The 72,089-nt window shown below is 35.5% G+C and overlaps 1 pseudogene across 1 annotated transcript; it reads right to left on the bottom strand.

Annotated features, from left to right (window-relative positions):
- Positions 1-17,134: 17,134 nt before the first annotated feature.
- On the bottom strand, positions 17,135-48,382 carry LOC309630368 (small ribosomal subunit protein uS15m pseudogene; annotated as a pseudogene). The gene has a single exon. The product of its transcript is annotated as a small ribosomal subunit protein uS15m pseudogene (transcript).
- Between the last annotated feature and the right edge of the window lie 23,707 nt (positions 48,383-72,089).

Below are 72,089 nucleotides of genomic sequence, written 5' to 3' on the forward strand. Positions count from 1 at the left end.
TCTCTCTACTTATATCATTATTACATACTATCCAAGCTATCAATATATTTCAGCCTCTCTGTTTTTAACTATACTTTATTTCACATCATTTAAATCCACAGCTCACAGACACTTTAGTTCCACAATCTTGTTACCTATCACTTGGAAGGCTTGTACAAGAGATAAGTAGAGAAGCATGCATGGTTATTAATTAACTGTTCAAAGAGGTCTGTTGTTCATGAGGTTCTGTGTTACATGTACTGACCTTGAAAGTCTTACTGATTGAGGAAGTTTTGAACAGAGTTTATTCCAGATTTAGTTACACTTGTATCCCTACATGGCTTTATAGCTTGGTTAAAGTATCTGTAACATTATTAAATTACTAAAAAGGAGGTAGTCTCTATAGAGGAGAAACGAACACACATTTACAGAGCAACTAGTATGAAGTAGAACAGAAGTCAAACATTTATGAATGCTGTCAAAATTAATCTTTGAAAGAAAACCATGGCTCAGCCCCAATCCAGGACGATTTCATCTCAAGGTCTTGAATTACACCTGTAAAGTTTCCATGTAAGATCACATTTACATGTTCCAGGTATGCATACCTTTTGAGACTCTACCATTCCTCCCACTACAGTAGCTAAAAGTCCATATGACATAATGCTAGAATAAGTAAAAAGTTTTTCCTTAGTATATATCTGTGCTTTTAATAACTTTATTTTATATTGTGATATTTACTCTGTCTCCCTTAATTTCAGAGCTAAATAATAGTAGAACTATTACATATTTCTAATATTACAACGTCTTGGTTGTTGCTTGATAATCCTTTGACTAGTTCTAGTATATGTACTTCCAATAAAGCTCTCCAAAGATATTCTACTCTGGCTTCTCTAAATGATCCCAGGAAACTCCTCTTCTAAGCTCCTGTCACTTTGTTCTATCTGCCTGTTAGTAGGTGGATAGTAATGAACTATATAAGAGATGTCTTTTCCTAAACTTATTTTATGAGGGTATTTCACCTGATCAGATATCAGCACCATTTATTTTACTTTAACCCCCAGTTCATGCCCTTAAATGTATTTAATGAAATGCTATTATCATGTATCCTAAAAAAATATTTTGGGAGTCATTCATATCTGCAATGTTAAAAGAAATCTCAGGGACCAAATGCAGTTTAAATAGAAAGTGTTTGGGAGATGTGTGTGTATATCGGCACTTGCTATAGGAGAAAATTGAAAAAAAATATGATTTCTATGATATCATTTCTGCCTGTTTAATTATGTGCTTTGGAAGTAGCCTTCCTGTGAAACTAATAACAGGATCATTGTTACAATAAGTATTCTTAGCTTCAAAAACCAGAACAGGTCCAGCTACTTTGAGAGAAATATAATTTACTAGTTCTGCTTCCTATATCCAATCACCATACAATCATCAATTTGCTACTTTTAGTGACATTTAGGCAATCACCCTTCCAGTGGATTATGTTATATTAAATAGGCTAGTCAACATAGTCTTTGGGAAGACAATGAAGGTATTGCTGTCCCTGTCAAATAAAAGCAAAGTCCTTCTGATCTTCCTTGAAGGGGAAGCAGCCCATTTATTGTCTTCATATTGCATCCCATGACGCATATTAATTTGTTTCAGCAAAGTCACTGCATATGGAATAACACAAACATTTTAATGTTACTATAAAAAATTTTGGTTAGGAAACTCTAGTTAAATTAAATTAAATAGCATTTTGCTCTTAAGGATTTTATATTCAGTTTCCAACCACCACAGTTCCTATGGGTCAGAGCAAACTGAGAGTCCTTCTGCCTCTTCTGCCCATTACAGTAATGGGCAGTAATTACCCATCCAACCTTTACCATCTTGGGTCTGTCAATCTGAAATCTCATCTATCCCAGTGATATCAGGGGCCCATTTCAATGGTGGCATCTCTGACCACGATCCCTGGTCTCCACTCTTCACATCACACTTTTTTCTACACTCTCCTTTACATTATGGCAATTCTGTCATATTGACTTCCCATGATATTGACCAGAGACCAATCTTACTAAACTAATTTACAGTCAATTAACTATGTAAATGAAGCATATTCAATCTAGGATCTTGGGAAAATACAATATTATAGGGCTTCCCTGGTGGCGCAGTTGTTAAGAATCCACCTGCCAATGCAGGGGACACGGGTTCGAGCCCTGGTCCGGGAAGATCCCACATGCCGCGGAGCAACTAAGCCCGTGCACCACAACTACTGAGCCTGCACTCTAGAGCCCGCCAGCCACAACTACTGAGCCCGTGTGCAACAACTACTGAAGCCCGCACGCCTAGAGCCCGTGCTCCACAAGAAAAGCCACCACAATGAGAAGCCCGCGCAATGAAGAGTAGCCTCCGCTTGCTGCAACTAGAGAAAGCCAGCGGGCAGCAACAAAGACCCAATGCAGCCAAAAATAAGTAAATTAAGTAAAAAAAAATACAATATTATAAATTCTATATGTTCTGGTGTTGTATTTCATCCTTGGGCTAACAAACTTAGACTCCATTCCCATATATATTATACAGGTTTCTCATATTGAAAGGTAGCTTGATAATACAATTATTTGATGTATAAGCTTTCTCATCTTAAAATAGACCTCGATATTCTTCACAAGGATACTTTTCTAGTCATGGGTATAGGGGCAAAGAGAAGATGAAACAGGACTTGAGGAAAATAGGCATCTCTTGCAAGACAAGTCTCAGGTGTGACCACTACAATATGTATGAGCAAGCTGAGGGTAGTTTTTTGACATAAGTGAAGAGGAATATTTCCTCTGACAAATGGAGTTTCAAAGGATTAGGGGTACAATACTTGCAACTCAAATTTGAGGTGCCTACTAGTTCCCAATTAATTACTTAATGTAACTCTCTAATTTTTAAGTCTGCCTTGAGATTTGTATTTGTATACAAATCTGAGGGGGGTTTTTTTGTTTGTTTTTTGGAATGATTATTTCTCCATTATCATTTTTTTCTTCAAGTTCTCTGGAGACATCAGAAGCAGATATCACATCACTCTTCACAGCCCTGGAAATCTTTGTTATTACTCTTCAAATTAAGTTCAGTGTTTGCTTGACATTCCTAATCTTTCCTTCAACCAGCTCATACAACTAACCACAACTAATTCTATCAGGGCTCAATCCCAGAAATAGACTATGATCTTATTTTACAAGGGTATGCATTAGAGGAATTAGAGCTTATACAATTAGATTTTATATCATTATGGGAAGACTTATAAAAATAAAATCTGGAAAGAGAAGTTGGTGGTAGGGAGGTTTAGAAAAAATTACTATCCAGGCTTTCTAAAGCAATAGTATAGATGAACAAGCTGGAGCCTGGAGGCAAATCTGTAGCAAGACTTGCTCAGCTACCACAGTGGGACTACAAATGGAAATGGTTGAGTTAATCTGTGAGCCTTTTCGCCTCCTTTTTTGGTGGTGTGCCTAGGTTACTATCAGTCAGCAGGTCTAGAATTCAGAAGCGGACATAGATATGAAGCTGGCAAGTTATGAAAGACACATATGGAACCATCCAGCTCCTCTGCGTTTTATCTCACCATGTCTATCCATGGTGACTGCTTCACTTTCATCTTCCAAATATCATGTTTCTCTTTTGCCTAACTCCTCCCAGATCCATGCTGGGAAAAGCAGACTGAAAAATGGGGTTTTGGATCAGCAAAATGGCACACACTAAACAATCACAGTAGGTTATAAATTATGTAATTACACTGTTACTACATTAAACTGATTCTGTTTTTGGTTTTTTTTTTCAATGCAAGTAATTCTAATAAAGAAATCCCTCAAGCTGGTTAACCACATAATCCCAACAAGACATCATGAGGATCTGTTTTCTGAAACATTTTCTGGAAATTTTCTGGGTATTTTAATGACAAGTAATATAATGTAAGGAACTTATCATACATGTTATGAAAGAGATGCAGAGTCAAACAGAGTGCTGAAGCACCTCAAACATTATCTAGAGTAACATACCACTTTTTGGAATTGGAGGAGGTAATATTAATAGAATATTAATACAGGTATGGCCTACAAAGTGAGGTCATATTATAGAATGTAACATTCTTTCAAAGGCAATGGAGATCTGGGGTTATGGAGGAGGGATTGTCTTATAAAGAACGGACAGCATGGAGGAAAAGCAGCCACTATTGGAATAGGCCAGAGATATACACATATAAAAGACAAAAATACCTGGCTCTCCCCTTCTTTTGTCCCTCAGGCTATCAGCAGGAATTCCTGTTGGCCATATTTCATGGAAGACTTAAGAAGGAGATGTTGGGAAAACAGTTTTCAAGAGAAGGGCAAGAAATAGGTGGGAATGTCTGATAGATGATGATTGATATACATCTAAACACTTAATAATATATCAGATATTGTAAGAAGAGTTATTTGAGTGGATACATTAAATTTATTTTATGCCTTAAGGAATTGTTGACTAATGTATTCTCTGACCTTTAAGAAGTTTTTTGAGTTATAGCCTCCTAGAAATGTAGAAAAAAATAATTTCTTTGGCTAGCTTAAAGAACGTGAAGATGAAATAGTCTAAGAAAATAAATTTTTGTAATCTAATAGCCATATATAACCACATTGTACAGTTAGAAAAATAATTTGGATTTCAAATTTTAGAAGAATTTTCAAGTTTTTCATGTGCTAACATGTCTGTACAGTGATGTCACGAAACGGATATATAATGGTTACTAAAACTCAGGTAGCAATGGGAGATTTTCTTTTTTAAATACTAAAAGCTCTGGTGGTTAATACACATGACTGAACTTCCAGTTAAGACTATCTCACACAAAATACTGCACCATGCCTCAGACCATAGAGTCTCCCAATGAGGAAATATGGCTTAGATAAGAAGCACTGCGCAAATAAACAAGCACTTTCTTCCCTTTCTAGGATAAACAGCTGGATGTCTTTTAACAGAAGTTATTAAAGTTACTAAAACTTTTTAAGAAAAAGTATGAACTCTGGATTTAAAATACAAACTTTAAACATTTATATGAAAAAATGTTGCAGCCATTCTTGTGGGAGCAGTGTGAGATACATGCAAGCACATGAGCTGACTTCATAGAAGCAGGATATAATAATAATAATAATGGCAAAAACAACTTTTATTGCAATCATTTGAATTATCTTTTATTTCAATTCCTAAAAAAGGACTGCTAATTAATACTGTATGTTCATAGTTCCATGAGTTTGCGTATATAAAAATTACATTTAATTTACCTATATGATAATTTTTATATATTCAGGCTAGAGTGTAAAAGTTTCATTATCATATAATACTTTATTTTTTGTAACAAGGTTCTGATCAAGAGATTATTTCTGATGTTAAAGGATGATCTTATTACTTGAGGTTTCCTACTATAGGTAAAGACGAGAATCGGATATTTAGAAATCACAGAGCATGTAAACAGCATCTCATCTCAACAAAATGGTCCCTTATTTGCAGGGCAGGAATAGAGATGCAGACGTAGAGAAAGGACCAGTGGACACCAGGGTGGGTGGGGGAGAGGGGGCAAAGAGGGGGGTGGGATGAATTGGGAGATTGGGATTGACATATATACACTACCATGTGTAAAACAGATAGCTAGTGGGAACCTTCTGTATGGTGCAGGGAGGTCAGCTTCAGTGCTCTGTGATGACCTAGATGGGTTGGATGAGGGTGAGGGAGGGAGGTCCAAGAAGAAGGGGATATATGTATACATATAGCTGATACACTTCATTGTACAGCAGAAACTAACACAACATTGTAAAGCAACTATACCCCAATAAAAAAAAAACCACCATCCTATATGCCCGTATATCTCTTTACATCTACATTTCAATATTACCAAAAATAATAAAATGTACAGTTTGATGAGTTTGACAAACGTATACAGTGGTATAACCAGGACAAAATTCAAAATGTATGTACATTTTTATTACCCCTGAAAGTTACCTTTTGCCCCTCTGAATCCCTCCTCTCCTTCCACTCTTTCTGTTTGCCTTCTTACAAAGTCATGTAAATAGAATCATCTCCTCCACAGCCTTTTGTGTCTGGCTTCATCACTTCTTTAGATTCACCTCTGCTGTGTCATGATATCAATACTTGTGTTCTTTTGTATTTTTAAAACTATTTCATTGTGTGACCCTTCCACTCTGCGTTCTCTAACTAATGGATAGTTGGATTGTTTTCAATTTGGACTCCTTTGAACAAAACTGCTATGAGCATTTACATAAAAAACATTGTTTAGACATATGTTTTCATTTCTCTTGTGTAAATACCTAGGAGTGGAATTGCTGAGATGTATGGTAACTGTATGTTTAATTTTACGAAAAACTAACAAACTGCTTCCCAAAGAAGCTAAGCCATTTTGTGTGCCCACCAGAATAGATGAGCACCCCAGATGAACAGCCACAGCAGCAACTGCTACTATCGGTCTCTTTAATTTTAGCAATTCCAAAGGGTGAGTTATAGTATTTCATTAGTGTTTTAATTTGCATTTCTATAATGACTAATGTCATTACACCATCTTTTCATGTGATTAATTTTCTATCCATATTTCTTTTATAAATGACTATTTAAATATTTTACCCATTAAAAAGATCTGGGCTTTTAATTATTGTGTTGTAAAATTGCTTTGTGTATTTTACATATGAGATCTTTACCAGAATTTGTGGTCCAAATATTTTCTGCCAGATTTATATGTCTTTTTGTTTCCTTAATAGAGCTTTTCAAAGCGCTCAAGTTTTTAACTTTTATGAAGTACAATTGATTTCATTTTATTTTTTGGTTAGCATGTTTTACCTCCTCTAGGAAAGTGTTAACTTAACCTCACTCCTCAAAGTTTTTCTGCCATAATTTATTTTACAATTTTTAAATGTTTAGCTTTAAAATTAGATCTCTGATCAATGTCAATATAATTTTTATGTATAGTGTTAGAAAAGGTGCAGGGGTTCACTTGTTTGCATAGAAGTAAATTTATTGCAAACACTCTCCTTATCCAGTGATTTACCTTTGCACTTTTGTTTCAATTCCATAGACTATATAGGAGTGGGATTGTATTTGAAATCTATAATCTGTCTCATTGATCTTTATGTCCATTTTATAGTAATATCCCACTCTAAATAAAATTTAACTAAAATGCAAAGAGTGTTATTATATGATTATTTAACTTTTTATCAAATATTAAAAGTTGACATTTTAGTGCAGAAAAAATAGTTTAGCCTTGAGTGCAGCTTTGATTGCAATACCACAAAATTACAATTTAATTTACACTCACTTTCAAATGGCCCATTTAGTAATATCAGTAACCTATTTGTGCATAAAGGAGGATAATCCAGGAAAATGTTCTAACAATGTGTTTTCTAGAAAAAAGCTTATACTCAGTACACATAGTTCAGGCAATTATAAAAATCTTTCATCTTCAAGACACATAGCAATCTTTAGCAAGTATTTCTCTTGGCATTTTAAAAAAAAATTTCCAAACTGCAAACAGTGAGGAATTATTTTCTTTTTTGTTTTTTAAGGAAACTCTTACTTTTTTTTTATTAACTTTTATTGGAGTATAGTTGCTTTACAATGTTGTGTTAGTTTCTGCTGTATAGCAAAGTGAATCAGCTATTACATATACATATATCCCCTCTCTTTTGGATTTCCTTCCCACTTAGGTCACCACAGAGCATTGAGTAGAGTTCCCTGTGCTATACAGTAGGTTCTCGTTATCTATTTTATACATGGCAGTGTATATATGTCAATCCCAATCTCCCAATTCATCCCACTCCCCACTTCCCCCCTTGGTATCCATACATTTGTTCTCTATGTCTGTGTCTCTATTTCTGCTTTGTGAATAAGTTCATATGTATCATTTTTCTAGATTCCACATATAAACGATATTATACGATATTTGTTTTTCTCTTTCTGACTTACTTCACTCTGTATGACAATCTCTAGGTCCATCAACGTCCCTGCAAATGGCACAATTTGGTTCCTTTTTATGGCTGAGTAATATTCCATTGTATATATGTACCACATCTTCTTTATCAATTCCTCTGTTGATGGACATTTTGGTTTCTTCCATGTCCTGGCTATTGTAAATAGTGCTACAATGAACACTTGGGTGCATGTACCTTTTGGAATTATGGTTTTCTCCAGTTATGTGCCCAGGAGTGGGATTGCTGGGTCATATGATAGTTCTATTTTTTGTTTTTTAAGGAATCTCCATACTGTTCTCCATAGTGGCTGTATCAATTTACATTCCCACCAACAGCATAGGACAGTTCCCTTTTCTCCACACCCTCTCCAGCATTTATTGTTTGCAGATTTTTTGATGATGGTCATTATGACCGATGTGAGGTGATACCTCATTGTAGTTTTGATTTGCATTTCTCTAATAATTAGTGACGTTGAGCATCTTTTCATGTGTTTGTTGGCCATCTGTATGTCTTCTTTGGAGAAATGTCTATTTAGGTCTTCTGCCCATTCTTTGATTGGGTTGTTTGCTTTTTTGATGTTGAGCTGCATGAACTCTTTGTATATTTTGGAGATTAACCCTTTGTCAGTTGCTTCATTTGCAAGTATTTTCTCCCATTCTGAGGGTTGTCTTTTCGTCTTCTTTACGGTTTCCTTTGCTGTGCAAAAGCTTTTAAGTTTCATTAGGTCCCATTTGTTTATTTTTGTTTTTATTTTCATTACTCTAGGATGTGGGTCAAAAAAGATTTTGCTGCAATTTATGTCAAAGAGTGCTCTGCCTATGTTTTCCTCTAAGAGTTTTATAGTGTCTGGGCTTTCATTTAGGTCTTTAATTCATTTTGAGTTTATTTTTGTGTATGCTGTTAGGGAGTATTGTAATTCCATTCCTTTAAATGTAGCTGTTCTGTTTTCCCAGCACCACTTATTGAAAAGACTGTCTTTTCTCCATTGTATATTCTTGCCTCCTTGGTCATAGATTAGGTGACCATAGATGCATGGGTTTATCTCTGCGTTTTCTATCCTGTTCCATTGATCTATATTTCTCTTTTTGTGCCAGTACCATACTCTTTTGATTACTGTACCTTTGTGGTATAGTCTGAAATCAGGGACCCTGATTCCTCTTGCTCCATTTATCTTTCCCAAAATTGCTTTGGCTATTTGGGGTCTTTTGTGTTTCCATACAAATTGTAGAATTTTTTGTTCTAATTCTGTGAAAAATGCCATTGGTAATTTGATAGGGATTGCACTGAATCTGTAGACTGCTTTGGGTAGCATAGTCATTTTCAAAATATTGATTCTTCCAATCCAAGAACATGGTATATCTCTCCATCTCTTTGTGTCATCTTTCATTTTTTCATCAGTATCTTATAGTTTTCTGAGTACAGGTCTTTTGCCTCCTTAGGTAGGTTTACTCCTAAATATTTTATTCTCTTTGTTGCAATGGTAAATGGGAGTGTTTCTTTAATTTCTCTTTCTGACTTATACACCATGCATTGCTAGTGTACAGCAATGCAAGGGATTTCTTTGCACTAATTTTTTAGAGGAACTATTTTCTTAATGAATAAATTAAGAAATCTATATTGTTCAAATTTTATTTAGTGACATAAATACTATATTTTTCAAGTTTTATTTAGTGAGAACTAAAGGTGTTTATGTTACCAATTTTTTCTCTTATATAATTTTGTTTTCTAATTTTTATATTCTTTTCCAAGTTATATCTGGATCAGACATGATTTATCACAATTTCATTGCACATCATTTCAGAGTGGATCTTCCTGATGAATTTTTAACATGACAGAGTTGACATGATATTTGAACAGTTTTATTATAAGATATAATTTACAGGCAGAAAAATGCACCCATTCTAAGTGTACAATTCAATGATTCCAGTAAATGCATAGAGTGGTGCAGTCATCAAAACAATCAAGATTTGAAGCATTTCAATCACAAAATTTCCCATTGTACTTGTTGGCAATCCTACCCCAGTCCTAGAGCAACCACTGATCTGTTTTCTGTCTCTTTAAATTTCTTTTTACAAAGTTCATAAAAATGTAATTATACAAGATATAGTTTTTGCATATGGCTTTTTTCACTTAGCATAATTTTTATCCCTTTAATTGCTGAATAATATTCTATTGCATGGAGACATATTTTTAATCTGGTTTTCAGTAGACAAAGAATTCTGAAATAAGACATTTTCTTCAATGAGGTATGCTTAAATAGAATGGGATAAGAAGTATGGTTTTGAATGGCAGCATATCAAAAATCCCAGAAAGCATTATATTTATCATGTAATCAAATCAAATAATCATGTTTATTATATAATCTCCTTTATTATTGATTTTTATTTAAAACTTTATAAACATTTTACCTCAAAAAAGCTATGATCTTCTTAAAGTTACATACTTATTTACCTTATGTAATAACCCTCAATATTTTTATTAGTTGTCATTTACTTCCTTATCATTTAACAGTATAAAATATTTAATGATTATTCGGCACATAAAATTAACAGCTATTTTAGTTTGTCATTGTTATACTCAATTCAAGCTTTAACTAAAGAAACCAAGCACCCATCATACCCAAGGAAAAATTATGCCCTATAAACCTCTGAAAAAAAATTCAGACTTTCTGGTAATTAAAAACACATGTAAATTAAAATAATGCTATGGGGGCTTCCCTGGTGGTGCAGTGGTTGAGAATCTGCCTGCCAATGCAGGGGACACGGGTTCGAGCCCTGGTCTTGGAAGATCCCACATGCCGCGGAGCAACTAGGCCCGTGAGCCACAACTACTGAGCCTGCACGTCTGGAGCCTGTGCTCCACAACAAGAGAGCCCGCAATAGTGAGAGGCCCACGCACCGCGATGAAGAGTGGCCCCTGCTTGCCACAACTAGAGAAAGCCCTCGCACAGAAACGAAGACCCAACACAGCCAAAAATAAATAAATTAATTAATTAAAAAAAAATAATAATGCTATGTATAGAGGAAGCACACTACCTGATTTCAAACTACACTATAAAGCTATAGTAATCAAAACAGTATGGTACTGGCAAAAAAGGCAGACACATAGACCAATGGAACAGAATTCAGATCCCAGAAATAAACACATGCATATATAGTCAATGAATATTTGACAAGGGAGCCAAGATTACTCAGTAGAGAAAAGACAGTTTCTTCAATAAATTTTTTTGGGAAAACTGGATATTCACATGCAAAAGAATGAAACTAGACCCTTATCTTAAACCACTCACAAAAATTAATTCAAAATGGATTAAAGAGTTAAATGTAAGACCTGAAACCATAAAATTACTAGAAAAAAAAGTAGGAAAAAATCTCTTTGACATGGGTCTTGGAAATAAGTTTTTGGTTATAACACCTAGAGCACAAGCAACAAAACTCAAAATGAACAAGTGGGACTCTATCATGCTAAAAAGATTCTGCAGAGCAATTTTGTCAACAAAATTAAAAGGCAACTTATGGAATGGGAAAAAATTTTATATATATGATATGATAATATGTCATTATAAATCCAAATGTGTCCCAATATGGTTACTTTACCATTCAAATTGTTTTCCATTCAGGATCTAATAGACTATGTTAGTTTTGGAGAAATACAAATTTTTATAAGGCTTCTTATGAGAAAATATTATTCTCCTACCATCAGCTGATATCTTGAAAAACTGTCAATTCATGTCTTTTTCCTCTGTGATGCAATCAATGTTTATAATAGTTGATAATATATCCTAGCTATTAAAGTGTGAACTTCAGTTAGTTAATTTTTCTTTGATATCAATTTTGTAAGTAGATAGTAAGACAGTAATCCTTAAAGTGCCATGTAATATTTAACGCTTTGTCTTTTTTCTCACTTTACCAATATATAATTGACATATAACACCCTGTAAGTTGAAGGTGTATTTTTATTAATCATATACAAATGAGAAAGTTGGCATTTCATTAATTGATATTATTAGAATCCTGTAATTTGTATTTCATTAAAATGTCTGCTTAGAGTCTGAAAAAATAAAAAGTCATTTTGGAGGTACACAGTTTAGTTAAAAATTGATGATGTTTTTTTTTTTTTTAATTTTTTATTTATTATTTATTTATTATGTTTTTATTTTTTTGGCTGTGTCGGGTCTTCGTTTCTGTGTGAGGGCTTTCTCCAGTTGCGGCAAGTGGGGGCCACTCTTCATCGCGGTGCACGGGCCTCTCACTATCGCGGCCTCTCTTGTTGCGGAGCACAGGCTCCAGACGCTCAGGCTCAATAGTTGTGGCTCACGGGCCCAGTTGCTCCGCGGCATGTGGGATCGTCCCAGACCAGGGCTCGAACCCGTGTCCCCTGCATTGGCAGGCAGACTCTCAACCACTGCGCCACCAGGGAAGCCCCAGATGTTTTCTTTTAATATAACAAAATCACAAGTGAAAGTAAAGGGACCAGCACCATATCTAAAAGAGATATATTTCACTTTGAAAATTACACGTTATATTTTAAGGAGATTATTATGCTTGTAAATTTGATAAGGAATTATAAATTTAACATGTCTTCCAGTCATTATTTGAAAACACTTCTGTCAACCTAGAAACAATTTGGAGAAGCATAGGAAAAATCTACTACTGATTTTGGTGGTGCAATTAAAAACTGTAATGCCACAAGTGGTTGTTTGAATGACTAAGGTCAAATTATAGTCTCTGTTTGGGACTGGATCCCGTGATTTAGAGTATTATTTTCAGGCTTGAATACAGACCTGAAATAAAGGGGCAAGACTCAAAGACATCTGAGAAGTCAAAAAGAATCTTTATAATAAGACATAAGGAACTGACAATCACACACACAGCCCTCTACTGAGACTGAAGTGATCAATACGGTATAGTAGGATTATGTAGCTATATTAATAAAGTAATTATTTTTGTTTGACCATGAAATTTTATGCACAAATGTCCTAACTTCAACCAATATTTTCTTTTTTATACGATTTCAAAATTATTTTATGAAAACATAGGGAAAGATGGTCTTCAAGGTTTACCTGGTGCTAGGCTATGAATTCTTTATGTGTAAACTTAAAACTTATTATTAGAATATTAACAAATCCATAGAAATAAATTCAAAAAATCTCAGCAGTTCTGCAAAACAAAGTTAATAGGAAGTCATACTGGTCATACTCTAAAAATAAAGAGTGTTCATAAAATTGGATTGAGAAAAAAGATTCCTAAGTTAACTTCACATTAGGATAATGCTTTTAAGACTAGATGGAAGTAGAAAATAAACTTATGAGTGAATGGAAATCTCTTAATAGACTTTAGGATCAAATAATAACATAAACTAGATGATCATCTATAGAACTTGTTATGGTCAATATTTCCATTTTAGCCATTCTGATAGGTTCACAACAATATTTCTTGGTGGTTTCAAATTTTGTTTCTTCAGTGAAAAATAACACTATCTTTTCATGTACTTATTGGCTATCCATACATCTTCTTTGGGGTGAAGTGTCCACTCACATAGTTTGCCCATTCTTGATGGATCATTGTATCTCCTTATTGAGTTTGAGGGTTGTTTATAGATTCTGTACACTATTGTTTTATCAGATATATGATTTCAAAATATTTTTCTCAGTCTGTGGCATGGCTTTTTATTCTCCTAATTCTTCTCCAGAGAAGCAGTTAGCCTGGATTTCATTATTTCCCACTACTGAAGCAGGGCCCTTCTGAGTGCTATATCAAGGGCTTTGTGAATTACAACATATTCCAATCTGGCTGGTAGAAACTGACAATATTCTCAGCTATGTGTAAGTGCCAGACACCATTCCTTGTAATCATTTCATATGGTTTCTTTGTCTTATGTGATTCTCAAAACCAAACATTTCTCTAGTGAATCTGTACTATGAGTCAGTCTCAAGGGGGATCCTCGGGAGCTCTCCCTCTGTGCAGCTCTCTCCTGGCTGGTAGCCTGTCCTGAAAACTCCAACAGTCCTGATCAACTTGCTCTCTCAGCTCAATCTCTTTGACACATGGTGTGCCTGGGTTCCACCTGGGTTCCTCCTACCAAGGTACAACCTGGAGTCTCTGTCAAGACAGTAAAACGGAGCAATCTTCGGGTTTATCTTATTTTTTCCTGTCCCTCAAGGGTTATCATCCTGTGTTGCCTGATGTCCAGAGTCTTGAAAATGGTTGTTTCATGTTCATTTGTCTTGTTTTTGTTGTTTCTGATTACAAGTAAATCTTATTTGCAGATAGTTAAGTATGCTAAGTATTATATTTTCTGATTTTTGCTTGTTCATGTAATCTCCTTGACATATTTTCAACTGTCATTAAAAAGGCATTTAGTGATTTTAAATCTATAACAGAATGAATCCCTGAATAATATGGTTGAGGAGAGTGAATGATAATTACATAAGTTCTTCAAACGATCAGAATAGTTACATACTATGGTTTCATTCAAGATCTGTGATTAAATTATCTGATATAATTTTAATCTCAATAAAGTAAAGAAAAATCACAATTTAACATTGTATAATTCTAAGAATAAGACAGAAAAAATACATATCTGTATTATGACCTTTCTAATAGCTTAACATTTTTATAATTATCTGTGTTTTTAGAACACTCTCTGCATAACATATCAAACACAACAATGTTACAAAATTTTAATATCTGTCACATGAAAAGAGAAAGCAATATGACACAGGAAGCTGATTAAAACCACCTTCAATGTATCATTTGTTTCCTACAGTAATATTATGTGTAGATAAAACTCAGAATAGTCCTTAAAAGGTTGCTTAAAACATCTCTTCTTATTCTGTGTTAAATGTGAATGGAAAGAGTTTAATACATAGTCAGTTGAGAAGAAAATTTGCATTTGAAAGATTTTATACTGAAAAATTTTTTAATTTGGAAAAAAAATCTACTTGTTTTAGGGCCACTATTACTAAATTACCTTAAAACTTATAACCACCTTCATAAACAGGGTTCATTGTGTTCATCCATTTCCCTCCTGAGTTTGTGAGCATCTTTATAACCATTACTTTGAACTCTTTATCAGGTAGATTACTTATCTCCATTTTATTAAGTTTTTTTCTTTTTTTTGAGGTTTTATCTTATTCTTTTGTTTGGAACATATTCCTTTGTTTCTTCATTTTGCTTGACTCCCTGTGTTGGCATCTATGCATTAGATGAGACAACCAGCTCTCCTAATCTTGAAGGGTTGGCCTTGTGTAGGAGATGAAATTTATCATTCAGCTTTGCCCTAGCTCTTGGTTGTCTTCAAACCTTTGTGATTTTCCAAGCAGCCTGTTTCATTTGTCATAGCTCTCATAGGTTGAGGTTATGTCAACACAAGTAGGTGTCCCAAAGGGGAGGCTCTCAGTCAGCACCTAGATTCAGGTTGATTGGAAGCCAGACCATCAGGCGGCAGCTATTACAGAGTGCAATTATATACTGTCCTGCACAACTGAAAGCACCACCCCCGCCAGGCCCCAGAACCAGGTGGTCTGGAGGCGCCCCCCAGGCAGCACTGGCCCAAATCAGTGCTCCAGATGAGTGTATAAGCTGCTTTCTGGGAGATACCAGGGAGCTGTAGCTAGGCAGAGGGAGAGAACAAAGATGGGATCCCCAGCCTATGTTCCCTGAGAGCGTCTCCGCATCCGCTAGGTGTGTGCCAAAGCTCCAGGACCAGCAGACAGGTCTCTTTCACAGAAAGGTGTGTTTCAGTCAGCTCTCTGTGCAGTGCCCTGGGGGTGGAAGCCTGCCAAGAACCATCTCCCTGATTGCTGCAGTTCTGTGCACCCAGGAACACAAGCCCCCGGCCACCAGAGCCAGGTGACCAAGAGGTATACCCTGGATGGCAGCCAAAACCAGGGCACCAGATATAAATACCAGGGCACCATACTCATATACGCACTCCCCTTTGAGAGATGCTGGTGCTCTGAAGTGTGGCAGGAGGGTGCAAAGACCGTGTCCATCTTCTGAGGTCTCAAGAGAGGTTGACAGTCAGCCCTTACCTGTGTGATTAATTAGGAGCCTGCTCTTCAGGCTGCAGCTATGATCATAAGCTCATAGGCGTTTTTCTCAGAAAGGCTGAGCTCCTGGGTCTGTTGCCTGTTGCTTTCCCCTGGCAGTGGGAACGGTGTAAGAACGCCTTCTACACTGGTTCCTTCTCAGAAAGATGGGGGCTGCATTTCAGTTCACTACCTGCGCAGGGCCCAGGGACTGAGAGTCCACCCAGAACTGTCCCTCCAATTGTGACAGTCCCATGGGGCCCAAGAACACATCCCCCCTGGGCCCCAGAGCCAGGCCATCAAGGGGTGTCCTCTAGATGGCAGTTGCAAAACTGGGTCACCAGACACAAAAATTGGGTCACCAGATATGTGTAGAAGCCCCACCTCTGGGAGACACTGGCACTCTGGAGCATAACATCGGGACCCACCAGTCGAAGTGAGGCAGAGGGGGAGCAAAAGATGGTGTCCTCTGCAAAAAGAAAAAAGAAAAAAAAAAAGGAAGAGAAAAAACAAGATGGCATCCGCCAGCCTTAGCAAGGCAGAGGGTGAATGCAGAAGATGGCTCTCACTGGCTGGAGCATAAAGATGGCACCTTCCAGAAAGGAAAAAATTTACAAAGGAAAAATGGTACTTGCCAGTTTTAGCAAGGCAGAGGGAGAGCAGGAAGATGGAGCCCACCAGCCTCCATCCCCGCAAAGCATCCCACCCAATCCTGCCCCTCAGACCAACACTTTAAAATTAGGAAATGAGTCTCTTTCACATAAAGTCTGGGCTCTTTTCAAACAACTGTTTCTGTGCTGGGCCCTGGGGTAGGCGAGTCTGCACAGGAGCGATTCAGAGCCATCACTTGTGCACCTGAAACTAACACAATATTGTTGCTCAACTGTACCTCAGTTAGGGAAAAAAAAAAAAGCCATTACTCAGTTGACCACAGCCCCAGGGCTCTCATGGGCGTGAAGCTCAAGGTTCAAAGCAAGATGTTTTGGGAACATGTCTCTCAGGTGCCGGTCTTAAAAGTTGGGGGCCTGATGCGGGGTATGAACCCTTCACTCCTCAGGGAGAAGCTCAGGGTTTGAGTTCCCTCCTGAATGTGGGTCATGACACTGGGGATGGTCTTCTGCTGAAAATGTCTCAGCCTTTCTTACCTGACTCAATGTGGCTTCCCTTTTGTTTGCCTGATGTGAAAATATTACTCCACCGCTTTTTAGGTTTTTTTCAGAGGAAATTTTTCCATTTATATAACTGTGGATTCAGTGTGTCTGTAGAAGGAGGTGAGTTCAGAACCTTCCTACCTTGCCATCTTTAACCAAAATCTCAAATCCCTTTTTTTATTGAGATATAGTTTACAAATAACAGTGTATTAGTTTTAGGTGTACAACATAATGATTTAATATGTGTATGTGTTGCAAAATGATTAGCTAACATCCATCACCTCACATAAGTATATTTTTTACACCACAATAAGCTTAATATTTGTCTCTTTCTGTTTAGCTTATTTCACTTAGCATAACACCCTCAAGTTTCATCCATGTTGTCACAAATGGCAGGATTCTCTTCTTTTTTTTTATAGCTGAATAATATTCCATTGTACAGATGTACTACATTTTCTTTATCCATTCATGTATCAATGAACACTTGTGGTCTTTCCAAGTCTGGGCTATTGTAAATAACGCTGCAATGAACATGGAAGTGCAGATATATTTTTGAGTTAATGATTTAATTTCATTTAGATAAATAGTCTGAAGTGAAACTGCTGGAGCATATGGTTGTTGAATTCTTAAAACTGACAATGGGGCTTCCCTGGTGGCGCAGTGGTTGAGAATCTGCCTGCCAATGCAGGGGACACGGGTTCGAGCCCTGGTCTGGGAAGATCCCACATGCCGCGGAGCAACTGGGCCCGTGAGCCACAACTACTGAGCCTGCGCATCTGGAGCCTGTGCTCCGCAACAAGAGAGGCCGCGATAGTGAGAGGCCCGCGCACCGCGATGAAGAGTGGCCCCCACTTGCCACGACTAGAGAAAGCCCTCGCACAGAAACGAAGACCCAACACAGCCATAAATAAATAAAATAAATAAATAAATAAAATTAAAAAAAAAAACAAAACTGACAATGAGTCAGGAAAAGAATGTGAATAAATTCCCGACCTTTATATCAAAGCATAGGAGATATTCTCTTTCCTTTTTGAAGGGCAGCAAATTATATCTTACTTGACAAATAAAGTCTTATTTGTTTGAGTTTTAAAATAGACAACATATACTTTATTTGTCATTAGAAAATTTTCTTTGTATCAAATTTTACCAATCCACTTACTCTGAGTTAAAATTCTCTACTCTGGCTCCTTTAGGTCAAGAAGGTCCTATACATGTTTAAACAAAGTGTTATAAATCCATTACCTAATTAGAATTTAACATAAATTAAAATACATAAAACCTTAAATTCAGATAATAAAAGAATGTTTAAAATGGAGATATGTCCCTAAGTGCAATAATATAAAAATGTTTCTTGCTTAATATGTGTCTCACAAGCTGATTTTGAAAACAAAACAGAAAGGATATATATGAAAGGAAAAAAATACTGGTATCAAACAACTATAACCTGGATGTTTATATCATAATTTGCTCACAGGATTTGATAAAAGGAAGAAATGAGTATATAACACAGCACAATTTCATTCACAGTCAGTTAAAGCAAAAAGTGAAACTACATTTACTATATGATCACTATACCTTCCAACTTTTCTTTCTGGAATTGCCATAAATCAATTTACTGGAAAGTTTCTTTTTTCTTGACTAAATTCTTTCTGATTTATGTAAATGCATTATTAAATTGATAATCTTTATATGAAGTTTTACAAATTTAAACTGAAGTATCCTCGGAAGAAAATACACTCAGTTCATGTGAAGCGAAAATAGTTTACCTTATAATTTCAAAGGTGAATTCTTTTAAGTTCTAAGATTCTGTAAGGAATGATGCGATGCCTGCAACAGTTCTTTTAATGATAATTTATTGTTACAGAGAAGAGGAAAAATGGGCCAGGTCTGTACACTATTTGAAAGGCATCAGGTTCCATTCTTTTACTGCAGTGTTCAGTTTTCTTCAGATTATGGAGGAGAAAAATGAATCATAATTCATTTTCAAGGTTGCCAGAAGCCACTAATACTTCCAAATTGGTATTCATGTATTATTATATTTTACATTACAAAACCTTAAAGAAACAATAAAGAAAATTAAATTTTGACACAGAATCTTACTTCGGGGTAATAACCACCATAATTTGATTCTTTCCTGCATCTGTTGTTTTTGACAATGTATTAATGAGATCTTAAAAATCTTCTAATAACTTTTGTCAACTTAGTAAATAAAATAAATACTGGTAAACAGTAGTAAGTGAAGATCGATTGAAAGGAAAAAAATTAAGTGACAAATAAAAATATGATATATTATCAATGATAGAAACACATTAAATTTGTTGCAGTGTATCTAATTTTAAATATTTAATTGTTGAGGACAAAAACCTAAAGAAATTAATATTTAAAGTAATACAATATGTACTTAACATGCCCAATGAATATTAAACTGCAGATATCAGGAGGCCTACATGCAGTTAGACACAGCTATGATTACCATAAATGTTGTGAAAAAAATCAACAGTGTTTTCTATTCTATAGTTTCACTATTCTAAAAAAAAGAGAGAAAAGAAAACAGATATAGAAGTACACTTTTGTTCAAAATATTTTCAATCATTAAAAATATTATTTAGCTTGGTTTCTAATTTGAACTCTGAAAAGTATAATTTATGTGATTTAGGATGCATACTAAGTGATTAAAAGTTTAATCTTTTCTGATATTGAATTAGTTATATAACCACCTCTCTCCTGCCTATGTAACTGGAACATCGTAACAATCTTCCTTTAAAAGGTGCATGCATTTCTGTATAAATGAATAATAGCATCGTATTATTGAAAACCCAGACAGTGTTTTCTTATATTCTGCTTACTAATGGTATTAAATAATAGCATACAATTAATATGCTGAAACAGATTTCAGGTGATTTAAAAGGATTTTGGATCAACTGTATAGTCAAATATTATAAAACATATTTTATGTATTTGTCATTGTCTACTAAGATTAACATTTTTTTCATTAAATGCCAGATAAAACCTGTAGAATAACTGAGGGAACAATGAATTCCTGCACTGACTAGAGGAAGAGCCCACTCATTTTTTCTCACTGATCATACTACTTAAATAATTCTAGGTATGGTTCTTATCCTGAGGAAAGAGGAAGACAGAATTGAAAAAAGACGTGTGAAGGATACTGACAAAGAAAGGAAGACTACATGCCCACACATGTTAGTGTCCAAGCAGGTGAAATGATAGCAGAGGCACCTTTTTATCATCATTGGACACCAATAAACTGAGGGAAATCCTCTTGGGAATCATGCAAAAATCTAGGCATTGCAGGTCTTAGTGATTTGGAATTCAGAAATAATTATTCATACTGTCCACTTATATGTCTACTAGACTTACTTTACCACTTATGGGTAAGACAGAAATAACTAAAATAATTATGTCCTCCAGCTTCCTTCCTCTCTCTCTCCCTCTCTTTCTCTCTCTCCTGAGTAAAAAAATGTGATGTCTTCACAAATAAATTCATTTTCTAACTACTTACTTTCCTTATAAAAAGATAGTGAAAATTTCACTTGTAGTCATGAGGTAGTATCAGAATCTCTACTGACACTCCCACTGTAAATAACTAGAAAGATGGGCAAAAATATAGGAAGCAACAGTTTTCAGCCATTGCAAAAGAGCCAGCATAAATTTATGATTGTTGAGAGAAGGAAATCATTGCTCTGGACTTCCAGTGAGGGAGAGGACACAGACCGAGACAGTTTTGTTGAACTGAAGAGAAAGATAAGAGGTTCAGGGAACCTAAGAAGGCTGGAATGTGTGAGAGAGAGGACCACAGAAAAGGGAGAAGTTTAGCAGAAGAGCTTTAAAAACAAAAACTCTACATAGGGATCCACTTGAGTCTTTGCCTAGATACTACTCTATGAATTTGTCAGATGAAATTTCCAAAATGCCAGACAAAAATTAACTTCCAGGTAAAAAAACGACTACCTAGGAGCTGTAAGTTGAAAGAATTACCATAACTCAAAAAGGGCCAGAAATTGTTGGATATGCCAACAGCCAAAGTGTAGAGACCTTGTTAAGCATAGGAGACATTCAACAGAAAGCCCAGAAGAGTCTCATCAGAGTAATGGGGCTGAATGAGCCACAAAGTAAAGACTACTCTGATTTGTCCAAAATAATAAAAAATGAGCCTCAGGCTGTGAAAATTCATGTTTAAATAACTTAGATGTCTATCAATAAAAATTGCAACTTTCCTTAAAAGAATACAACAGCATCAGGTATTTGGCAACATAAAATTTATCAGTTTTGACATCAAATAAATGTATTAGACAGGTGAGGAAGCAGAAAAATATGACCCATAGCAAGAAGACAAATCGGAAAACAGAAACTGAAACGCTGGGATTAGCAGAAAAGAAATAGAAAGTTATCATTAATATGCTTCGAGATTTACATGAAAGCATGTATATAATAAAGAGTTTAAAAATAGGCAAAAGTTTTCTAAAGATAAAAATATAACTTGTGAAATTGATATTTCACTGAAGAATTAATAATTAATCAAATTGGAGTTCTAACAGTAGAAACTATGAAATAAAATCACAGAAAGAAGTGAGCTAAAATAAATAAATAAATAAATACACAGGGACAATTCCTAGGTGGAATTTGGAACAAGAGTAAATGATCTAATATATATGTAATTGGCATTCCAGAACGAGAATAAAGACACTAAAAATAATTGAGAAAATAATAGCCAAGCTTTACAAAATGAAATAAAAATGATAAACTTAGTGATCTAAAAACGAACAACAAAACAAATGCTTATTTATTAAGATCTAAAAGAATCAAAATTGAAAATTAAAACTATTTATAATTTGTATTTTCTCTATTCAGCTATTCTTGATATTTTTTTTTCCAGTATTGGACACATTGTATTCCATTTTCTTAGAATACCATTATTCCAAATAACTACTTTTATATTTGCCTCATGCTAATAATTTGGTCAACAATTCCATGTTTTCTATATAGGGGTTGTTTCCAGCTTATGCATTTCAATAGCATCCCACCACTGTTTTATTATTTACTTCTTTGTATAATTGCTTAAATACTTGTTTATTTATGCCTCTACATGTTAAGCAGCTTCAGAACACAAGCAGCATATTGCTCATTTTTTCTACACCCAGCTCCTACTTTCATCAACACAAAGATATAAGAAAGAAAACATACACGATAATGTCATCGGGTATCTAAACACCTAAAGGGCCACCCTTGTCTTTTTTAGAATCCTATCCCCTAATAATAAATGCAATTCCAAAATGTATTTAACTACAGGAGAGAGTTATTTCCATGTAATGGAAATAAATATTCTAAGCTCAACCAGAAACCTATATTAAAATTGAAGAAGAAGGGCTTCCCTGATGGCTCAGTGGTTGAGAATCTGCCTGCCAATGCAGGGGACACGGGTTCGAGCCCTGGTCTGGGAAGATCCCACATGCCGCGGAGCAACTAGGCCCGTGAGCCACAACTACTGAGCCTGCACGTCTGGAGCCTGTGCTCCGCAACGAGAGGCTGCAATAAAGAGTGGCCCCCACTTGCCGCAACTGGAGAAAGCCCTCGCACAGAAACGAAGACCCAACACAGCCAAAAATAAATAAATAAATAAATAAATATTAAAAAAAAAAAAATTGAAGAAGAAAATGGCTGAACCAGTATCAACAAAAAAATCTCAGATACATCATTTTCTTATCATGACAAAGTTTATCCCTCTGAATTGTATGCCTGCTATTTCCTATCAGTTCAAAAGAGGTCTCTGGACACTAGAAAAAAAAACTGCAAAAAAGTGAGAGAAATATGTACACAGTAGCTATTTACATTGTCATGGATTATCCATCATTTGGAGTGTTTTGTGCCCTAAGCAGATATGCAGTGATAAAACATTAGTGAATAGGACAGAAATGAGATAAAAGTAGTTTCAGTCCTTTAGTAGTGTGTAACCTAGGGCGAGTGTCTTGACAATTCTGAGCTGCACTTTAATAGTCTCAAGATTTGGGCTGATATATGACCAAACTTGCATGGTTTCATGGTTTAATGAGGACTCAATTAAGTAACAACAGGAAATAATATTTGTGAAACTTAGTAATAGCATTTGCTCAATAAATGTTAGTTGATTGTCAATATTAAGAATGATACAATTGTAGAAATAGAGTCACAAACTTATGGTTGCCAAGGAGGAAAGTGGGGGAGGGATAAGTTGGGAGACTGGGATTGACATATACACACTACTATATATAAAATAGATAACTAATAAGAACCTACCGTATAGCACAGGGAACTCTACTCAATACTCTGTAATGGCCTATATGGGAAAAGAATCTAAAAAAGAGTGGAGATATATATATATATATATGCATAACTGATTCACTTTGCTGTACAGCAGAAACTAACACAACGTTGTAAATCAACTATACTCCAATAAAAATTAATTAAAAAAGAAAAAGAATGATACAACTGTATATTTCCTTCTGGCTCCACACCTACCAGGGAAGTCCCTTCAGGCATTCTGGTGGATCTGCTCTTTGTGTATTTAAATTCCTAGCCTCCTCACATTCATTCCTTGGTCTCTAGCTAAGGCCTTGGGCAGAGACAGGCCTCCATATGGGGAGGGAAGGGGAAACCTTGAAGATAACTTTTCCCCACTCTGATTCAATACTCACTACTTTCCCATGCCTGGGCCTCCCTAGGTTGTGCCACACCCCCATCCTCACCCTTACCCCCAACTCAGGGTTCATAAAACTGCTGGAGCCTTTTGTTTGGGGCTCCCTCCAAAGTGGGGTGAAAAGCACTGACCTACCTGTCTCCATGCTCCATTTCATGGGGTAAAATGCAATGGAGTCCTGAGCCTTTCTCTTATTTCATTGTAGTAAGTGATCAAAGTCTTAACTCTTTCATTTCTGCCTTGTTGCCTTAACTGGCTACCCTGATACCTGGCAGCTCCCCTTTCACCCAGCTCAGCTGAGCTCCTGACACCTAGTAAAATAAAATCAAAGCCAGAGGTATATACTTTTTAATTCCTATATTTAAATAAAATTACTTTGAACAAAATATAAAACTAAACAATGCATCTTACTTAATTTATGAATATTTTTGTAAAGAGCATCATTTTAAATATTATAGATTTTTAAATTCATTTTAATAACATTTTATATCTTTTATATGTGTTTTAATAACATTTATTAAAAGAATGTAGTGTTATAATAAGCATTCCTTCTGACTGAAAGTTAATATAGTCATTTGAATTTTTTGTAAGAGTCATATATATTGCAAATATACGTCTTCCAATTTTTAAGAAGGCAAAAGCTTTCTTATAAGGGGCCCCATCTATAATCCTCATACATTTGCCTATTTATCTATTTGAGAAATTGATATTCAGTATAAAAAATTTAGTTGCTATTCTTATTACCAAATACATGGCTATGAGGCAAGGCAGAAAATATCTTTTTTTTTTTTTTAATTTTAACATTTATTGGTTTTCTTTGATTGCCTCTGGTTCAGTTTTGGAAGGGCTCTCTGGGTTCTTCTGGCCTTGTTTCTGGGCTGCTGCAGCTGCAGCTTTTAAGGCCCTTTTTTGCTTCTTCAGCTTTTGAGCCTCTTGGAAAACCCGAATGCACAGAGCCTTCTTGGTCACCCAGCGGTGGTGGGCTTTTCGATAGTACAGAGGGGGAAAGGTGTACTCAATCCCCAGCTCCCTGCATGTCTTCTCAAAGACAGCATAGTTGGGCTTGCGGAGGTTTTTGAGCATCTTTTTCCTCTGGTCAATGCTCAGCAGCAGATAGCGCTTGTGGGCTTCGTCCTTTCGATGTTTCTGTTTCTGCATGTGTTCTTCATAACTGCGGATCTTGACAGTCAAGGCAACGATTCGAGCCTCCAGGGAGCTGGTGTCCTTAGGGTTTTCCTCGACCTTGTCCATCAGCTGCTCTTTCTTGATTTTTAGCTTCTTTTTCCGGTTGGCCATTTCCAAAGATAAGAGTTTTTTCATGACATCATCAACCTTCTCAATTCCAAGGATGTCCTGGTAGTCCTTGAGCAGCATAGAAAGGGGTGGGTCATCTTCATGGCTGGGCTGGACTGGTTTCTGGGTGGCATATCCACGGGTGGCCCGGAGGATGAAACCTCCAGGACGTGAGGGAAGGTCCCGCTGGACGGAGAGAAGCTTGGCGCACCCTTCGCCCAGCAGCCCGAGGACTGGGGCCTGGGTCACTGCCTGGGTCCGAATCGGACTCAGCGCCCTCCACGCCGCCCTCAGCATGGTGGCTTCTGACCCCCGAGGGACCCGCCCCACTTAATCAGAAGAATAAGTGGAGTGCTGAGAACAGTTGGAACTTAAAACACCATCTTTTTTTGATCAAAGCAGTAGCAATCCTGCTCAAATTCAAGAGCAGGAAAGAGACCCCTTATCTCCATTAAAAGAATGTAAAATAATTTGCTGCTATGTTTTTGTCTGCTTGCTTATTTTACTTTACCCTTATATTATTAAGGAAATTGAAGTTGCAAAATTACAGGGTTGAAGCTAAGGTTTTAGGGCATTTAGAAAAGTATATTTGTGATGAGATTTGTTTCCTCTGTGATTGTTTTCCTTAATTTCTCACTGCTGAAGAAACTGAAAAAAAAAAAACCTGTGAACAGGAAGATACAGTATGTGAGGCTTGATATTTTCTTGCCTCAGCTAGTGGTCTCATTAATAAAGCTGTATTTGGTGGTGATAGAGGCTGTGGACAGGCTCAACAAGGCAGGCTTATGGTCATTTTATTTGACGTTTTGTGCATCTTTATACATGCAAAGTGTTAAAGTGTTTCAATTAAATATTTTAGTGGAGAACTGTAAAAACCAATTTAGAAACCTAAATTGAAGATGTTTCCTTTGTTATTCAACATATAACCTGTTAGAACAGGGTTTTCTTTCCATAAAGAATTGATTTTAAATCAAATACTCAACATTTGTAGAGCTCTTTTTATTTAAGCTAGCAAAGTAATTCAATTATTCTAATTATATCATAATGCTGTGATCACATTTTTCCTACCTGCTTGAATTAAAGAACTGAATTTCAAACCTTTTGATATCTATGAGTGCACATGTATTCATATTTCTTATTAAATTACATGTATACAATTGATTGATACTTTTAGAAGTCCTCTGATTATGATTTCTTCAAAGAAGTTATTAAAACTAGACAATAAAGGTCATTTTGTGTATTATTTGTGTTTACTTTCTATAACAATAGATCACACATAATTTATCACCCTGTGTTGACTCATTTGATTTCCAAAATAATCTCTATTTCTAAATTATTTTTCTTTTGATTTAAACAATTTACCTTTAGTTTGCATGAATTAAATTGTATGAATAGAATTGAGAATATATACTCAAATCATTAGATTAAGTATTTTGTATCAAAACATTTTTTATTATGGTAATTATCTTATCTCAAAATGACCTATATATGGAATTTTATGTGTAAATTATTGTTGGATTTATTTTAACCTAGTCACAGATATTCATACTAAGGACATATTTATTAGCTCACTTTTTTGTCTTTGGAGTTACATTTTTCTGATATCACTTCTCTACAAAACACAAATAAAGAACTTTCAGAACATATGTTGGAAGGTGAAAAAAATTATTTCTAAGTTAAAAAAACATTTTAATTTCAGATTTATTTGTGTAAAGGGTTAAGGTTATATGAATGTCATCTCTTTATGAAGTACTACACTCTAGTTTTATTACTAATTCTACTCTTTATCAAATCAAACACTGCATATGGTTATAACATTGATTTCTTAATTTTATGAAAATTGTCCTACCAACAGCTGGTCTCTTGAACAAATGAATATGTCAATGGCTGATTACAGATTAATGATATAGCTATTCTTCAAAAGTGCAGCATTTCTCATTCAAAATTAGCCTCATAGTAGTTTAGAATGCTTATTTAAAAGGAACACTCTTTAACTTATGCATTTAAATATTTTTGTTGATATGAAATTGAATGCTTCTGAAGAGCATACACACTTTAGGAGGAAAAAAAGAACTGAAAGAATTTAAATTTAGGATTATTGAAAAGCACATCTGCTTTGAATGTGATGACTTATCAAGATCAGCATGAAGCAACTGCTAATCAAATTTGCCTGAAGACATCAGACAATATTATCAGACAAAATTATTTAGGATCATTTTTTTAAATGTTTATTGAACTTGTAAAAATTTAAAAGTTGAGTTAAAAATCAGGAAGTGCTTTGAAATTCTCCTTACCTAGCATATTCCGAAAAACTTGTGTCATCATGCATTTAAAATGGTATGGAATGCTAATCATAGCAATAGTTTTCTTACACTTTGGGATACTACAACAACATCATTATGCTACAGCAATTTCTGAAAATGAGTGTTCTTTTACCATGTTACTTCTTGGTCTATCAGCTACTGTCATAAATGATCTAACTATCCATCAACCATATATTTGAAAAATGTCTTTTATATTGGGTCCCAATGGTTAGGTAAGCAATGACAAAGGTAATAGATAGAATAAAATTAACAAATAAGCCTAGTCTCAGTGTTAATATCTTGAACATACCACTGTGATGCTTCCCAGTTTTGAAGAATTTTGCTTTTCTTTATTACTGTGATTGACATATTGAAAGCTGAGTTCATTTGAAATTCATATCACCTGACAGTCGGTTTGGAGAAAACTTTACTGATACTAAACACACAATGTATTGAATGCACATAGATAAATAAAAGTCCTCCAGAACTGAAAAGTCTGCTAAAAAAAAAATGCAAGTAGATGAATGTGCTCCAATAAAAGCTGTCTTTTCACAAAATTAGTATTTAAATTCCTATAGATGTTTAAATTTCCATTTAAGCAAATCTGTAAGTTTTAGCTATTGAAGCATGAGTTCATTCTGTCACATAATTTTTCTACAATTTAACTCTAGCAAAAATGTCAGCTGAGATCACGAGAGCATTTCAAGGAACTTAAACATACCAAAAACATGGTTATTAATGTAATCTTTTGTATAGAAGACAAACTTTTCTAAGTGTGTGTCTCACAAATCCCCACAAACTGCCCAAGCTGATGAGTAACCCACACACTCACACACACATGCACACACTCAAATTAGTCAAGTTACCTGTGAGTTCTTAGGTACTTGTGCAGCAGTCAGGCTCCGTAACCCAAGCTCTGAAACTCTGTCATCAGTCTAAAATAGTGTCTAAATGAGGTGACTGAGGAACGGGAAACATAATTTGACCAAGGTCACATGATAACTAAGTGGTGGAGCCAGAAAAAATACAATTTAAAGAGAAATTTAAATACTTAGAATTGAATTGTTAACCCTCTACTTGAGGACTTTACAAGAGTATTATTTTTGAAAGGCAGTATTTCAGTCAGTTCACACTACAATAAAATATATGTAGACTGAGTGGTTTATAAACAACGGAAATTTATATCTCACATTTTTGGGGGCTGGAAATTGGATATCGAGCTGCCAGCATGGTCAGATTCTGGTGAGGACCCTCTTCCAGAATGCAGATTGATGACTTCTTGTATCCTCACATGGTAGAGAGTAGAGAGAAGAATCAGGCTCTCTCCTGACTCTTATAAGGGCACTAATCACATTCAAGAGGGCTCCACCCTCACTACCTCATCTAATCCTAGTTACCTCCCACAAGTCCCATCTCCTCATTCCATTACATGGGGGGTAGAGTTTCAACATATGAATTTTCAGGGGAACATACACATTCAGTCTATAACAATCCATATTCTATACATTAAAAACAACATAAGAGGCCTTTCTCACCTTCTGAGATGGCCCACACTCTGTGGAGTGTGTTTCACTCTAAATAAATCCACTTCTTACCCATTACTTTGTCTCACACTGAATTCTTTCTGTGATGAGACATGAAGAACCTGAGCTTCGTTAAGTCCTGAAACCAGGGAAGGATGATTCTAAGAGGTCCTCACGGCTGCACCTCTCCCTTCTGGCTAAGCTGGGACCCTCCTGGGCTGCTGATAAGATCTGGGACCCTCCCACACACTGACTCAACAACCTGCTTGCTCCAGGGCTAGGTGTGACCTTCCTGCTGGCTGGGAGGGTCCCTGGGTGTTGTCTTGGGAGGGTCCTTGATGGCCCTTAAAGTTCTGCTGGAGCCAATATAACCAGATGTTGCTGGGACCAGCTGAGGACCAGACCCCGCCCCCCACCATCACAGGATCTTAGTTCCCCACCACAGATTGAACCCAGGCCCACGGCAGTGAAAGCACAGAGTCCTAAGCACTGGACCGCCAGGGAATTCCGCTGGAGGTTCAACATTGATGCAATGATATTACTGATGCCCAGCCCTCACTCAGATTGTAACTGTCTAATAACTTCATATATGTGTTAAAAAAAAAAAAAAGAAAATTGGAGGAAAATACTGATTTTTAATTATACTTTTTCTTGTAAAATTAGGTCTAGCAAACCTATAATTAATATGATTCAAGTGTTAGAGCATAAACCAGAGCAAAAAATAATACTTTGAGCATAAACTTAAAAAAATAGGTATTCTTGTTCTGCTTAAAAACATAACATGCTCATATCTTGGGCTATGGAGCTTGGATTATAATTTCATAATTTTGGGTTATCTTAATATATTTTAGAAAACCAGAAAAAATCACTTGCAAATATATGGAAAATGTCATTTATTTTAATTATTAAAATTCTTTTGTATGCACAGGTGGTATTTTTTATATACTATTTCCCACTTAGACTAGAAATAGCCATAAAAAAACCTTGCATTAAATACACAGCTGCGCTTAATGCTTTCCAATTATGTTTTTCTCATTTTCACTTTTTTGTATTTATGCAAATACAATTAATTATATTGAATAAACTAATGATATAGAATAATTCTTAACTTAGCATCCTAAAACGTATGGTTTGTATCAAATTAGTAATTATTATAATTACTTTAGTAAGAAATATTCTCAATAGTAGAAGATTCAAGAAGCTTGATACTCAAGGAAAAACAAATTCAGGGGAAAATTAGGGTTGTAAAAGCCACATATATAGAATTAGAGAAATCTTTCAACTGGGCTACCATATACAGTTTGCTTTGGAGCTGATAACAAAGATGTTTACTATGAAATAGTCTCAGATTCTTAATTCATTACTTTAGAGAAAAGCTTTATTAATAAATATCAGGGAAAATTACCCCCCACCTATTAACAAATCATTCTCCTTTTCTTCCTAGAGAAGAACACGGTTCTAGCAATATATTTATATTTCTTAAGTAGAACAGTGATAATTTCTCCAACAACAGAATCAACATGGAATCAACATGGTTATTTATACTCACATGATCTATGTGTAAGTTTTTTTTTATTTTAAAAATACATAGTGGGGCTTCCCTGGTGGCGCAGTGGTTGAGAGTCTGCCTGCCAATGCAGGGGACACAGGTTCGAGCCCTGGTCTGGGAAGATCCCGCATGCCACGGAGCAACTAGGCCCGTGAGCCACAACTGCTGAGCCTGAGCGTCTGGAGCCTATGCTCCGCAACAACAGAGGCCGCGATAGTGAGAGGCCCGCGCACCGCGATGAAGAGTGGCCCCCGCTTGCCTCAACTAGAGAAAGCCCTCGCACGGAAACGAAGACCCAACACAGCCAAAAATTAAATAAATAAAAAATAAATAAATAACAAAATTAAAAAAAAAATGCATAGTAATATTTCTGTCACACTTTGATGTTTGCAAATTTTCTTAAGAGAATCTTTTATATCATCTTCAATGTTATACCATTACTACTAGTCATTACTGACTATAATATGTCAAGTAACTAGTTCTTATAGCAAGAACTGGTTAGGTATGGAAAACATTGTACTCTGAAATTAAAAATAACCATAAATGCATATGCATACAGCCTATATGAAAATTAAAATAATTATAATGTTTATATTTTACACAATTTTACTTTTCTCAGAAAACTTACACGTACACATTTTATTTAATGTGGATTAATATGCATAATTTATTTGGCCGGCATTTAACAAACAGTTTGTATAGCTGATAAAAGAAACTATGTGAGCACGTAGATGCCAATTACGCATTTTTTGTATCAGCTATTCTTAGTGCTTTAATTTCAATGTAAGAGCACCTTGTAAGGGTCAAATGTCTTGCCTTTATCTGTCTGTTTCTTGCTTTCAAAGTGTTTAGTCTTCTTCTCTCACCTTTAACTATAATGTTAGCTGTGGTATTTTCATAGATATCTTTTTATCATGTTGAGAAAGTTTCCATTTACTCCTAACTTACTGAGTATTTTTGTCATGAAAGGGTGGTTAAATTTGTCAAAATTTTTTTCTGCATCTATTGAGATTATCATGTAGTTGTTTTTATTTATTCAATTAATATGATGTATCACATTTATTTCATTGCATTCCTGGGATAACCCCGATTTTGTTATGGTGTATAATGCTTTTTATATGCTGATGAGTTGACTATTCTAGTATTTTGTTGTGAACATAGCTTACATCAGTTGCATCCGCCCCACCCGGTACACTGATGGGCAGGGTGAGCCAATCAGTGCCCAGGTTGGCACCACTCAGCAAGTGGCTCAGTGTTCACTATCACTGCTCAGGGGCCCCTATTGCACCACTGCTGTGAGCTCAGCCCCCGGGGCATTATGAGATCTGAACCAGCCAGAGGTTCTGGAACCTTCCCAGCCAGTGACTCTGGAGGGCCTGATTTACTGCCTCAGTCAAACCTCTTCAGTTGAGGTTTATAACTATTAAGTTACAGAGTGGCAGCAGCCAAGGCAAGTCCTTACATGCAGCCCTTCCACCTGCCCTGCGTGTGTGTGTCTCTGCTGTACCAAGGTGTTTTTTACATTTAAAGAAGAAAAAAAGCTAGACAGGAAGGAAGAGAGGGAGGGGCAAAAACTTTATTTTAAAAAAATGGAATCATCTTTAAGGCCATTTTTTCTGAGGTTTAATCTGGCCCCAAGGAGGCTCCCCTCAGCTGTCTTTCTGCCTGATTCTCTCTGTTAAAATATTAGTTGGTCGAAGTTTAGATTGTTGCTCTAGTCTGTTGTTACCAGACTCTTCTTAATGTTTCCTACCCAAATTTCCACTGTTTTCAAGTGGCCTTATGCTTAAACTTCCCCACGCTCTGTTCCAAATTCAGCCTGTCCCCTTGGGGACAGTCTCACAGCTCTTAGTTCTTACTGCCTTCCTCTCCCCTTAGGTCAATCTCCTGCACCACTGTTGTGCAGTTGGGATAAGGGCAGAGACAGTGGCCTGACCTCAGAAGGAAATCTCTCCTGTACAAGCAGGGATCTGGGCAAGGGCAGTAGCTCATGATCCTCTGAGCTTGCCTCTAGGGCATAAAACCTTTACCCTGTGAATAATGTTAAGCAGTGATGTCAGGACTCTATTCTGAGGCTGCAGTCCCTGGAATAGAAACTCCACCATAGGAATTGGGGATAGATGGGGAAAGGGAGCCCCAGATCTCTCCCTGTCTACTGCCTGTAAGAGGGCTCCTGCAGCACAGAGCTGAGGAGGACAGGAAACGCTGAATACCCTCCATCTCCTGGAGAGATACTGTAGCCCGAGGCTGGGATCTGGAGGGAAGGAGAGCCCTGCCATCTTGGCCACACCCACCTGTAGTGATGTTGTAGTTGTCAGGTTGGGAGAGCTTTGTGGCTCAAGTGCCACAGTCTCTGGATATTCTTACCAGTATTTAGCAAATTTCTTTTTTTCTGTAAAACATTCTTCTGGTTGTGTGTCTTTAGGGTAATATTCAGAGGCTTTAAGTGTTTTGTTTTTTAAAAATAGTTTCCACTGATTATGGTTGCTTCTCTTGGGAAATGGTCCTCTGCCATTCCAGATGTCATTAAAGGCAGTTTTTTTTTTCCCCTCCAAAAAAATACTACCACAAGCAATATAATTATCATTATTGTATTTGAATAATTATATATGAAAAACATTTTGTGGAATGAGTGACTGTTCTCTACAATATATCATGATGTTTTCTGTGTATTAAATAATGAAATACATGTGAAGTTATTTAGCATAGGAGTTGGCATGTGATTCTTGATAAGTTACTCTTCTTTCTGAATATGTTGGGGGGACATTTTATGATTATAGTTGGTCTGGAATTCATCTTGCCGTCAACAGAGACTTGAGAGGGCTTCTTGAGTTTTCTGTCTTGTCAAAAGCAAACAGATGTCACTAGGGAGATTTTCTGGAAATTATAATGTCTCACATTTAATTTGCAAAAGTGTGAACTATGTTTAGTTGCATATGTTTTTATATCAATAATTATTTTATGCTAATGTTCACATATGTATGTTCTGCTAGCATCTGTTCTTTATGCCTGGAGAAATGCATCCAACTAGTACTTCTAATGTTATGTACTTCAAATACTTCAAAGAACTATGTAGCAAATGCGATAAACCCTTTTATATCACAAGAGTGCCAGTTTCCTCCTAGGTTCATTCCTACACTTCATCAAGCTTAACCAATCCTGTCTTTTCCTGATCTCGAGTATTGCCTGCAGTTTTACTCTCCTTTTTAGATTTGTGCACTGATCTAGGTTTTTCTGCTTTGCCCTTGGAACTTATTTAGTATGTAACCGAGATTTATCTTTTTGGCTTTTCTCACTGTTATCTATTTATGAGGTTTGATATTAACCCCAGCATCTCCTAACCTACAATGAGAAGAAGTTAAAAAATTAAACTCATCCCTTTACCAACACCCTGAGCCAAATACCACTTTCCATACCTTGCCGATTGTTATACACAGAACAATTTTTTAAACAATATTTATTTTATTGTTTGAGTGGATTATTTTTAATTGTTAGAATTAGACACAGACCTTAAGACACAAACTGGACTATCATTTTTATCTTTAAAAGTCCTATAGTAGTTATAAGGAAGCCCTCCCTCAGAGCTAGGGTAACTGGGGTAGAGATCAAGAAGGAAGTGGGGGATAAGCCAGACCTTAAAGGATTCCAGTAAAAGAACAGAATCCTAAGAGTGAATTAATTAACATTTGTATAAGTGAAAATCTCAGAATTCATAAAACATGCCAGAGATACTTAGTGACTACAGGATTACGGGTAGCAGCAATGGAAGATAATTTTTGAAAGGCAAGCTGAATTCAGATTGTGGAAGGTTTAGGTTTGAAAAATGTAAGAATACAACACATGATGCTACTGCTGTTGCTTTGTTCTCAAGAATAGAGGAAGTTGATACATCAGGGAAATATCAGTGAATACTGTGAAACACAAATAAAAGAGACGTGGACAGAGCCACAAGTTAGGGGTGTTAGTTGATAAGGAGATAAACAAGGGGAATGGAAAGAAAGGAGCCAGAAGTGAGAAAAGTCATGACAGTGAGACCAACAGACCTTCAGAAGGGAGAGAGAAATGCCAAGTGTGACCAAAGCTTTAGAAAATAAGATAAGAAAACAAAACCAAAACCAGAAAGTGGTTGATCATGGGGATTTAAGATTTATGTAATCGGTATACAACTGTTTATTGCTTCAAGGTAATATTCTGCACTACAACAAGACCTAAAATTTAAAGTAATAAGCAGAGAATGCGGTATATTGTATCCAGAGATAATAAAACTGCATAGCCTCAAGTGTCTGCTGTGAAATTTCCTTTATAAAACATCAATTATATGAATGTGTCACATTAAGCAGTTTTTGGAAAGAATTCTTGTGTTCCACTCAGAAAGGTGAATTGATTCTTTTGCTGCTCTTGAACAGTGCAAATTTAGTTATAATATTGCTTCTCAAGGATTTTACTTTCATGTGTAAGGGTTTATGTAATATTGGCTATCCATTCAGGTTACAATTATTTCCAATGGGCGATCTGTTCTTAAGATATATGGAACCGATTAGAAAATCCCTGTAGGTTGAATATTTAATTATGAACAGCTTAATTCATTAAATTTCTCTAAATACCTATAGTATGAAATGTTGCAGAAGTCAGAAAGATACACTTTCCCATTCAAGACACATGATTTATCAAAATTGCTCAGTGGGGAAAAATATTAAAACTCTCCATATTCTGGAAGTTTACACATTTGGTGAAATGTAATAGTGCTTCTGATTTAGCTGACTTGAAATTTATTAATTTTCATTACTAGAACCAATTATGGCCATTTCTACTTACTATTTCCCTCATTAGAAATCTCTAGTGTATGCCATCAGTCAATTAATGACTCGGCCCTCACTACCTTACCTGCTGTGTTATAGTAACTTCATGAGTAGTGAAGGGTTTAAGCATGTAGATAGTTTTGGTTTTTACTATTATTTGTGGGGAAAAGCAACTAGAAATGTCATAAGATGATCTGCATCACACCCAGGTTTTCTCACGCCTGAAGCTTACATATATGGAGGCACTTTTTAAGAGAAATAAAATTTAAAATGTATTTATAAATAAATATTTGGACCTTGGAAAGGGCTCATATAAGTGTGAAGTCCTAAAATGTATGCATCATGATAAATTTGTCTCTAAAAAAAATAATTGTCAGTATGATATTTAAAGGGTGAATTCAATTCCATTGAAGGAAAAGGTTTTATAATGTGGCATACTAGAAAAAGTAGATGAACTAATGCCTTCTTTTTTTTTTATTACATCTTAATAAAGCTTGTGGCTCAAAAGTGGTGTATCCTTTGATTTTGTATTATCAAGTTAGCTTACAGAATATTTACCAAAAATTAAAATGTTTCAGCCTTAATACCTGGAATATAATGTTGTAGCTAATAACCCAATGTCATACCAATATATACCCTGGAAGAAAGAGAATACCCATAACAAATATAAAAGCAGATATTACCTTGGTGGGGAACTATCTGTAACACACGCATTTGACAAAAGGCAAATATTAAAAACATACAGAATCTTTACAAAGCAATGAGAGAAAAGACAGATAACGATAGAAAAATGAGCAAATGATACCTCACAGAGGAAATAACCAAATGTACAAAATACAAAAATACAATCTGTAGTGACAAAAAGCAGATCAGAAGTTATCCAAGACTGGGGGTGGAAGGAGGGAAAAATTTAAAAGGGACAAAAGGAAGCATTTGAGGTTAATGAAAATGTTTGCTATTTTTGATTTTGAAATGGTTTCATGAGCATATGTGTGTGCCAAAACTCATCAAATTGTACACCCGCCCCCGCCACACACAAGTTTATTGTCATCAATTGTACTTGCATACATCTGTTAAAAAAAAAAAAAAGAAGGAAGAAAAGGAGAAAGAGAGAAAGAAAGAAAGAAAAGAAGAAGTAACCAAAATGGAGAGTAAATAGCATACACTACTGTTGGGTGAGAATACCTATGTCTGCTCTGGAATTCTTTTATACTATCCTATCTCCTAAGGCTATAAATGAGCACATACCCTATGATCCTGCAATTCCATGCTTGGGCATTTATTCAATAGAAATACAAGTATCTATTCTCCAAATTACATTGTGCTAGAATTAAGTTTATCTTTTGTCTGAACTAGCTAATCTTATATAAAGAGTGCTGTTCATAATACAGCAAAACTCTAAAGTAACAATGTCCATCATCAGTAGAAAGACAAGTAAATTGTGAAATATTTGCATAATCAAATACTATATAGAATAAAACAAATTATATAATGCTTGTACAACATGGATTATGGTCACAAATATTAAGAGAAAGAAGTCAGACAGAAAAGAATGCATAATGAATAATGACACATAAAAAATTCAAAGGCCAACAAAACTCTTCTTTAGAGATTGGTACTGTGGTTCCCTTTGTGGAGGAGGGAAGTGGCCTAAGAAGACTTCTGAGGTCCCTTCAGTGGGAAAGTCCCTTCCTTGATCTCTTAGTTATCACAAACTTACCATTGTGGTTACTTATTTATGCTTTTTACACTTCTCTTTATGCTAAGCTTAACAATACAAAATTTAATTAAACAATCATCAGGAGGGAGATGAAGGAAAGAGAAGATTCAAAAATTGTAACTTTTAGTTTCATTTTGTTTTCGTCTAATTTTTCAATAAGAGAAACTAAAAAGAAAATGGTGATTGCACACAAATCAAAGGGACATTTAGAAAGGTTAGCATTTTATGGTCATGTTCAATTTAGAGAACATTAAAATATGAGGTCTACTTATCTGTAAATGGACACCTCAAAGAATTTGAATACAGAAGTGCCTTAGAATGGAACTCATTTATAAGCGTTAAATAATGTGTATGTGTGTTTTGTTTTGTTTTGTTTTTGTTTTACCATCCACTGCAAAAGCAGTCACAGTGTTTGAATTTGAGCTACAATATTTGCATTTAAACCACAAACATTTCACCTTCCACATAACTGAAAATGAAGGAACTTTTTGAAAGAGAAAATGGGGAAAGACTTTTTAAAAATGAGTTTCTCTGAAATAAAAGTGTCCTAAGCAAAAATTTGACTTAAAGTTATTATTTTTCTCTTATAATTATAAGAAAAATATGAAAGCAGGCCATGGCATGTTCAAAGATCCTAGAAAATGGCAAGGAGCAAGGTAAAAACCTAGAAGACCAAATAAATGAAGAGGAAACAGGTAATCTACTGGAAAAAGAATTCAGAGTAATGATAGTAAAGATGATCCAGAATCTTGGAAATAGAATGGAGGCACAGACTAAGAAAATACAAGAAATGTTTAACAAAGAGCTAGAAGAACTAAAGAAAAAACAGAGACGAAAACACAATAACTGAAATGAAAAATACACTAGAAGGAATCAATAACAGAATAACTGAGGCAAAAGAACGAGTAAGTGAGCTGGAAGACAAAATGGTGGAAATAACTGCTGAGGAGCAGAATAAAGAAAAAAGAACAAAAAGAATTGAAGACAATCTTGGAGACCTCTGGGACAATGCTACACTCACCAACATTCGAATTATAGTGATTCCAAAAGAAGAAGAGAAAAAGAATGGGTCTGAGAAAATATTTGAAGAGATTATAATGGAAAACTTACCTAACATGGGAAAGAAAATATTCGCCGAAGTCCAGGAAGTGCAGAGAGTCCGATACAGGATAAACCCTAGGAGAAACACACCAAGACACATATTAACCAACTAACAAAAATTAAATTCAAAGAAAAAATATTAAAAGCAACAAGGGGGGCTTCCCTGGTGGCACAGTGGTTAAGAATCTGCTTGCCAATGCAAAAGACATGGATTCGAACCCTGGTCTGGGAAAATCCCACATGCTGTGGAGCAACTAGCCCATGCACCACAACTACTGAGCCTGTGCTCTAAAGCCCACGAGCCACAACTACTGAAGCCCATGCACCTAGAGCCCATGCTCTCCAACAAGAGAAGCCACAGCAATGAGAAGCCCACACACTGCAATGAAGAGTTGCCCCTGCTTGCCGCAACTAGAGAAAGCCCGCGGGCAGCAATGAAGACCCAACACAGCCAATAAATAAATAAATAAATAAATTCTTTAAAAAAAAAAAAAAGCAACAAGGGAAAAACAAAAAATAACATACAAAGGAATCCCCATAAGATTATCAGCTGATTTTTCAGCAGAAAATCTGCAGGCCAGAAGGGAGTAGCAAGATATACTTAAAATGATGAAAGAGAAAAACCTACCACCAAGATTACTCTACCCAGCAAGAATCTCATTCAGATTCAACAGAGAAATCAAAAGCTTTGCAGACAAGCAAAAGTTAACAGAATTCAGCACCACCAAACCAGCTTTACAACAAATGCTAAAGGAAATTCCCTGGGCAGGAAACACAAGGGAAGAAAAAGACCCACAAAAACAAACCCAAAACAATTAAGAAAATGGTAATAGGAACATATATATCGATAATAACCTTGAATGTAAATGGATTAAATGCCCCAACCAAAAGACACAGACTGGCTGAATGGATACAAAAACAAGACCCGTATACATGCTGTCTACAAGAGACCCACTTCAGACCTAGGGACACATACAGACTGAAAGTGAAGGGATGGAAAAAGATACTCTATACAAATGGAGATCAGAAGAAAGCTGAAGTAGCAATACTCTAGCAGATGAAATAGACTTTAAAATGAAGACTGTTACAAGAGATAATGAAGGATACTACATAATGATCAAGGGATCAATATAAGAAGAAAATATAACAATTATAAATGTTTATTCACCCAGCATAGGAGCACCTCAATACATAAGGCAAATGCCAAAAACCATGAAAGGGGAAATAGACAGTAACACAATAATAGTAGGGGACTTTAATACCCCACTTACATCAATAGACAGATCATCCAAACAGAAAATAAATAATAAAACACAAGCTTGAAATGACATAATACACCGGAGAGATTTAATTGATACTTATAGAACATCCCACCCAAAAGTGGCAGAATACATCTTCTTCTCAAATGCAAATGGAACATTCTCCAGGAGAGATCACATCTTGGATCACAAAACAAGCCTCAGAAAATTTAAGAAAATTGAAATCAGATCAATCATCTTTTCTGACCACAATGCTATGAGATTGGAAATTAATTACAGGAAAAAAACTGTATAAAACACAACTACATGGAGGTTAAACAGTATGCTACTAAATAACCAAGAGATCACTGAAGAAATCAAAGAAGAAATTAAAAAATACATAGAAACAAATGACAATGAAAACACGACGACCCAAAACCTATGGAATGCAGCAAAAGCAGTTCTAAGAGGGAAGTTTATAGCAATTCAATCTCACCTCAAGAAACAAGAAAAATCTCAAATAAACAATCTAACACTACACCTAAAGCAACTAGAGAAAGAACAAAGAAAACCCAAAGTCAGTAGAAGGAAAGAAATCATAAATATCAGAGCACAAATAAATGATACAGAAATGAAGAAAACAATAGCAAAGATCAATAAAAATAAAAGCTGGTTCTTTGAGAAGGTAAACAAAATTGCTAAATCCATAGCCAGACTTATCAACAAAAAAGCGAGAGGACATACATCAATAAAATGAGAAATGAAAAAGGAGAAGACACAACTGATACTGCAGAAATACATAGGATTATAAGAGACTACTACAAACAACTATATGCCAATAAAATGGACAATCACGAAGAAATGGACAAATTCTTGGAAAGGTACACTTTTCCAAAACTGAACTAGGAAGAATTCGAAAATATAAACAGACCTATCACAAGTAATGAAATTGAAACTCGAATTAAAAATCTTCCAACAAACAAAAGTCCAGAAGCAGAGGGTTTCACAGGTGAATTCTATCAAACATTTAGAGAAGAGCTAAAACCGATCCTTCGGTTTTAGGATGAAAAGACAACACTCAGAATGGGAGAAAATATTTGCAAATGAAAAAACAGACAAAGGATTAATCTCCAAAATATACAAACAGCTCATGGAGCGCAATATAAAAAAAAGCAAACAATTCAATTAAAAAATGGGTGGAAGGGCTTCCCTGGTAGCGCAGTGGTTGAGAATCCGCCTGCCAAGGCAGGGGACACGGGTTCGGGCCCTGGTCTGGGAAGATCCCGCATGCCGTGGAGTGGCTAAACCCATGTGCCACAACGGCTGAGCCTGCGCTCTGGAGCCCATGAGCCACAACTGCTGAGCCCATGTGCTGCAACTACTGAAGCCCGCACTCCTGGAGCCTGTGCTCTGCAGTGGGAGAGGCCACTGCGGTGAGAAGCCTGCGCACCGCAATGCTCGCTGCAACTAGAGAAAGCCTGCATGCAGCAATGAAGACCCAAGACACCAAAAATTAAAAAAGAAATTAAAAAAAGAAAAAAAAAGAAATTTGTCTTCATATATTAAAAAAAAAAAAAAAATAGGCAGAAGACCTAAACAGACATTTCACCAAAGAAGACATACAGATGGCCATGAGGCACATGAAAAGATGCTCAACGTTACTAATCATTAGAGAAATGCAAATCCAAACTACAATGAGGTATCACCTCACACAGGTCAGAATGGCCATTATCAAAAAAATCTAGAAACAATAAATGCTGGAAAGTGTGTGGTGAAAAGGGAATCCTCTTGCACTGTTGGTGGGAATATAAATTGATACAGCCTCTATGGAGAACAGTATGGAGGTTCCTCAAAAAACTAAAAATAGAACTACCATACGACCCAGCAATCCCACTACTGGGCATATACCCTGAGAAAACCATAATTCAAAAAGATACATATACCACAATGTTCATTGCAGCACTATTTACAATAGCCAGGACATGGAAGCAACCTAAATGTCCATCAGCAGATGAATGGATAAAGAAGATGTGGCACATATATACAATGGAATATTACTCAGCCATAAAAAGAAATGAAATTGAGTTATTTGTAGTGAGGTGGATGGACCTAGAGTCTGTCATACAGAGTGAAATAAGTCAGAAAGAGAAAAACAAATACCATATGCTAATGCATATATATGGAATCTAAAAAAAAAAATGGTATAGATGAACTTAGTAGCAGGACAGGAATATAGACGTAGACATAGAGAATGGACTTGACGACATGGTTGGGGGGCAAGCTGGGGTGAAGTGAGAATAGCATCGACATATATACACTACCAAATGTAAAATAGTTAGCTAGTGGGAAGCAGCAGCATAGCACAGGGAGATCAGCTCAGTGATTTGCGGTGATCTAGAGGGGTGAGATACGGAGGGTAGGACGGAGTCTCAAGAGGGAGGGTATATGGGGATATATGTACGCATATGGCTGATTCGCTTTGTTGAACAACAGAACCTAACACAGCATTGTGAAGCAATTATACTCCAATAAAGATGTATTAAAAATATGCATAAAGAAATTAAAAATGCATACTGGGTGAGAAACTGTTAAATATGTCTAACTAGCAGAATTAACTTGTAGGAGCAACTGTGAACCAGTATATGGGAAAAGTTTTGAAGGACAAACACGGGAAGGGGGTCCAGTTTTCTAAGAATGAATGTCTTTGGTTTTACTCTGTTTGGGAGCATGTCAGCCAATTTGAAATTAGAGGAACAAGATAAAAACATAAACCTGACTTGATGAGGAGATCACTGCAAATATAGAACTCAGGGAGATTTTAGGCACCACAGAGATCCATATGAAGGGTGACCACATAACATCATCAAACTAGGAAACTTAAGACTGAAAGGGTCCCCATTCATAATTATTCCAGACAAGCATAAACCCGGACTGTCCTGGGCAAATGAGAGTTTATAGCAACCTTACTGACGTTGAACTTGAGGGCAGGTTGGTTTGATGGATAGTCTAGCAGAGCTAGTGTAGCTGAGATGCTCCATGAAACCAGACAGTTTTAGGGATGAAGAAAGTCTTGAAAAATATTCAGTGAAATCACAGACACTGGTCCAATGGCCTCATTGTACATGTTTAGAAAATTAGAAAGGCAACCACTGTGATCACAGCCTGTGGTCAGAAGAAAAGGGTGAAGTCCTCAGAGTATTCATACATCTGAAATATATCACCAGAAACAGGTGAACAACAATAGAAACAAAAAAGTGATTTTTGAGACCACTATTATAGCATATAACCTGCCCCAAACAAACTAGATAATAAATAAAAACGAAGAAATGACAGAAATGTGTCTGTTACGCAGAAGCATAAAGAAATGAGAAAAATACAGTAGTTAATTTGTTGTACCTAATACCTCCTTAGGCCCAGGGAAGAAGGCTACTGCCATGGTGCTATGCTTTAGAGGAACAGCCCTATAAATGGCCCTGCTTATCACAACACACAAAGCAAATGACATAACGGGCACCACTGTCACTAGGGATTCAGAGCCTTGAGTTGACATGATGCTACCAGGAGACTGAAAATACCCATTTCCATGACCAACAACATTCAAGCTCTAGAAAAAATTTTTCATATCATTTGCCGTGTACTCTTGATTTGAAAGGCAACAAGTTCCAAATATCTAGAAGTTTTGAGAAGTTTGCTGCAGCTGATAGTAAAATTTTCTTCTTAAAGTGGAAAGAATTTGATCATCAAAAACACTTAAAGAAAAGAAAAAGGAAAAAAAATAATTGAATTGTCATATCCTTCTGTCAGATTCAATGAATGTAAAGGATTTTTGAATATGGAGTATTGTTTCCCCATAATGCTGAATGTCAAAGTTCTACACCCATTTACACTCCAATTCATGGTTTCTGATATACTCACAAATTACTGTAGTATTTGCAACAAATTACCCATGGAGGTAATTGTCCATGGTGGTAAAGAAATTTTTCAATATTAGCTATTCATTATTACTCTTAAATTTGGATACAAATGTCTACACATAATACGTAAAGCATGGTATAGATTCTTTAAATCAGAAACTAGAATCCCAAATAGTTTTAATACAATGTTCAAACATCATATACCAACATCAGATTGACTTAAATAACTTTGATTTTAAAAGTTGATATATACTCATTATAATTTGTATTTTACCTATCCATTTTAAAGCACAATTTTGAATATATTTGGAGAAAAAAAATTTTGAAAATGTTTGAAGCATTTTTAGGTTGTGAGTTTTTAGAATTACTTGTACTCATTTTTCATGTAAATATATTTAAATTTAGTATACTTAGAATCATATTACAAGTTTAAAGCTCTATATTATTATTATCAACAGCTTGTATGAAAACTATAATTAGAACATATAATTAATTTGCTGATACATAGGCAAAAAAATGAATTTTATGGAATAAATAGCAAGGATTTGTATATTGTGTATACTCTTATTTTATTACTAATAACAACATTGCTAGTATATCAACAGACCACAAAGAAAAATGCAATATTAGTTGTTTTCAGTCATTTGATATTTTGCAGACTTTCACTTTTATAGAATCATAGCTTTCATTATATTTGCTCATTTTGTTGAAATGGAGGTATATTTTTCATAATACAAGGAAAAAGTACTGTAACAGTTTATTAGTTTTACTAATAACTTTAAATTTCTTAGACAGATGGTATGTTAGCCTCAATTTGTACTCCTGCACAAATCCAACAAATGTAAGAAGTATATCTGAATAAATCGTCATACTGTCAGTGGATCCTGAACAATTTAATGGGTGTCTGTTGATCCACGATTCCAAATAGAAAGAAATAGTCCTAACAGTTATAGGGGAGATATACGAATAGAGATAAAAATAAATGAAAGCAGAGTTTCAGACTTAGGAATGAAAATGTAGAACAGAACAGAAGAAGAATATATGAAACCAAATAAGAAGCTAAATCTAATGACTTCTACCTAGATTCCAAGTGGAGGTTTCAAAGAATACATCAGTGTCATTATAAGTATTTCTTCAGTGTTTACAACAGCATCAGGGCAGTAAATCAAGGCCACATTCTTTCAACAAGTTACAGTTAGGATTCAAATTGTAATTTCTCTGGCTGCAAACTGTGCCCTTTCCACTTTGCTCCCTTTTAAGATTCAAGTGATTGGTGTCATAGAAGAAATATTTGCTACAGTGTATTTCTCAGTTTTCTCTATTAAAAGTTGTACATTTACTAAAGAACTAGGTTCAAGACAATGCTTTATATATGAACAAACACCTTTATTTTTGCAATCCAAATCCGTAAGATTAAACCATAATTCTATAGTTCCCATTAGAACTGGCAAACTTGCTGCAATTAGCAACCTGGTATAAATGTTTACAGAAGTAATCTAGATGCAGGATTTTTTTTTTTAATTTTAATAAAGAAGAGAAAGGTATAGAAATTATTCATGATAGACATTAGGTAAGCCAAAATTATATTCTCACCTTTGCAGAAATGCGGACATTGTGATTATTTTCAAATATAAATTCATCAGTATTCACATGAAGTGATTTTTATCGCAAATATCTACAGAGATTACATGAATAGTATTAATTTTTTTGGTCTTTGGGTCAATAAAAATAAGAGTATGATAATATTATAGACCTTGATGTATTTCTCTTTTACAGTGCTAACATAAAATACTGTTGTTTGCTCTTGATGAAATTCTAAATATCAGGGTGTACTGCCGGACTATGGGTAAGTAAAACACTTTTATGCCCTTCATCTCTTATCTTTTTGAAAGATTATCAATCTCTTAGTGAAGATTTTCACCTTATACTGAATTAGAATTTATTATTCTTGATAACCTTTTTCTGCTTTTAGAAGGCAGAAGTCAATGCTTTATAAAATGTAAAATATAAATAAATGTATAGAATAACATAAAGCATTGTCTCTACATGAACTTTAACAGGGTTCAAAAGACTTCAATAAAGTATATGCAAATATATTTTTCAATTCAATATACAAACCTTTTATTTGGTATGTTCTCCCAAAGAACAGATGCTCTTTAGAAAGAATAAGTATTTACAGAAATCTCATTGATTTCTTGAGAAGAACTAATCCACATGAATAATATTTGCAGGAAAATTCTGAAAAATTTTACCTTTTGTGTTAATTTGAACTAAACCACATTAAAAATAATATATCTAAGAGCAATGCTTACAAATAGATTTTTAGAATTATTTAACTTGCACATAGATTTATAATTTTTAGGAGCAAATAAAAATCTAATTTACTAAATTAAAATCCTATAATTTTAGAAGGTAGTCTAAATATTATGTAAATATAACCATGATAAATCTACTGTTTCCTATTCCATTTGATTTGCTGAATCAACTATACCAATTACTATTTTATAGTAAGAATACATATTCACAGGAATGAATCACAACATCCCTGGGAGTATTATGTTTTTCATAATAATGATCACAGAACTAATGCTCAAACAGGTTAAAAGACTTGTAGTTAAGAAGTAACATTAAGACTATAACAATATTTCAGAACCCATATTCTAATAATCAGACAATGGTACTTCTCTATTCAGGGTACCTTAACAACAATAACAAAAGAATTGGTATAAAAATGACACAACTCAAGTTCTGGATCCATCCCGTAAAAGCCATCTAGCACACAACACTTCTTTATAACTTGGCTTCTTCATCTACAAAATAGAGAAGAGTGTCTCTCACATGATGTTGTTTTGATAATTTAAAAGGATAGAGAATCATTGTGATTACACTTTTCATACCTTTATACTAATCCTTAGCACCACCTGATGCAAAGTCAGATTTACCATTCCTATAAGGAAATTTAAAATCAGAAACTATAACTAATTTTGCCAAAGTGTTATAGCTAAATTTTTATCCCATCAATTTCAAATAGAGTTTCACTGTATTACTGTATTCACTTCTAAAAAATTTAATTTATCATATCAAAATTGGCATTCTGTAGTTTATCTAATGAATATTTGTTTCTTTGTCTTTGTGAGCTATTTTCTATATAACAACTGTTCATCTTTATGAAGCAAATTGCTAACATCAATGTTTACAGTGATATTCAAAGGTACAGAGAGGAGGAGAGACTTATTTAAGTGCCAGCAAGGCCTTAAGCCTCCTAGACTTCCTTATCTCTTTCTACCAAAGTACTTTCTTCTTTTTAGTTGGTGAAGTTATTCCTCTCTTTAAGGAGATTTTTAAAATATCACTCTGCAATTTTAAGAAATATCAACTAATGCTCTACTTTTGAATTAACAATTTTCTGCTCCCTGAGAGCAATATCTCAAAAAGGGACATTGAATGGGGAAGTACCTGGTCTGATACAATAGAGATTGTAGATCTCTGAATTATCCCTGAGCTGTGTAATTGGAATTCTGAAGTCCAGAGAAAGGAGAAGTGTTCATAGAAGGATTAGGGCAGTCCTCACCATTAGGATAAAGTCAATTCTGCTGCTATATAATTAAAAATAGATTTGAAATGATACAGATAATCTGTACACTGTCCCCAGCGTTGTTCTATCAATGTCAAAGAGTTACCACCTGGCCAGTTCATACTAAAAGCCAGACTAACACAAGAATAAATCTCTAAAGCAATAAGAACAATTAAATAATTTGTATGTTTCAAAATATCTAAATATTCACCATCATGTACAAAGATTCTAAATTTCTAGAGTGTTTAATTATCATATAGATCCAAGTTAGTCACTGAATATTTATTCATAAAATAAATGTTGGATCAGTTGTAGGTTGAACACCAAGTAACCTCACATTTGAAAACATTCTGTCAGTAACAACAGTGTGAGAAGTTTGATGAAACTCTCTGCCAGAGAAACTTTTAATGTTCAAAGTTAGCAAAGACAATTATTCAGTGTTTCCGGAGATTGTATACAGGGCTTAAAATAAATTGAGAAGCAGTTATGGCACAAAGTCTACAGAGACTTTTAACAACATTGGAAGGCCATGGACTTCAAGCTCCGGGCTACAACATTCTCCCATGAAGAACCCTTCCAGTGTCTTGGCAATAGCATGTCTATTATCGACTCCCCCCAGTTCTCTGGTGCAAAAGAGCTCTTTTGGGTAGATTTGGCATCCACTGAACATGAATATCCCATCTCCCAGACTCTGTGGTCTGGGAGACATATATTGAGGCAGATGGGTTGTGGAAGCTGGGTAGAGCATAAGCTCTACCTACTACTCAAGTACATATACACACAGCTCCTTCTCCACAGGGAGGATCTGGGTTGGGGAGGACACAGTGAAGAAAAAATCCTCCATCTCTCCCACCCCTAGCTCCTGCTCATGGAATAGAAGTTCTGTCCTGTCCAGGGAAAGCCAGTGCAAGCCTTAAAAATTGGAAATCCCCTGGCCCTGCCTGAAGGGCCTAAATGTATTTGCATTACACTGTGGCACAATTAATGATTCAGGGATTTGCTGAAAGCAGTAAAGCAATCAGTTAAGGACCAGTGAAGAGTAACAGTGGTACTAGTGTGATATAATAGAGGCATACCCAGCAGAAGTTTAACAAGAAGATCAGGGAAAGATCCAGTGAGAGAGGACTGTGCTAAAACCACCATCCAACCTATGTGGTCCAGAAGACCGTGATCATGTTAAAGACACTGCCCCCTCAGGGGAGACCTTCAAGACAGCGGAGCAGTAAGATGTGGAGATCACCTTCCTCCCCACAAATACATCTGAAATACAGCTACATGTGGAACAACTCCTACAGAACACCTACTGAACGCTGGCAGAAGACCTCAGACTTCCCAAAAGGCAAAAAACTCCCCACGTACCTGGGTAGGGCAAAGGAAAAAAGAAAAAACAGAGACAAAAGAATAGGGATGGGACCTGCACCTCTAGGAGGGAGCTGTGAAGGAGGAAAAGTTTCCACACACTAGGAAGCCCCTTCACTGGCGGAGATGGGAGCAGCGGGGGGGAAGCTTCGGAGCCACAGAGGAGAGCGCAGCAACAGGGGTGCGGAGGGCAAAGCGGAGAGATCCCCGCACAGAGGATCGGTGCCAACCAGCACTCACCAGCCCGAGAGGCTTGTCTGCTCCCCTGCCGGGGCAGGCGGGGGCTGGGAGCTGAGGCTCGGGCTTCGGAGGTCATATCCCAGGGAGAGGACTGGGGTTGGCTGCATGAACACTGCCTGAAGGGGGCTAGTGCGCCACGGCTAGCCGGGAGGGAGTCCGGGAAAAAGTCTGGACCTGCCTAAGAGGCAAGAGATCATTGTTTTGGGGTGCGGGAGGAAAGGGGATTCAGAGCACCGCCCAAACGAGCTCCAGAGAAGGGCGCAAGCCACGGCTATCAGCGCGGACCCCACAGACAGGCATGAAATGCTAAGGCTGCTGCTGCAGCCACCAAGAAGCCTGTGTGCAAGCACAGGTCACTCTCCACACCACACCTCCTGGGAGCCTGTGCAGCCCGCCACTGCCAGGGTCTCACGTTCCAGGGACAACTTCCCCGGGAGGACGCACAGTGCACCTCAGGCTGGTGCAACGTCATGCTGGCCTCTGCCACCACAGGCTCGCCCCGCATCCCGTACCCTTCCCTCCCTCCGGCCTGAGTGAGCCAGAGCCCCCGAATCAGCTGCTACTTTAACCCTGTCCTGTCTGGGAGGGAACAGCCACCCTCAGGTGACCCACATGCAGAGGCAGGGCCAATCCAAAGCTGAACCCCAGTAGCGGTGGGAACAAAGAAGAGAAAGGAAAATTTCTTCCAGCAGCCTCAGGAGCAGCAGATTCAATCTCCACAATGAACTTAATGTACCCTGCATCTGTGGAATCCCTGAATAGACAACAAATCATCCCAAAATTGAGGCAGTGGACTTTGGGGGTAACTGTAGACTTGGGGTTTGCTATATGCTACTGACTGGTTTCTGATTTTATGTTTATCTTAGTTTAGTATTCAGAGTTTATTATCATTGGTAGATTTGTTCATTGATTTGTTGCTCTCTTCCTTTTTTTTTTTTTAAATATACAGATTTTTTTTTCCTTTTTCTCTTTTTGTGAGTGTGTATGTGTATGCTTCTTTGTGTGATTTTGTATGTATAGCTTTGCTTTTACCATTTGTCCTAGGGTTCTGTGTGTAGTGTGTTTTTTTTTTTTTAGTATAGTTTTTAGTGCTTGTTATCATTGGGGGATTTGTTTTTTGGTTTCATTGCCCTCTTCTTGCCTTCATTCTTCTTTATTTATTACTTTTTAATTTTTTAATTATTAATATTTTTTTTAATTCTTTATTTTAATAACTTCACTTCTTTTTATTCTATTTTTTTCTTTCTTTCTTTCTTTTTTTCTGCCTTCTGAGCCGTGTGGCTAACAGAGTCTTGGTGCTTCTGCCGGGTGTCAGGCCTGTGCTTCCGAGGTGGGAGAGCCAAGTTCAGGACACTGGCCCACCAGAGACCTCCCGGCTCCACATAATATCAAATGGCAAAATCTCTCCCAGAGATTTCGATCTCAATGCTAAGACACAGCTTCACTCAATGACCAGCAAGCTATAGTGCTGGACACCCTAGGCCGAACAACTAGCAAGACAGGAACACAACCCCACCCATTAGCAGAGAGGCTGCCTAAAATCATAATAAGGTCACAAACACCTCAAAACACACGAGAGGATGCAGTCCTGAACACCTTAAAGACAAGATCCAGCCTCATCCACCAGAACACAGGCACCAGTCCTCTCCACCAGGAAGCCTACAGAGCCCACTGAACCAACCTTAGCCACTGGGGGCAGACACCAAAAACAATGGGAACTAAAAACCTGCAGGCTTCGAAAAGGAGACCCCAAACACAGTAAGTTAAGCAAAATGAGAAGATAGAGAAATACGTAGCAGATGAAGGAGCAACGTAAAAACCCATCAGACCAAACACATGAAGAGGAAATAATCAGTCTACCTGAAAAAGAATTCAGAACCATGATAGTAAAGATGATCTAATATCTTGGAAAAAGAATGGAGAAAATACAAGAAATGTTTAACAAGGACCTAGAAGAACTAAAAAGCAAAGAAACAATGATGTATAAATGAAATTAAAAATCCTCTAGAAGGAATCAATAGCAGAATAACTGAGGCAGAAGAACGATTAAGTGACCTGGAATATAAAATAGTGGAAATAACTACCACAGAGCAGAATAAAGAAAAAAGAATGAAAAGAATTGAGGATAGTCTCAGAGACCTCTTGGACAACATTAAACACACCAACATTTGAATTATAGGGGTCACAGAAGAAGAAGAAGAGAAAAAGAAAGGGACTGAGAAAAATTTGAAGAGATTATAGTTGAAAACTTCCCTAATATGGGAAAGGAAATAGTCAATCAAGTCCAGGAAGTACAGACAGTCACATACATGATAAATCCAAGGAGAAACACACCAAGACACATATTAATCAAACTATCAAAAATTAAATACAAAGAAAAAATATTAAAAGCAGCAAGGGAAAAAAACAAATAATATACAAGGGAATCCCTATAAGGTTAACAGCTAAACGTTCAGCAGAAACTCTGTGAGCCAGAAGGGAAAGGAAAGGTATATTTAAAGTGATGAAAGGCAAAAAATCAAAACCAAGATTACTCTACTCAGCAAAGATCACATTCAGATTCGACAGAGAAATTAAAACCTTTACAGACAAGCAAAAGCTAAGAGAATTCAGCACCACCAAACCAGCTTTACAACAAATGCTAAAGGAACTTCTCTAGGCAGGAAATACAAGAGAAGGAGAAGACCTACAATAACAAACCCAAAACAATTAAGAAAATGGTAATAGGAACATATATATTGGTAATTACCTTAAATATAAATGGATTAAATGCTCCAACCAAAAGACATAGGCTGGCTGAATGGATACAAAAACAAGACTCGTATATATGCTGTCTACAAGAGACCCACTTCAGACCTAGGGACACATACAGACTGAAACTGAGGGGAGGGGAAAAGATATTCCATACAAAGGAAATCAGAAGAAAGCTAGAGTAGCAAATCTCATATCAGAAAAAATAGACTTTAAAAAAAAGACTACTACAAGAGACAAAGAAGGACACTACATAATGATCAAGGGATCAATCCAAGAAGAATATATAACAATTGTAAATATTTATGCACTCAATACATAAGGCAAATGCTAACAACCATAAAAGGGGAAATCAACCATAACACAATAATAGTTGGGTACTTTAACACCCCATTTTCACCAATGGACAGATCATCCAAAATGAAAATAAATAAGGAAACACAAGCTTTAAATGGTATATTCAAGAAGATGGACTTAATTAATATTTATAGGACATTCCATCCAAAAACAACAGAATACACTTTCTTCTCAAGTGCTCATGGAACATTCTCCAGGGTAGATCATATCTTGGGTCACAAATCAAGTATTGGTAAATTTAAGAAAATTGAAATCATATCAAGTATCTTTTCTGACCACAATGCTATGAGACTAGGTATCAATTACTGGAAAAAATCTGTAAAAAATACAAACACATTGAGACTAAACAATACACTACTAAATAACCTAGAGATCACTGAAGAAATCAAAGAGGAAATTAAAAAATACCGAGAAGCAAATGACAATGAAAACACGATGACCCAAAACCTATGGGATGCAGCAAAAGCAGTTCTAAGAGGGAAGTTTATAGCAATACAATCCTACCTCAAGAAACAAGAATCATCTCAAATAAACAACCTAACCCTATACCAAAAGCAATAAGAGAAAGAGGAACAAAAACACCCCAAAGTTAGCAGAAGGAAAGGAATCATAAAGATCAGATCAGAAATAAATAAAAAAGAAATGAAGGAATGATAGCAAAGATCAATAAAACTAAAAGCTGGATCTTTGAGAAGGTAAACAAAATTGATAAACCCTTAGCCAGACTCATCAAGAAAAAAAGGGAGAAGACTCAAATCAACAGAATTAGAAATGAAAAAGGAGAAGTAACAACTGACACAGCAGAAATACAGAGCATCATGAGAGATTACTACAAGCAAATATATGCCAATAAAATGGACAACCTGGAAGAAATGGACACATTCTTAGAAATGCACAACCTTCTGAGACTGAACCAGGAAGAAATAGAAAATATGAACAGAACAATCACAAGCACTGAAATTGAAACTGTGATTAAAAATCTTCCAACAAACAAAAGTTCAGGACCACACGGTTTCACAGGCGAATTCTATCAAACACTTAGAGAAGAGCTAACACCTATCCTTCTCAAACTCTTCCAAAATGTAGCAGAGGGAGGAACACTCCCAAACTCATTCTATGAGGCCACCATCACCCTGATACCAAAACCAGACAAAGATGTCACAAAGAAAGAAAACTACAGGCCAATATCACTGATGAACATAGATGCAAAAATCCTCAACAAAATACTAGCAAACAGAATCCAACAGCACATTAAAGGAGTCATACACCATGATCAAGTGGGGTTTACACCAGGAATGCCAGGATTCTTCAATATACACAAATCAATCAATGTGATACACCATGCTAACAAACTGAAGGAGAAAAACCATATGATCATCTCAATAGATGCAGAAAAATCTTTCGAATAATTTCAACACCCATTTATGATAAAAACCCTCCAGAAAGTAGGCATAGAGGGAACTTACTTCAACAAAATAAAGGCCATATATGACAAACCCACAGCCAACATTGTTCTCAATGGTGAAAAACTGAAACCATTTCCTCTAAGATCAGGAACAAGACAAGGTTGCCACTCTCACCACTATTATTCAACATAATTTTGGAAGTTTTAGCCACAGCAATCAGAGAAGAAAAAGAAATAAAAGGAATCCAAATCAGAAAAGAAGTAAAGCTGTCACTGTTTGCCGATGACATGATACTGTACATAGAGAATCCTAAAGATGCTACTAGAAAACTACTGGAGCTAATCAATGAATTTGGTATAAAGTAGCAGGATACAAAATTAATGCACAGAAATCTCTTGCATTCCTATACACGAATGATGAAAAATCTGAAAGAGAAATTAAGGAAACACTCCTATTTACCATTGCAACAAAAAGAATAAAATACCTAGGAATAAACCTACCTAAGGAGACAAAAGACCTGTATGCAGAAAACTATAAGACACTGATGAAAGAAATTAAAGATGATACAAACAGATGGGGAGATATACCATGTTCTTGGATGGGAAGAATCAACATTGTGAAAATGACTGTACTACCCCAAGCAATCTACAGATTCAGTGCAATCCCCTATCAAACTACCAATGGCATTTTTCACAGAACTAGAACCAAAAATTTCACAATTTGTATGAAAACACAAAAGACCCCCAAATGCCAAAGCAATCTTGAGAAAGAAAAATGGTGTTGGAGGAATCAGGCTCCCTGACTTCAGACTATATTACAAAGCTACAGTAATCAAGACAGTATGGTACTGGCAGAAAAACAGAAATACAGATCAACGGAACAGGAGAGAAAGCCCAGAGATAAACCCACACACATATGTTCACCTTATCTTTGATAAAGGAGGCAAGACTATACAATGGAGAAAAGACAGTCTCTTCAATAAATGATGCTGGGAAAACTGGACAGCTACATGTAAAAGAATGAAATTAGAACACTCTCTAACACCATATACAAAAATAAACTCAAAATGGATTAGAGACTTAAATGTAAGGCCAGAGACTATAAAACTCTTAGAGGAAAACATAGGCAGAACACTCTATGACATAAATCACAGCAAGATTCTTTTTGACATACTTCCTAGAGAAATGGAAATAAAAACAAAAATAAACAAATGGGACTTAATGAAACTCAAGAGCTTCTGCACAGCAAAGGAAACTATAAACAAGATGAAAAGACAACCCTCAGAATGGGAGAATATATTTGCAAACGAAGCAACTGATAAAGGATTAATCTCTACAATATACAAGCAGCTCATGCAGCTCAATATCAAAAAACAAACAACCCAATCCAAAAATGGGCAGAAGACCTAAATAGACATTTCTCCAAAGAAGATATCCAAATTGCCAAGAAACACGTGAAAGGATGCTCAACATCACTAATCATCAGAGAAATGCAAATCAAAACTACAATGGGATAACACCTCACCCTTGTCCGAATGGCCATCATTAAAAAATTTGCAAACAATAGATGCTGGAGAACGTGTGGAGAAAGGGGAATCCTCTTGCACTGTTGGTGGGAATGTAAATTGATGCAGCCACTATGGAGAATCGCATGGAGGTTCCTTAAAAAACTAAAAATAGAACTACCGTATGACCCAGCAATCCCACTAGTGGGCATATACCTGGAGAAAACCATAATTCAAAAAGAGTCATGTACCACAATGTTCATTGCAGCACTATTTACAATAGCCAGGACATGGAAGCAACCTAAGTGTCCATCGACAGATGAATGGATAAAGAAGATGTGGTACATATACACAAAGTAATATTACTCAGCCATAAAAAGAAACGAAATTGAGTTATTTGTAGTGAGGTGGATGGACCTAGAGTCTGTCATACAGAGTGAAGTAAATCAGAAAGAGAAAACAAATACCGTATGCTAACACATACATATGGAATCTAAAAAAAAATAATAATAATGGTTCTGTGGAACCTAGGGGCAGGACAGGAATAAAGACGCAGATGTAGAGAATGGACTTGAGGGCGTGGGGGGGATAGGGTAGCTGGGACGAAGTGAGAGAGTGGCACTGACATATATACACTACCAAATGTAAAATAGATAGCTACTGGGAAGCAGCCGCATAGCACAGGGAGATCAGCTCGGTGCTTTTTGACCACCTAGAGGGGTGGGATAGGGAGGGTGGGAGGGAGATGAAAGAGGGAGGAGATATGGGGATATATGTATATGTATAGCTGATTCAATTTGTTATAAAGCAGAAACTTACACATCATTGTAAAGCAATTATACTCCAATAAAGATGTTTAAAAAAATCTTGTGTACACAGCATTGCAGTATAAGTAGGGCCTCCCATGTGAATGTGTTTCATTCCTAAATATTCATGCCCTCCCTAGATCTCTCTTATTTCAGGTTGTTATTTCTCCTATTAGAAATTATTAAGATTGTACCATGTCAAATAAAGTTTATTATTTAAATTTATTTTAATTCTAAATGTTTTTGCCATAAAACATCATCAAATGAAAACAGGAAAGGGAAAAATATTCAAAATTAAATCAACAATGACAAATTGAAATAATTCCAGGAACGGTTTAATAATCCTCTCTTAGGAAGTAACTAGTTAGAGATAAATCCTTTCTCTCACAATTGTTCCATTTAGGATAATTTTGCACAATGTGAATTTTATGTGAAGCAAAAACAAATAAAAAGACCTCTAAACGTGTTTTTGTGTGTGTGTGTAATAAACAAGCTGTGCTTCCGACTTGCAATCTCCTACTTACCCCAAGTTAAAGACATAAGCTTTATTTCCATAGACTTCAATCCTAGTTAAGCTATTTTCTTTTTAAAAATGAGGTCCTAACAGGCACTTTTCTCAAGCAATCTGGTTTCATCCATATGTAAACTTTTATGGCACACAATTGTTTTACATATTTTTTTTCCAAACCACTTCAGTTCACTTGGCTGCCATTTTACATAAACAATTGCAACGAATATTGCCTCCAGTCTCAGTCTTACCAGTGCAAAATTTGTGTTAATATGACTCTGTCTGGTTTTGCTTGCATCATCAGACATTTTTACTCTTATACTTCATCGATATTGTCAGTGCTTGGCTCTCTTTGAAGCCTCTAGGATTTGGATGTCTACAAAAACAACAGACATCTGAAAGCAACATTTTCCTTAACTTATGGTTGCTGCTGATGTCCAAATTTATTCGTACTTAGTAAAAATCACCCACCCACTACACAACTTTTTGTCTATATAAATATATATATATTCATAAATATATACATTTATTTTGCATATATATATTATTTTTAAGAGTAGTTTTAGGTTCACAGAAAAATTGAGGGGAAGATACTGGTATTTCCCATATACACCCTCCTTCCCCACACATGTAGAGCCTCCCTCATTATCAACATCCCCCACCAGAGTGATATACTTGTTACAGTTGACAAACCTACATACACATCATAATCACTCAAAATCCTTGGTTTACATTAGGGTTCACTCTTGGTGCTGTACGTTCTATGGTTTTGAACAAGTGTACAATGACATGTATCCATCATTACAGTATCCTAGGAAATATTTTCTCTGCCTTAATATATTTTGTAAATTGTCAACTTATCTAAAATGTTTTATAGATATATTTTTAAATTTTTTTATTTTTGGCTGCGTTGGGTCTTCATTGCTGTGTGTGTGCTTTCTCTAGTTGATACGAGCAGGGGCTACTCTTCATTGTCGTGCACATGTGTTGTGGCACATGGGCTTGGTTGCTCCATAGCTTGTGGGATCTTCCCGGACCAGGGCTCGAACCCGTGCCCCCTGCATTGGCAGGCGTATTCTTTTTTTTTTTTAACATCTTTATTGGAGTATAATTGCTCTACAATGGTGTGTTAGTTTTTGCTTTATAACAAAGTGAATCAGCCATACATATACATATATCACCATACCTCCTCCCACTTGCATCTCCCTCCCACCCTCCCTATCCCATCCCTCTAGGTGGTCACAAAGCACCGAGCTGACCTCCCTGTGCTATGTGGCTGCTTCCCACTAGCTATCTATTTTACATTTGGTAGTGTATATATGTCCATGCCACTCTCTCACTTCGTCCCAGCTTACCCTACCCAATCCCTGTGTCCTCAAGTCCATTCTCTACGTCTGCATCTTTATTCCTGTCCTGCCCCTAGGTTCTTCAGACCTTTTTTTTTTAGATTCCATATGCATGTGTTAGCATACAGTATTTGTTTTCTCTTTCTGATTTACTTCACTCTGTATGACAGACTCTAGGTCCATCCACCTCACTACAAATAACTCAATTTCATTTCTTTTTATGGCTGAGTAATATTCCATTGTATATATGTGCCACATCTTCTTTATCCATTCATCTGTCGATGGACACTTAGGTTGCTTCCATGTCCTGGCTATTGTAAATAGTGCTGCAATGAACATTATGGTACATGACTCTTTTTGAATTATGGTTTTCTTAGGGTATATGGCAGGTGTATTTTTTTTTTAACATCTTTATTGGAGTATAATTGCTTTACAATGGTGTGTTAGTTTCTGCTTTATAACAAAGTGAATCAGTTATACATATACATATGTTCCCATATCTCTTCCCTCTTGCATCTCCCTCCCTCCCACCCTCCCTATCCCACCCCTCTAGGTGGTCACAAAGCACCGAGCTGATCTCCCTGTGCTATGCGGTTGCTTCCCACTAGCTATCTATTTTACATTTGGTAGTGTATATATGTCCATTCTTAACCACTGAGCCACCAGGGAAGCCCCATGTTTTATATTCCTAACAAAACACTTTGTTTAAAGTCAACTTTCAAAATCATAGAATATCACATTTCTGGGCTTCCATTAATTAACTTCTAATTCATCTATGAGCCTAAACTACTAGTTTGTCAGGATAATTAGTGTCAGCATCATTTGCTTTTCTTCAGCCTCTGTAAGGTTTCTTAAGAATCTAGGAGCACTCTGAGTTCCTGGAAATGTGAGAGAATTTCAATTATCTTTCTACCATAGTGGCCTTTAATAATGTCATTGTTGAAGACTACACAATTCCTCAATTATCTGGGTCACTCAATTCTTCATCATATGTAGTGTGTGAGAAGTTTTGTAAAACATGAAAGCCCTATGCCTAGAATTGATCCTTCCCCATACACCCAGGAGTCACATCAGAGGTCTTATCCATTCCTCTCTGCTGTCCTCAAAGGAATGTTCCCATCTGCCTTTTCCTTTTCTTCCTAGACACCCAATACAATCTGTTCTTGAGAAACACCCTTGGACTTTATGTAATCTTTATTGTGCCACAGCTTTCCTGAGACAAGACAGAACAAAGTCTGGCTATCCATTTAAAACAGAAGGGAGACAAACTATTTAAAAAATTAATAATCAATTGGCTCATAGTTCAATAAATTGTACCACCACTGCTATTCAATTTAGTGTTCTACAACCAAGGAAGCAACTGTATTATCCTGTAGAATGCTGATTCTCTCTAGGAAATGTTATTAATGCCAGCATCTATAGTTATGGCAAAAGATACTTCACTATTCCTTTCTATATTGTTGTTTGAAGCGTATTCATTTTAGATCACTCACTTAAAGTTAATGATCCACAAATAGGAGAAACAAAATAAGCTGCCTATTTGTGGTGAACAATTGTTTAGGTTTTCTTATATAGATTAGTATTGATTTTTTCTTCAGATATATATTAAACTAATATGTTGTTCTGTTTCATAATTGGAATGAAGTAACTTATTCATTCAACCATTTATCTCACTCTCTATAGATCAATAGTTAGATAGATATAGATATAGATACAGATATAACGAAAATAAAAGCAAACATATAATCTATACTAGGCACCGTACTATGTTTTGGGGTAAAAAGGCCCTCTTAGAGCTTATATTTTAGTGAACACTGAGTTAGAAGGATCTGTATGCTCTTCTTTGCATCAATGTGTGAGAATCCTGCAAGGAAATCTGTTTATGTGGGGTATTAGTAACTGTTATATATAAATACAATTGTTATATAGACTATAAATACATACGTTTCATGGACAAATACGACAGGAATGGTACATTAAACTCAGTCATAGTTCTTTTCTTGCAGGACTACTCCATTATGCTAATGTGAATGATGCATCTCTTGCAGAGGATATAGTCTATATAGCATTTCCAAACTTACTGGCTACAGAGTATTTCCATCACAGAACATTTCATTACAATCTGAAATGTCTGAACTTTAAAATTTCATGTACTTCTTAAAAATTATTTCTTTTCCTATATCTATGAACTTTTTAGTATACTGTTATTTGATTGGCTTTCATTTTTAATAATCTCTTAGTAACATAGATTTTATAGGCAAAGCCTCATGAAATGTATAATCCCCTAAAAAATATCTTTCAAAACTAAGGTGGATAGATTTAACATATTGATAGAGAATATAGTAATATATGGGTAAGCCTTCGTTTGCATCTTTGAATCCAACATATCTTTTCTACTCAGTATAATTTAATCTTGCTCCTTAGTCCAATTTACAAATTTAAAATCTTTGACTTTTCCCTTTCTGTGCTACCCAGACAGCGGTCTGTAAGGCCTTGTTCTGGGTTCCTGTCATAACTTTCAGGGAAACTTTCACAATGCCCAGAGCCTTTGATGTCCTGCAAATGAAGGAGGATGTCCTCAAACCTTGCAGCAAGAACCCACTTAGGTGGCACCAACCTTGACTTCCAAATCAGACAGTTATCTAAGAAGGAAAAGTGATGGCATTACCTCTAAATCTGAAGAGAACCTGGGAGAAGCTTCTGCTGTCCGCTTCTGCCATCACTGCCATTGAAAACCTGGCTGTTGTCTGTAGCATAACCTCCAGGAGGACCAGCCAGAGAGCTGTGCCGAAGTCTGCTGCTGTCATGGGCGCCACTCCTACTGCTGGTCACCTCGCTCCTGGAACCTCACTCACCGGAGCCTGGCAGGCTTCCGGGAGCCGCGACTCGTGGCGGTTCCCGACACCAGGCCTGACCACCGGCGTGAGAGGCATCTTCTGTGAACCTGCCTACCACGGCTCCGTGTAACACAAACCAGTCTCTGTGCCGTGTGTACCCCGCCATCTGTGCAACAACCGGGAGCTCGCTCTACGGGTCTGACGTGATTGACGGACGCTGACCCGGGAAGATCTGCGCATGCGTGGTTCCCTCTCCCGTGAGCACCTGCGGGAGTCCCGCCTACTCTCGACTTGGGCGAAGATCCTCAACAGGTGGTGAAGGAAGGGCCGGCCTCAGCTGAGAAGGCTGTGACCGAGGAGGAATTCAGGGTGAACGGACTGCTCCAGCTCCTGAATTTACTGCTGCTCAAGCCGAGGTGGCAGCCTGGTCTGAAGGCGGCAGGTGCCCTCTGTGCCTGCCCAGCAGTTCCCCACTGAGAACCACAGTGCACAGCGGTCACTGAAGACGCCACTGAAGATGGGCTGCAGCTGCCGCTGCTCAGGCCACGGAATGGGAGGAGCAACCGCTGAATGGTCTTCAGCTGTTCTTCTGCAGACTCTTAAAAAGGAAATAGGGTGACAGAAAATAAAGTTTCCAAAGTAAGATAAGATGAGATGAGATTAGGTAAAATAAGATAAAATAAAATAAAATAAAATAAAAAATCTCTTTTGATTGGAGTGATGAGTCCATTTATACTTGATATAGTCATTAATATGATTGGCTTTACGACTGCCATTTGTCTTTTATGTCCGTTGTCTTTGTTGCTCCTTTATTCTTCCTTAACACATTTCATGTAAAACCAAATTTTTAGTATTCATTTTAATTCCTCTGTTGATTTTCTATTTACTCCAGGATTTATAATATGAATCAATATATTATAATCTACTTCACATTAATACTGTGTTAATTCCAATAAAATATTGCAACTTTTCTCTATTACTGCTCCATATCCATTTTCCTCATTTGTTCTATTTTGCCATATAATTTATAAATTATTATATGAAGTGAAATGAGTCTGACAAAGAAAGACAAATACTGTATGATCTTTGTCATATATGGAATCTAAATATATTTATATTTATATTTATATAGATGGTTGCCAGAGGTGGGGGGTAGGGGTTGGAATAAATGGGTGAACTTTTTTTTTAGTTTAAATAAACTGAATTAAAAAATGACATCTGTGTATGTTACAAACCTAAAAACAGAGTATTATAATTATTGCTTTATGTAATCTTATGTCTTTTAATAAAATTGAGGAGGAACATTTTATATATATAGTCTATATTTACTGACAGATGTACCATTCCAGTGCTTTTCATTTCTTCTTGTGGATTTGAGTTAGTTGATCATTCTGGCTAGAGATTTATCAGTTTCATTGATCTTTTTAAAAAACCAGTTCCTTTTTAATTGATTTTTCCTATTATTTCTCTTTACTATTTCATCTTTTCTGCTTTTATCTTTATTATTTCCTCTCTTCTGCTTGCTTTGGGTTTATTTCCCCCCCTTTTTTTATTGTTGCTTAACATGGAATATTAGGTAGCTGACTTGAGACCTTACTTCCTTCTAAAGACAAGTGTTTAATGCTGTAAAATCCCCATAAGCACTGCTTTATCTATTTCCCACAAATTGTAATATGTAATGTTTTCATTTTCATTCAACTAAAATATTTTCTAATTTCCTTTGTGAATCTCTTGAGTTATTTAGAAGTATTATGAGTTATTTAGAAGCATTTGTTTACTTCCAAATATTTGGCTTTTTCCAGATATCTTCCTGTTGTTATCAACAATAATTGCATTGTGCTCAGAAAATAGACTTTGACCATCATCAGTTCTTTCAGATGTATTGATTTTTGCTTAATGGCTCAGAAAATGTTCTATTTTGGTTACGTATTCCAAAAGCTTTTTGAAATTTGTATCTTTGCTTTTGTTTGTTGGAGGGATTTATAAATGTCAACTAGGTCAGCTTCTGTTTATCAGGTCTTGTATATGTTTACTGTATATCTGCTTGTTCTAGGGATTTCAGACAGAGAAGTATTAATATATCCAACTATAATTGTGGATTTTTCTTTTTACTTTTCAGTTCTATCAGGTTTTGCTTCATGCATTTTGAAGCTTTATTGGGATTATTATGTCTTTTCCCTCAATTGACTGCTTTTGTTCTGGAAATATGCCTTGTTCTGAATTCTATTTTTTGATATTAATATAGCCACTCCAGATTTCTTTGCTTAATATTTACATATTATATTTTTCCATATTATTACATTTAACCTTTCAACATCTTTATGTTTGAATTTGGTTTCAATAGACTATATATAGATTGTATCTTTTTAAATCCAATTTGACCATCTCTATCACTAATTGGGTCTACAGACTGTTTATATGTAATGCAATTATTGATATATTTGAATTTAATTACACCAACTTATTTTTCTCTTATTTTTTCTATCGGCTCTTTGTTCCCTTTTTCTTTTTGTCATGATAGCTTTTGGGTTGAGTGTTTCTTTTTTATTCCATTCATGCTTCACTGTTGGTCCATTATTTATAGCTGTGAAAAACAGTGGTAAACTTACAACAGGATAAATATAATTACTCCTTCCATTCCTCTGTCCTCTTTTAATTATATATTTTAATTGTATTTATGTTATTAGCCACTTTATTTTTACTATTTTTCTTTCAGAGAGTCAAATTTCTATTAAACCAAGTCTAAATAAGAAAAAAATGTAGTTATTATCATTTTTTACAATTTCCAGAGATCTTTATTTATTAAACAAATCTAGATTTCTGTCTGGTATATTGATTTGGTATAAAAAGTATTCTTTAATATTTCTTAAATCAGATATACTGGCAGCAATTTCTCTCAGTTTATATTTGTCTGATGTAGTCATTTTCTTTTTTCTTTGTATGTAATATTTTGCTGCCTCCAAGATTTATTTTTTTATCATTGATTTTCAGCACTTTGAATATGCTGTATCTTGGTTGTGTGGTGTGATTGAAAATATGATTCTTCTTTACAGCTCTACAGCAAACTTCCTCATTTTCCATAAAGTTCAACCAATCTGAAATTTAATTTTGTTAGCCCAGAAATAATAGAATAGTAATATAATCAGGTTCTATAGATTGCAGTTAATTTTTATTTAGTATTTTAACATATGTATTGAAGTAATGGAAACATTACATCCTTGTAATGTTTCAATAATCTTTCAAATTCTTAAAGCAGCTTTACAGAACATCAACTTTCAGATTTGGATACTAAATAGCTTGTCTTGTGCATCATTTATTGTGTGTGAAAACTCATTAACATTATCCCCAAACTGTGTAATCCCAGTATATATAATTGAAATAAAAGACACTGAGGCTAGATTCTTAGTTCAGCATGCCACAGAGACTTTTTTTCAGACTGGGATGTCAGAGGGTTAATGTTTTTCTTTTTTTTTTTTTTTTGTAACGAGATATTGACTTGGAAGCAGAAACAGAAAACTAAACCATATTGAGCGCTAAGAGATTTTACCTATACCATGACTCTTAAAGAGTTGATGCTGTTATTTCCTTTCTACGGATGAGTAAGCTGAGTCTCAGAGAGGTTAGGTCACTTAAAATCACACAGGTGTTAAGTGGCAGGTTTTTCATTCCAGTCTAGATGTGGTTCTTAAATATAGTGTTTTCACTATTCCTGCACAAATTTTGAAGAGTTTGAAATTTATATTTAGCAAGCATATTTAAATTCTATGAAACTTGAAAGTGTCCTATCATACCTGGAAAAGCAAATTTATAATTAGGTGAACTAATGTAAACACATTTCTATGTTTACTGCTTGGCCAAAGATCAATCATATACATTAACCAGCTGAGAAGCAGGAGAAGAATATTAGGGATTGATGGAGTGTATCCAGAAAAGTGATTCTCAAGGAGACATCAGAGGTTTTAAAAGCATTTCAACATATTTATTCAAAATGCCTTGCCATCCTATGGAGATTAGGCATAGTGATCAATGAGTTCATTAAAAAAAAGAAACACACTTTTGTTTGCATTTGTTGTCAAGACAATGGTTATAATTAGATAAAAGCAACTTTCAAAGTAATTCTTATTTTCTGCAGCAGGGAATGCTGAATGTACACTCTTTAAAAGTTGAAAATCCCAGGCTAGAGAAAATATGTCTGTGAGGAAAAGTATCTGGGCTAAAATATACAGAACAGTAATGACTACACTATTCTTTATTGCAGTAATCTATTCAGAGATCCCAGATCTAGTTAAAATAGTTTTATATACTTTTCCCTAATACTTTGTTCAAAACAGGATGGACATTTTTCAATGATTTGTAGAGAGGAATGGAATTAAAGAATTACCTGTACCCCAAGAGATTAATTTTAGGGCCACGTGGAAATTTGGATAATTTAAGCACATATTATTCTTGCCAACTTAGTGGCTATTATAGGATAATCTTTCTCAGCCAAACAGTGCTGATAATTCACATTTTATCCTAATTTCAATTCCTAAGCGTATGAGGAATCTATTATATATCATATGCATGTTGAAACTGTTATGAGTTAAATTTGAAGTATTTCTGTAGACAGTGTTGAAAATATATTCTGGGTTTCTGGTGCTTTTCAAAACATGTTTAATGTCCAGTGACAATATTACATATGAAAAAAGAGCAAGCAAGGGAAAAGACCTTCAAACAAAAGGAAGAAGAATTAGAGATCACTATTTTTGCCATGTTCACATGACATTTCTCCAAGAGGAGAAAATAAAAACCATGCCTTATATCTTGTTTAAATGCATAAATGTTCTATATAAGTTTGGGCTTGTTTAAAAAAAATAGCTGACAAATATGCATTTTTTTATTTTGAATTATATAAATGTAAATCTACAAAAATGGGGAGGTATTTTCATATGTAATTATCATCAGCGATAGAGAAACGATATGATTTTGCTTGATGCCATTTAAATGTGGATATTGTTATGCTTTGAATCCGTCCTTTTTTATGATAATGCAGAAAAGAGAGTAAAATTATTCAAATTTGAGCATTTCTTTCCACAATTTGGGTCTGCAAATGTATATTCCTCTTAGAAGTGTTGTAGGCAGGGAAAGTGTTCCACATGATTTAACAAAGACAGATAGGAAATGTATTTAGAAATATTATATTGTATGTGAATTTCAGAGAATTTAAAGAATTTTTGGAAAGATTAAAGGAATTTTTGCCAACCATTTGAAAATCAGAGGAATATAGCCAGTTCCACCCATTTCTATGCTCAATTTGGTTAATCTCTGTAAATAAATCTTAACTAATCCCATTTTTTCTGTCAAGTCCATAGCCAATGGTTTTTAAGATTCATTGTCTACAATATGTTAGCACAAAAAGTTTTCCAGAAGGAGATTTGAATTTCTAGTTCAGAGTACTCATCTGGACATATGTCAAAATATCTGTTCTTTCTGAGGGTAACCACCTCCAATTTTTACGTGTCTATAGAAACTCTCAAAATCTCACAGTACATTAATAAAGGCAATATTTCAAACTGTCTTTCAAAGATGTTCTAGAAGAGGTCCAGAAACATGTAGCATATCTTGAGCACTTTAGAGAATATGTTATATGAATCAGCCTCTATAAATGCATCACCTTTTCATATTAAGAAAAACCCTTCAGGCATAAAGAAGGCAAGACCATCTATTATCATTAAAATATGGGATCTCTTTGAAAATACAATTGTATGTATACTTTTATTTAAATTATTAAATGTCTGTTTCAACTATTCTGATTTATGAAACAAGTAAAACATACATTATGTAAGTTTCCCGTATTTTCTCTGATTAACTGGTGTGTGTAGTTCTCATATCATCTATAATGAGTAATTTATTAGCAATAACTTTTAGTAAGATTTAAAGCTATTTCTTCATAAGAGGATCATGGACAAAGTCTGTTACTGGCACATGCAGTTGCACTCAATGTGCTCATGGACAAGGCAAAATAGTTTTTATAGAAAAACACATTACAGTATAGCTGTTGCCATGAAAATTGTATATGAATCAGACTTGGAAATGCTATCCTTAACTGTTACTATCAAATCAATCTCCATGAAGATGTCTGTCCATACAAAGAGCTTTACTTGTTACTATTAGGCTCTAGGAGCACTGATGACATTTTTTTATTCATTCTTCTAATTATGGATATGCATGTCTTCTTTCTCCCTTCCTGTAGAATGTATCATTTTGTATCATTTTGCTCATTTTTGTGCTTTGCTTAGGGGCTAGCAAATGTTTTGTACATTTAATCATTAAATACACATTTTTTCTTTATTAGAGATAACTCAGTTTTAAATGTGTTAATATAATTCAAGGACTTTAAAAGATTGTATTGTTTTCTTTTTCATAAACCGACTCTGCATGCCCTACTGAACACCAGATTCATGGCTTGGAGAGACAGTAAATGCATTTTCAGAGTAGAACAGGGAAATCATTTAATATTCCGCATGCAATTAATTAAATGCATAAATCCTAAACTCTCCATTAAACATCTTGGAGAGAAAGTGTAGAATTAATTCACATGGACAAGTAACAAGTGTGGGTCTAATAATCAGATAGGTTTTGTGTAGTCATATGGAAGAAGGCCGGTGGATTCCAGCAGTTTGCAGTCCCTGCCACGTGCTGTAACTTATATTAATAGATTTTCTTACTTTAATCCTTCTTTTCATTTTGAGAAAAAACATACTTGTTTATTATTTGGTGTGTTGATCTTTTATTTATTGTTACTAAATTTGTGCTCTTAAACAAATCTTGAATTTTTTCCCTTATGCTGCCCCCGATTTCCCTATTAACATATATCTTGCCTTAAAATTGAAAACAAAACAAAACAAAACTGTGGACATTTTCTTCTTCTTTTCTCCTTTTAGCTCCCCCTCCCAGATTCCCTCCCCATTCCACCCTCCTGCCCTTGTCTTTTCTTTCTCTTCATTCTCTAGATTTTCCTATTCTTTGAAAGAATGGTCGAGGTTACCTATAAAATCATCAAGTTTTTTTGTGGATGGATTTTTAAACAGCTGGATTACTCTTTATGTTCATAAACAAACTCAGAATGTCTATAAACTTATTTATAGGATGCTTTCTAAAGTTGAAATCACGATTGCCCTGACATATTTCCATGTCTCTCTAATATTGCTTTATCTTTCAATATCCTTCATCACCCCATCAGCTCTCTGTCATTTCTTTCTCTCTTTCTTTTAGTACAAAACTCAGAGTTTTGTCTGTTTGTGTTTTCTACATGACTATATATTGGAACCACCTGGGAAAATCTAAAGACTTCTGAGGGCTGGATTAGGAATTATGAGCTGAGCATACGAAGTTTTGAAGGCTCCCCACATGATGCTAATGAGTACCATGTTTGAGGAAAGCTCTAGTGGGTTTTATGCATACTTTCAAGGAAATTTGGATTTGCTAATCCTCTCAATTGCTTCCTGAGTTCCTCTATATTCACAAATGCATTCATATTTATTATATTTGTCCATCATATTCTTTAGATTGCTGCCATTTTTCTTTTCCTAATTTCATGAATGAGATGCTTAGATCATTAATTTTTCTATTTTCTTCTTTTAATCTGTTTACAATGATGAATTTCGCTCTAAATAATACTTCAAATTACATTCCATGTAGGATCCTTTTGTTTTTGTTCAATTCTAAATTTTTTCGACTTTACAATGTGATGGCTTCAGAAATATGTTTGTATGCGAACACATGCATAAATGTGTGGGTTTTATTTTTAAATGTAGAGATATTTTCTGGGTTTCTCTTCACTACTGATTTCTAATTCTATTTTTTTTTTTTTTTTTTTTTAGTTCATATGATGTTTTTACTATTAGTTTAAGGTGGTCTCTCTGGATTACCACATGAAAAATAGAAAGAATGTATATTATCTGTTTAGGGTAGGGTAGGTTTTACTCTCTATTAGAAAAAAAAACTTGTTAATTTTTGTTCCTATCTTCTATTGTCTTGCTCATTTTTATGTTAATCTATTATTTTATGAATTATACAGCATATTTTATTATGTTTACATGACACATAGTTATATTAGAGTATTCTTCTAAATTGAGGATTTTATGAAGAATATTGTCTTTTTATATGGTGCTTTTCTTGCCTTAATAGTATTTAGTTGATATTAGCAGTGCTGTATGTGCTTCTTTTTTTAAGTTGATCTTTTCAACTATTTTTTTTTCAACTATTTTAAAAAGTTAGTGTAATTGGGTGTGTGACTGAAAATGGAACTTTTTTCAGTATTCAAAAATAAGTTTCCATTCTTTTGACTTCTATTTTGCTTTTGAGAGGACTGCTTACACATTAATTGCCATTGTTAGGGGTGTTTCCTTTTCTTTATAGTTTCTTAAGGTATTGTCGAGTGTTTAATTTTCACCAATTCATAAGATACTAGCAGGAATGGGTTTATTTTTATTTCCTTGTTTAGGCAGTAACTTCATGCACTCAATCTGTTCTGGGAAGTTCTCAGACACTATTTTTCTGCAATTTCCTCTTTTTATATTCCTTATTCTCAGTCTATTCTATGCCTCTCAACTTATTTTCCATATTTTTATCTCTATTTTCTCTATAGCTTATTTTGATTTCCTTCCTCAATTTTATCCTCTGGTACACTAAGTTTTCTTCAGCTTTAATAAGGCTTCTCTTAGTTTTCCAATGCCTTTTAAATATTTTGTCTTTATAAGGTCCATTATCTTCTTTTTCAAATTTCATTTTTTCCACAGTAATTTATAACTGTCTTAAGGTTTTAAAATGTGTTATTTTCTTTAATGATTTAAATATATTTATTAAAAATCTAAACCTGGTTCTAATATTGTTACAGGTACCAATATGGTGCATATCTACTCTTTTCCTTTTGCTAGACAACTTGAGAGATGCAGGCATTGTGATTCTAGCACATTCCCTGTAACCTTATATGATTGGCTCATTGCAAAGACATATGCATCTGGCATGCAGCTATTGAATTCAAAACTGTCTACTCTTCACCTCTTCTATCCCCAAAGCAGAGAATTAGAATGAGTTTGCTTCTACCTTTTAGGCATCACACTTCATCTTGAGAGACTTGCTACAAACTTGTATTTATTCTACTATTCTGCAACACAACTTAAGATGCAGTAAAACCTAGTGTTTCCACCATTCCAAAAACATCCTGAATCCCTGAGTTGATTACATCTTGCTGATAGAAGTTGGATAACAGAAAGTTGCAGATAATATAGGTTTATTTTAAGGTATATGCATATTAAGGTATAAGAGATAAATTCAAGAAGGCAGAATTTGTGACCTCAGTGAAGATTCTGGAAAGGCATGTAGCTCTACTTTGCAACCCCTACTACAAGGCATGGTAGTCTAATATCACAGATAATGTACTTGATTTCCATATTCACATAGGTTTTCTAGGACCTATAGATAAACACAGAAGGCATCCACTTATTCAACAAATACTAACAATCACATATTTCTGGCAGGGGCAGATTTACTGTGAAACTTACGGAACTTAAGCTTCAAGTTCTATCATTTTGTGCAGTAAAGAGTTTAACTTTGCCCAAGTTGAGCTCTGGACTTTGCCCTTGGCTACTGTGAGACAATCTCTAGGTTCCTGGAATTTTCTACTTATAAAATTATCTTTGCTTACATGAGGGCCTTAGGCCAATAAAGACAGTCTGACAATGATATCTCTGGGTCATGTGGTATTAGCTCCACATCTGGAAGGGCTAGAGGCTTAGATTAGCCACATGGGCAGTCATCCATGTCTGTGTGACAGAGCCCCAGTAAAGACTCTGGACCCCAAAACTCAGGAGAGCTTCCCAGGTTGCCAATACTCCATGACTATTGTCACATTCTGTTGTCAGGAAAGTTATCACTGTCTGTGACTCCACAGGGAGAGAATAAGTGGAAACTCCAAACGTCGAACTTTCCTGGACTCTGCCCCATGTGTCCCTTCCTTTCACTAATTCATTGTAATAAACCATAACTGTGAGCATTAAGCTTTCAGTGAGATCTGTGAGTCCTTCTTGCAAATTATTGAAACTAAAGGTGATCTTGGGATACCCAAGCATTGGTATCAGAAGTGAGGGTGAGATTGTGGACTGTTTCCTACCTTTGCACATTCTCATGGAGCCCTTCCTCTTTGAGAGACCTTAGAATGGTGTTTGTTTCTGTAAAATTTGCAAAATATTTTTACACAAATTGGTTAAGATTGCTATATTTTTCTAATTTGCCTTCCCCTCCATGATACTGTATGCAGGAGGGTCCACAGGAAAGTTGGAGTTAGTTCATGTGAAATGGAGTTTGAGGATATATTTACTTGGGATTCAGTGTATTTTGTAGTCTCTTTTATGAAAAGGTAAATTATTGCTAAGCATTTAGGGTTTAAATGACTCTCAGGACATTTCCTTCTACCTAGTGTGCTGTGTCACCTGGTGTTATTTCATTTATGTGGAAAGTCAGAGGTTTTAGCACAGTATGTATGTGTCTTATGCTACCTGGTACCGGAAATATGAATAGAGGGAAAAACTTGATTTGAAATGTTTAGTTGTGAGAGAGCAGTGTGTAAAAATTTCTCCTAATCTTCACACTTATAAACTTTTTAAGTGGAATATTCATTTCTTACCAATACTTAGCAAAAACAAGAATCAAAACATCATAATCTTGATTACGTACTCTATAATGATAAATGTGTGAGGTAGTGCTTTTTTTTTTTTCATTTTTGATAGGAAACCACAAGGAAAATTCACCAGAATTCCTGTGTGTGCAAGGCACTGAACTTTAACAGCACAAACACTGATTTTATCTGTTACAGCTAAAATTTGAAAACCAAAACTGCCTGAGAGAAATTTTCCCAAATTTAATAACAATATTAAAAACTTACATGACATCAACAAAAACTAGTTGTGAAACTTTTGGAATTGATCTGCATGTAAATCATGATAAAAATATTTGATCAAACATATTAGAAGAAAGACTATCTTTACTTACTTTTCTCAGGATGGAAATAATCTTCCAAAATCATTTTTATAGGAAGAGGCAATCAGAGAGTATAAAGCAAAAATTAAGGATACATATTACAGAAGTATTTCAGAATGATGAGAGATTAAACTTATTTTTTGATTACTGTAATGATTTTGATATTTGCCAAATTTATGTTTGGTGCGATAGTCTTTCTAATTGGAAATAAATGCACACTTTGTAACTTAATTTTGTATGTGCAATAGTGTATTCTTCTTAAAAAAGCATCCCAACTTATTGAAGGTTCAGGCCTGACAAAATGTGTACCATTCTAGATATCCACTCTAGAATGACACCAGGACTTTGTAAAGTATATTGACTGTGACATGAAGCTCTTAAGGTACTAATAATATGGCATTATGTATAAATCTTAATATTTACTGAGAGAGCAGTAATTTCAGTGACAGCAGTTACCTATTGCCCTGACTAGAAAGATAGACTTCTCATACAGGGGAGAGAATTTGTTGTACTAGTATATAACATTTGCCTAATAAACATTGCTGAATGAGTCAATTTGATGAATTATTTTTCTGTCACCGTTCACACAGTTCTTCTCTAAGAATAGAATTATAAGCATACAATAGCTTCCAGTCAAAAATTTTGAAGGAATATATGGTAATTAAATTTTCAGAAATCAACTATCTATCCAGTAAGTATGGATTTAGGTTCTCTGGATTTAAATACTGGGTTCTATATATGCTAGCTGTCTAACTCTGGGTAAGCTATTTAACACTTTTTTTTTTAACACTTTTACTTATATATAAACATGGGATACATAACCATTTAGACTACAGGATGATTTTAAGGTTTAAATGAAGTGATGAATGTAACACTTTATATTTCACATGGGTAATTTCCAGATATTTTATGTATTCCCTATATATTTAGGCTGATGCTGTTTTTTCCTTCTTCTGCAATATTTTTCATAGTTCTATTTTTTCTTCCTTTTTATCATTCTTCAAAGCATGGAGATTTATCTAAGCTTGAAGTTTTTGAAAAAGATAACCTTTTTGTAACATATTTGATTGTTCTTTCTGCATATTGAAATTGTACCCATATAGGGTATATCAATGGGGATAATTC

The sequence above is a fragment of the Balaenoptera borealis genome (genome assembly GCF_965194805.1).
Source record: "Balaenoptera borealis genome assembly, chromosome: 1".
NCBI lineage: Eukaryota > Metazoa > Chordata > Mammalia > Artiodactyla > Balaenopteridae > Balaenoptera > Balaenoptera borealis.